The sequence below is a fragment of the Amaranthus tricolor genome, chromosome 3 (genome assembly GCF_026212465.1).
Source record: "Amaranthus tricolor cultivar Red isolate AtriRed21 chromosome 3, ASM2621246v1, whole genome shotgun sequence".
NCBI lineage: Eukaryota > Viridiplantae > Streptophyta > Magnoliopsida > Caryophyllales > Amaranthaceae > Amaranthus > Amaranthus tricolor.
In genome coordinates, this window is record NC_080049.1 from 14,062,017 (window position 1) to 14,134,105 (window position 72,089).

At 31.2% G+C, this 72,089-nt stretch overlaps 3 protein-coding genes across 5 annotated transcripts; all 3 read left to right on the forward strand.

Moving 5' to 3' along the window:
* Positions 1-483: 483 nt before the first annotated feature.
* LOC130808367 (uncharacterized) lies at positions 484-1,008 on the forward strand. The gene has a single exon (XM_057673843.1). It carries the CDS (start codon positions 484-486, stop codon positions 1,006-1,008), a length of 525 nt encoding a protein of 174 aa, XP_057529826.1.
* Positions 1,009-1,035: 27 nt separating this feature from the next.
* LOC130808368 (uncharacterized) lies at positions 1,036-2,347 on the forward strand. The gene is made up of 3 exons (XM_057673844.1): positions 1,036-1,255; positions 1,348-1,490; positions 1,712-2,347. The coding sequence occupies exons 1-3, from the start codon at positions 1,036-1,038 to the stop codon at positions 2,345-2,347; spliced, it is 999 nt and encodes a 332-aa protein (XP_057529827.1).
* A 7,600-nt stretch (positions 2,348-9,947) lies between these two features.
* Positions 9,948-30,498, forward strand: LOC130809403 (ATP-dependent RNA helicase eIF4A). 3 transcript variants are annotated; one of them, XM_057675171.1, is made up of 8 exons: positions 9,948-10,222; positions 10,300-10,348; positions 10,452-10,589; positions 14,675-14,899; positions 20,935-20,974; positions 21,056-21,153; positions 21,639-21,696; positions 30,059-30,498. In XM_057675171.1, exons 1-7 carry the CDS (start codon positions 10,161-10,163, stop codon positions 21,654-21,656), a joined length of 630 nt encoding a protein of 209 aa, XP_057531154.1. In that variant the 5' UTR covers positions 9,948-10,160; the 3' UTR covers positions 21,657-21,696; positions 30,059-30,498. The 3 variants fall into 3 exon arrangements, with proteins under 3 accessions (XP_057531154.1, XP_057531156.1, XP_057531155.1); XM_057675173.1 differs by lacking the exon at positions 30,059-30,498 and adding an exon at positions 29,635-29,978; XM_057675172.1 differs by lacking the exon at positions 30,059-30,498 and adding an exon at positions 28,395-28,705.
* Positions 30,499-72,089: the final 41,591 nt, after the last annotated feature.

Below are 72,089 nucleotides of genomic sequence, written 5' to 3' on the forward strand. Positions count from 1 at the left end.
TATAATGCATATTACCACAATAATATCATACAAAATCACACATCTTATTTAAACACATTAATTATCACTTAGCACATAATATTAACGGGATTGCCCTAATTGGATGAACATTGAGAATTACCTTGTGAAGCAGGCCCCAGAATATAAACGTACACTCTTAATAATCCTAGTTTACAAATGTAACACCTTGAGATTTTAATGACTCAATTAGTTAATAATATAGTAACACCTAAAGATCAACATGGTTCTATGAACAAAAAAAATAGAGTTGCGGTTACTAAAATAAGTAGGTTTGAATTAAAATTATTAGTTTATTTATCTTGTGAGCATCAAGTTTCTTAGTTGGGCTTTACAAGGAGGTAATCTAGAATAATAATAATAATAATAATAATAATAATAATAATAATAATAATAAATAAATAAATAAATAAATAAATGACAGAATTAGTTATTTATGATCTTTAGGGTATTGATCTTTAAGTTATGCGTTCTGGCCCTCAGCTTTCTATGTCTCAAGCCCAAGTTCTTATTAAAACCATTAGCAAGGCTAATATTGATGATGCTCTAAGGGATATTGATGAGTCCAAGAGTTCTGGTCTTGATCGCTTTAGCTCACACTTTTTTGTAGCAAATTGGGATATTATTAAGGAGGATGTTTATACGGCTATTTTGCATTTCTTTAATGATGGTGCTATGTATTCTCCTATAAACATTACTTCTATTACTCTTGTACTGAAGATTACTAATGCCTCAAAGCCAAAGCATTTTCGGCCAACCCCTTGTTGCTTTGTGCTTTACAAAATTATTGCTAAGATTCTTATGGTTAGACTCCAGACAGTGGTTGCTCATCTTGTTGATCCTGCTCAGTCCGGTTTTATTCCTGGTAGACAAAGCTGTGAAAACATTTTACTTGCTACTGATCTTATTCGAGGTTATAATTGGGCTAATGCCAGTCCTCGTTGTATGCTTAAAGTAGATATGGCAAAGGCATATGATTCTGTTGAGTAGCCTTTTCTTAAGTGTGTTATGTAGGAGATGAGTTTTCCGTCTCAGTTTATCAATTGGGTGATGAATTGTGTTTCTACTATTTCGTATTCTCTTTTGATCAATGGTTTTCCTAGTATTCCTTTCAGAGCTCAAAAAGGGCTTCATCAAGGGGACCCCATGTCTCCGTTTCTTTTTGCTCTCTCTATGGAGTATTTCAGTAGATGTCTGAAGAGGAAGAAAGGCGACATTATTAAGTTCCATCCTAAGTGTAGGTGCTCGAAAGTCATGGAACTTTTATTTGCTGATCATCTTCTTGTTTTTCTTAAAGCTGATCTTCCTTCTATGCATGCCTTGTTCTAGATGATTTGTCTATGGTTTATGGTCTTTTTGTTAATAAAGGCAAGAGTGCTCTCTATGTTGCTGGTGTTGATGATGCTATGAGTTTTAAGCTTGTCCAAGCTCGTCAAGTACCTAAGGGTGTTCTTTCGTTTAGATATCTTGGGGTCCCTTTATCTGCAAAGAGGCTTGGTATCCAAGCTTAGTGTTGGTGGAGAAAATTACGAGTAGAATCAATCACTAGGCTGCTAGGAACCTTTCTTTGGCCGGTAGACTCCAGCTTGTTCGAAGTGTAATTCAATGTATGTATTCCTATTGGGCTCAAATCTTTATCCTTCCTGCAAAAATTATTCAGATGGTTGAAGTTGTGTGTAACAATTTTCTTTAGAATAGTGGTCGAGATTCTCAAGCTAAGCCTCATGTAGCTTGGAGCCATGTTTGCCTGCTAAAGTCTTGTGGTGGTCTTAATTTAAGTCGGTTGGATCTTTGGAATAAGGTTGCCATGTTGAAGAATCTATGTTCCTTTGCTCATAAGAAGGATAGGCTTTGGTTTCGATGGATTAATGACTACTACCTCAAACACTCAGATGTTTTTAGTTATATTGTTCCTAGCATAACCTCTTGGATGCTTGCAAAAATCTTTAATAGCAGGCGTTTGGTAGTGAATTTACAAGACCAGAATGATTGTGCTCCTCATGGTCATTTTAGTATGAAAATTGCTTACAAGAAATTATTAGGGCAACATCCTAAGGTTCCTTGGAGGGCTATTTGGTATAATAATAAGGCGACTCCTACCAGTGTGGTGTGCATGTGGCAAGCTATCCTTAATAGGCTCCATACTATTGATAGATTGTGGAAGTGGGGGATGTCTTGGGATCCTATGTGTAGGCTATGTAATGCTGCCCCTGAGACTAGAGATCATTTGTTTGGAGATTGTGTGTTTATTCGGAAGGTTAAAGCCTTCGTTTGTAGTGACTTTCATATGTCGACTTCCTTTGCTCAAGATGTTCATATTATGAATTAGTTGAGTAAGAAGAAATATAATACCAAGGCTCTTGTTATTACTATGTCCTGGGCAGAGATCATCTATTATGTGTGATTCCAAAGAAATGTCAAAATCTTTGGGGGAATAAGTATGGATGAGCAACAACTTGGGAGGATGGTGATCTTCAATGTTGCAGCTCGGCTTTCTGAGAAACAGAAATAGATTCTTCTTGTGTAATTGTTGTTGGTTGTCTCTTTGTGTTGTTTCTGTTTGGATTGCTTGTTTGTTTAACTTTCCTTGTGTGGGTTTTGTTACTCCCCCTCTCAGCGTTTGGGGGAGTGTGCTTTTGGTAATAAAATCTTTAATTACCAAAATAATAATAAATAAATAAATAAAATAAATAGAATAAAAGATGAGTTAGGGTTTTTAAGCTAGGTCTCTCATTTTTTTTCCCTCACTGCATAAAATCACGCTTCCCTCTTCCTTTCTCCCTCAACTGTGCCCCTTTACCATAACTAGCAGTACTTACCCTCTCCTCCACCAGCAGCTGCAACATCTCCCCTCCTCGACGAGCAACCACCGCAAGCCATCCAAACCCTCCTTCCCACGTGTAGTCGCCAGCAGCAAGCTGCGTTTTCACCTCCTGTCGCCAACATACAGAGTCTGGGACAACCGATTTTAGCCCTCCCTCCAGCCGATTTTGGCCATGTACCATCACCACCACAACCTTCATTCACCTCTTCACCCTTTTGCTAGTTTTATCTTTGTGAGTCATATCCTTTTCTCCTATTTGATTTCTTTTTATTTCCAATTGAAATTTTATAAAGTTTATGAGTTTAGTGTTGATTTTTGTATTATTTTTATTGAATCTAATTATGGATAAGAATTTGATTAATGAGTTGAACGTAGTTATGAGTTTGATACTTACTTTTTGACGGGCTTTAATTTCTACCTCAACATTAGGTGCCAACTTTTTAATGACTCTTTTTAACGACCCATCTACCAATTCCTTATCTTTTCTAATATAATGTTTCCAAACATGTACTTAGGATTAAGAAAACACTCTTTAAGATAAAACACGATTGATAGGTCAATTAAAATAATAATTAAAATCATAAATGATATGTTAATAATTAAATTTGTGAATAAAGTCATGTAAGCTGCTACATGTAAATCTGAATGAATTAAAAGCCATCTTTTATCAATCCTTTTCCAATAATAATGGTAACATGCTGATGTGCTCGTTTTAGAGCATATTTATAGCCCCATTGTAGTATCGAGTCTCGTGTTTTAGAATGATTTTATATACTTTACGCATGATTTTACCTTGTTCTTGTCTCTATGGTATTTTGAGGTAATTTAAGGTATTTTTAGAGATTTCAATGTATTTACGTTGCGTACGAGGTTTAGACACGTTGATCGAAGATTAGACACGCGTATCGGAGCTATGGCATGCTTTCCAAGCCTTAATCAAAGTCCCCGCAAAGTCCGAAAGCCATCTAAGACTTCAAAGATTCGATTGGGCCAAGAAAAGCAAGGATTCAACCGAATCCCACATCCATTCGGTTAAATGGAACAAGACTCGGGCGAATAAGGCCCCAATTGGGGCAAATGGACAAGGGAAGCTCAAGTTTCATGCTGAAACGTGCTGGAAACCCCGAATGGACCTCCATTCGATTGAATGAGGTAACATTCGGTCGAATCATGGTACCATTCGGCTGAATGGAGGCCCAAACTGGGTGTTTTCATTTCTTCGCAAACCAAACTCCAAGGGCTTCTAGGGGTTTTTCCCCCTTTTGTCTTAGCTTACAAATACCCCCCCCCCCCCCCCCCCCCCCCCCCCCCCCTTGTCTTCTTAATTAAACCCTATGCCTGGTGTGCATGCCTTTGTGCCTCACTCTAGAACATCACTCCTTTAGTGTTTTTCTCTATGTTTTTCCCTAGATTAGTTTATTGTTCTTCATTTATACTTTCATTTACTTCAAGTCTATTCATTTACGTAAGTTTACATTTCTTTATGCTTTCAGTGTCATTTATGCTTTCCCTTAATGCTTTCTTAGTGTAGATTTAATGCTTTCTTGTTCTTTAATTCCTTTAATGCTTTCTTTATTGTTTTCTTGCCTTTCATTTCATTCAAGCTTTCTAGAATAGATCTAATGCCTTTATGTTTATTGCTTTTGGTTTTAATGTGTTTGAGTAGTTTCCTTAGGGGTTTTCCCTTGACCTAGCTTATCTTTATTCTCAATAGATCTTCCTAGGGTGGACCTAGTCTATTCTTCGCTTGTCTTTAATTGTTTTAGTTTCACTTTTCATTCTTGCCATTAGATTAGTTCACCCACCAACCAACCTTCCACATAACTTTCCCACATCAAGCTTAGAGTCTTGCATCCCTTGTCCTTGTGGTTCGACCCCCGAATTACCATTATACTCGTTGTCGTAGTATTAGGTTCGACCCAAAACTTACCATTACACTCGTTCAAAGCTTGTCATTGCACTATTGTTCGCTATAATTTCATCATTATATCTTGTTAGATTTTGTAAGCATTTGAAATAAATTCAGTACTTTTTAAATTTCTTCGTTAATGTAAATCATAAATTAATATTGCGGTAGGCATTCAAAAACTATATATTAGGTGTTTTTAACAGTTATAGTTGGTAATTTCGGTATCAAAGTAGGCATTATAGATAGTTATAGTATGCATGAGTCGTAGTTATAACAGTAGGCTTTAACAATATTTCCAGTACTTCTTTGAAAAACATGTAGTAGGTTCTTTTAGTGCTTATAATATGTATTTTTTAAATATAAAAGTAAATGGATTAAATTTCTGCATCAATGCAAATCATAATTTAATAATGTAGTAGGCTTTAAAAAATGAATTTGTAGGTGTTTTTAAGTGATATAGTTGGCAATTTAAATATATAAGTAAACATTATAAATAGTTATAGTATAAGTGTGTAGTAGTTATAATAATATACATTTAGGGTTCGCTTAGATTGAGAGCAGGGGCGATTCTTAGGGGGTGGGGGGCCCATAACCGCATAGGCCCCCAAACGTAAAAGGCCTCGTATAGAAAAAATCATATTAAGTTAACATGTTAATGAGATAGATTAGTTGGTGGGAGTTTTACTCAATATATCAATGGTTATAGGATCAAATTTTATTAAATATATTTTTTTCTCTCATTTCTTATATCTATTTTCAAAGCAATCTTAACCCCAAATGTCTTCTCTTACATTATTCAAGTTTCACCCATTCATTAAGCATCAATAATCACTAAAAATGATCAACATTTTATTTCTTAATTTTTCAATCCTTTAATTTTTACACTTTTTTTTTAAATTTTTCATCAACCCGTTACTTTTTTTCTCTTCGTCCTAAACATTAGAGATGAAAAGTTTTAATTTTTAACAAATTAATTTAAGTTATTTTATAAAATTAATATTAATGTAGTTAGAAATTGTGTTGAGTTTTTATTTAATCATAAAACCTAGAAATATAATTGTGTAGACTTTTTATTTTAGTTTATAAAAATCTCTCTTTTCAATTATGAAGGGCCTCAAACTTAAATTTATGAAAAATAAACCGGGCTCGGTTCAATATCTAAGGGGGTTTATAAGTTAAAGTATTAAAAAAAAGGTAATTAGAGATGCAAATAAAATAATTGAAATAATTGTGAAAGAGGTAGAATGAGGGTAAACTAAACAAGAAGAATAAAATACGAGGATGATTTCCCTCATTTGGAGGAAAAGAATTCCCCCATCCTCCCCTAGGTTAAATTTATACCTTAAAATGAGGAAACTGATTGCTACTTTATCCATTTTTCATTATTTTCTCATCTATTCTTCCACCTCTCTAACAATCAAATTCCTTTGTTATGTTTGGGAATGAGGATTTCATTTGGAAATTTAGAATTGACTTAAATTTAGTGTTTGGCAAACTAATAAAAACCAAATTTGGATTTGTATCAATTCCATCATTGTATTAAAGTTAGTTAAAATTGAGAATTTGACAATGAGTTCCCACACCTTGTCATTCTCAAATTCTTCATTTATGATTTCATAATTGAAATCTACAATTGAAAATGAAATATTTATTTCCAAACATAACCTTAATGATCTATCTAACTAACTTTGTATTCTTAGTTTGCCTTTTATTTACCCCTTAAATAGACCTGGGAAAACGGTCGGTCGGTCGGGTTTTGAGTCGGATCAATTTCGGTCGGGTCATTTTCGGGTCGGGTCAGTTTCGGATCAGGTCAGTTTCAGGTCGGATCACTCTGGGTTTCGGGTAGGTTCGGATTGACCCAACGGGTTACCATAAAACATTAGAATATCCAATCGACTAATTCAACATAAAAAAAAATCATTAAAATGTCTAAAAAAATTATTAGAGAAATTACATGTACGATTTTCAAAAAATAGTTGGTATGTCAGGTTCATTTAAGTGCAAGAAAAATAGGGGAATTAATACTTATTTTGAAAGACTTGTAAGATACGCGCTTTATAAAAGTTATTTTGTTTATTATAATTGTAACATTAGATAAAAATGACGTTAAAATTATCTTCACAATTTTCATGTTGGAAAGATATACAACTAACTAAGTACTTATTTCGTCTTATAAGATATGTGTTTTATAATTTAGGGTAGCGACATTCGTTTTTTGAAAAGCTCATTCAAACGTGCGAAACGTTCGTATAAATTATATTGATTTGCTTACTGAAATGTAGAAGAATTAAAAACTCATTTGACTGATTTAACAAGATACATGTATTCAATTAAGATGATTATAATGTCATGTTTTTAAAGAAAAATAATTACGATGGCTAAAAAGACGTTAAATACGTGTTTTTTGAAATCTATTGATGAGTTTTAGGGTTCAAGTGATATACTCAATATGTTGAGATACTTTGAAAACTAAAATTTTATTTGAAATGAATTCTAACATTGAAATTACTCTAAAAATTGATATTAAATCTGTCAAAACGGGTCGGTTTCCGGTCGGGTCATTTTCGGTCGGGTCATTATCGGGTCGGTCATGTTTCGGATTAAGTCGCTTTCGGGTCGGTCGGGTTTGGGTTTTGTCGGGTCGGGTCCCGGGTTCATTTTCGGGTCGGATCAAATTTTCCCAGGTTTACCCTTAAATATTACACTCAATCCAAGCATATCTTACTATATTTACAAGTGGGACTTCAAAAATAATGTAATAGGTGTTTTTAATGCTTACAGTAGTTGTTCTTAGATGTAAAAGTAAATGGATTCAAAAGCTTCATCTTCATCAATGCAAATAATAAATTAATGTTGTAGTAGGCATTCAAAAACGATGTTGTAGGTCTTTTCAACTATTATAGTTGTCAATTTCTGTATCAAAGTAGGCATTATAAATATTTTATAGTAAGTATGTGTAGTAGTTATTATAGTAGGCTTTAACTATATTTCTAGTACGTATTCAAAAAGCATGAAGAAGGATTTTTAGTGCTTACGGTAGGTATTATTAAATATCAAAGTAAATGGATTAAATTACTTCATCATTGCATATCATAATTTAATACTACAATAAACATTTAAAAACGATATTATAGGTGTTTTTAAGTGATATCGTTGGCAATTGAAGTATTAAAATAGGTATTATAAATAATTATAATATAAATGTGTAGTAATTATGATTGCAGGCGTTTATTATATTTATAGTAGGACTTCAAAGAACATGTAACATGTACTTTTAGTGCTTATAGTAATTGTCTTTAGATATAAACTAAATGGAATCAATAACTTCATCAATGCGAATCATGATTTTAAGTTGTAGTAGGCATTTAAAAAACAATATTGTAGTTGTTTTTAACAGTTATAGTTGGCAATTTCAATATCAAAGTAGACATTATAAATAGTTATAGTATGCATGTGTAGTAGTTATAATAGTAGGCTTTAACTATATTTTCAGTAAGTATTCGAAAAGCATGAAGTAGGTTTTTTCGTACTTATAGTAGGTATTTTAGATATATAAGTAAATGGATTAAATACCTCTATCAATGCTATTCATAATTTAATATTACAATAGGCATTCAAAGATGATATGGTATGTGTTCTTTGGCAATTTAAGTATTAAATTAGACATTATACTTACAGTAGGAAATCGAAAACATGTAATATGTGTTTTTGCTTGTACTAGTATTTACAAATGACCTCAAAATTTAATATAGGCATTCAAAAATGATATTTTAGGTGTTTTTAAGTACTGTTGTTGGCAATTTAAGTATTAAAGTAGACATTATAATTTACGATAGGAATTCAAAAAGCTTGTCATAGTTGGTTTTAATGCTTGTAGAAGGTATTTACTAACCTCAAAATTTATTACAAACATTCAGAAATGATATTGTAGGTGTTTTTAAGTGATATAGTTGTTAATTTATGTATTAATTTAATAGTTATGGTATGAATGTGTAGTAACTATAATTGTAGATGTTTTCTATATTTACAGTAGGAATTCTAAAAGCATTTAGTAGGTTTTTTTTAGTGCGTGTAGTAGTTATTCACATATATAAAAGTAGATATATTATATACAACATTCTCTTGAGAGATACCTTCATCAATGGAAATCATATTGATTTCTTTGTCAACATTCGTATTCGCATCATCAAACTCTTATCATCAAAATTTCAATTAGCGACCCTATTCTAATCACCAACAAATATTTAGAAAAATTTGTATTCAAATTCAGAAAGATTGAAATTGAATTCGAATATTCTTAAATGTATGTCGTGCTTTATATTTTGGATTATTATGAGATTAGTGGCGAATCCAGAGTTTAGAGTCTCCTGGGGCATCAACGAATGGACGAAATTTCGACAGAGTTTCGTTTGTAAAATTCTTAAAGATTGAATTTATATAATTTTTATTTCGGCAAAAATAAAGCAATATTTTCTTGTTTTCTCTTCATTATTTTCATTTTTGAATTCTAACAAGAAGATTAATATATACACATTAACATATATTCAATTATTCAATGAAGGTCAGCAAAAAATCAAGAAATATTCAATAATTCAAGATGAACAAACATATTAACATTAACAAATTTTAAATCACTCAAAGAACATAAACAAAAAACAATCTAAAAACAACATTCTAACAAAATTCAAGAATCAAGATTAAGAGTAAAGATTAGAACAACAAGATAAGAATCTAAGATTATGGTTAAAAATTAGAACATAAAGATTAAGATTAAGATTAAGAGTGAAAATACCTAAAAAATAAATATATAAAATTTTGATTTTTAGGGTTTATGTCAAAAAAACTGTGAGCAGGCGAGTAGTGGCCAGCGTCTGAACTACTGGGACATCGGCGATAGGCTGTGATTGAGCGTCTAAGGCAGCGATCGAAAGTACCAAATAGGCGGTGAGGTGATAAGGACTGTAGAGGGCAAAGTTTTTTAGGTTGCTTTAGAGTAGTGAAAAAGGAGAGTCATTTAGAGTTTTAAAGTTTCAAACTTTCTAGAAAATGCGCTTTTGACTCCTAAATTCAAAAAAAATTTTAAATTTTTTTTCTTTTAAAATTTCTTGGGACATGTGCCCAAAGACCATACATAAATCCGCCACTGTTTGAGATGTAAAATCATTAAACACAATCATCATTTCTTCCAAGCCAATCCTATTTTGATTTCTTTTCTTTTTTTTTTTCGTTGTTATTGATTTTCTTGAATGAAAAAAATGAATAGAAACTATAGTTATTTTGAATGGCGTGAAGGAAAAGTATATGTACATGAGTGGTGTCACCTGATATTTTACACCTTCCATACTCCGTGGATGCGTCTGCGTTTGAGAGGACAGTCCTTGCGGCTTCCCAGACTGGAAAGGCAGAATGGCGATCGATGCCGCCGACTCCCCTTCTTCCCCTTCGCAATCTCTGGCACATTCAATCGGGTATATTTTTTATCGTCAATTGCCCCAATTTTTCCGATTCAACTCTAATAAATGTCCGCGATTAATTTTTTGTGCAGTCAATCTAGTCATTTCTACATCGCCGTCGATCGTATCGATTACAAAATGGTAATTGTTTCACTCACTTGATTTTACGCTTTCAAACCTAAATTTCGTGAGTTTTAATCAATTATGTTTTGGAATTTGATCTTGTTATGCATATATATTACAGTTGACCTTCGTGGAATTGTTGGAAGAAGTAGGACGAAGATCAGGACTTCCTATGGTAGTTTGTTGCAATTCTCGCGATGAGCTTGATGCTGTCTGCTATACTGTTTCCTCGCTTCCGTACATCTCGCTTTCTTCCTTGGTATTACTTCGATTCTTTTATCTCCGAGATAGTTTTTGGGTTTTTATTATATATCCCCTCCCAGTAACGATTGTTTTTCGTAGGATTGGTTCCTAAATCCGGATATGGACTATATTTTATCAATCACAAATAAATAATTTTTTCTCACATCAAATGTCTTTTTTTTGAATGGAACTATATTGTATCAGAGATAAATACACATGGGAAATGTAATCTTGAATAGGAGAAGGAAAAATCTGCCCAATGAGAGGAGTAGCAATGCCTATGTCGAGTTCTTTTTGTAGAACTCAAACAATTCTAATCCCATGTTTGACCTAAATTTGGTGTCTATATCCGAGTTGTGTCATGTCAACAACAATACGCTAGGTAAAGTGCCGATTGTGAATTTCATAGGTCTAACTATAGTGTATGAGTAAGGTTTGTGATTTGAGATAAATTTGGGTTTGTACATAACAAGACCCGTATAAGAGAAGAGTTGACTGTACAAACCCGATGAGATTTCATCCTAAAACCAATTGGTTAGGAAAAGTAGCCCATCTAGCTTTTATGCTAGTCAATCTCTACCTAATTCTTTGATGTGGGATCAAAGAATTTCATGGAAGACCGTTTTTTTTTGTTTCCAATTGATTGGAAACCGTTGGTTCTGATATAACGATAAATTTGGGCTTGTACACACCTACAAAGGAGGAGAGTTGGCAGGACATATATCCAGAATGAGGTTCCATCTTGAAACCAATTGGTATTAGAAGGAGTAGCCAATCAATCATTTATGTTAGTCAACCTCTCTCTAATTCTTTGATGTGAGATCACAATTGTGTATTATGGCTTTCTAGTTTCCATTACTTGGGCTTCTTAAATATCATTTTTGTTTTCAAACTTAAGTTTCTTTAAAGCTATAAACTAGTTTTTGTTTTGAGATTGAAGGTGATGTATAATGTAAAAAGATTAGAATATCATCAAAGTACACCACAACAAATTTCCCTAGGAATGGCCTATCATTCATCAATCTCATTAAAGTTCGAGGAGCATTGGTGAGCTCAAAAGGCATCACTAACCATTCATAGAAGCCTTGTTTTGTTTGAAAGAAGGGGTATCACCCTCTCTCGTTTTGATGTGGTCATTTTGGGGTGGCATTTACTCTAGTTCTAAAATTCACTAGATGTCTATCTTTCTTCTTGAACCATGTGTTAGCAAATCCAAAATGTATGAGTGCAAAATCAAAAATGGACTTTAAAACTGTATTCCTAATTCCATAGCCAAAACCTGAATGAACATTTTTGTAGGCAGTGCGGCATACCCATACGTTCCCATTCAAATCACACCGAGATAAAGCTTCTAATTCTTTGTTATATTTTGTACCTTATCATCGAGATCCTTCCAATATTTCCTTTTAATTGATTCCGGTATCCTCACTTGTGGTGCGTAAGCACTTATGATATTCAAAATCTCTTTATCATATACAATTTTCATTCTTGTAGTCCTATTGTACTTGAATACATTTACGACATCCTTAGATATTCATTCATTCATACCAGCACCAACTTCGTTCCGATTTTTATTTTGTGCTGAGCACCACAATTTATATTCACGCCTTTCACTTACTATTGTTTTTTCCTTTCTCTATCAATTTACTATTCAAATTACTAATATTCCAAGGTCTCATTCTTAACCTAAGAACCTTTTTCCTTTACCTCCTATGCTTAAACCATAATTGCCCTTGCTTATTTAACACCACACGTCAGTTGTGTGGCACATCTAGAAGATTTCATAGAAAAATTTATTCTAACATCTCCCTAAATTGTGGAAAAAGTTCTTCTAACATCTCCATAAGTACCCATTAACTTTAATGATTACATATCACTTATATTATAGTTGCTTATAATTTTATTCGTTAAATAAAACGATAAACTATTACGTTAATTAATTTTCCTATAAAATTATTTCACATATGGCAATTAATTAGCTATGAGGATATTAGTGAATATGAATAGTAGTTCAACAAAAATGCAATTATAAGCTCAAAACTTGCCCAATGTATTTTTTTCTTAGAAAACTTGCACCATGTTGGTTGGAATTCACATTATTACTCGGTTATAGTCATTTTTTGCTACACCGCAGTTGTTTCCGCTAACGCATCCGTGACGGTGGTTTTTTTTTTTTCATGACCTAACATAAGCTCATCTTTAGAAGTTTAAGAGTATATAGGTGAAGGGGTAACGACCTTGTATAAACATTCAACTTATGCTCGACATTGTTCCTATATCCCGTCTACTCGGAGAAAGTCATTTTTCATATATTTTCAAGCTAAGACATGAAACCTATGCTTTGATCTTCCTATCGTAGCCCACCTTATTTTTGAAGGAATTTTGATGTATATAAGAGTTTAATTCGTCTTTTCTTCAATGCTGGAATCTACAGCCAATGATTAATAAAAAATAAGCGGGTAAATAAAGTCAAGGCCCCATTTAGACGTTTCCTTAAGGGCAAAGCTTTAATTGCCTCTTGTTCATTGTTCAAGTCTTAGAGATTTTAGAGATTATTCCTTTGTTTATGTATGTTTAACATTTCTTATTTCTTTCATGTATGATATATATTATTACATTTTTTTAATACAAAATTTAACAAGTGCTTATTTACATTCCTATAAAAGTTGATTTATGTGTAGGCCTTCTTGGTTCATGGTTTTTGTAAACCCCATGTCCCTTTTTGCAACAACATTTATTAGAGATTACTCTTTTGTTTATGTATGTTTTAGGGTAAATTGTTAATAATAAATAAACTTATGCTTAATCCGCTGAAAATAGACCCACCTATTATGTATTTTCAATTAAATTCACCTATTAGGTATATTTGCTAAAAATAAACCAAGCTATTGTTTATAACAATCTTCAAAACTACTTTGTAAGTTAAGAATTAGGAATAAACAATAGTTGAGTTTATTTTCAGCAATTATACCGAATAGGTGGGTTTATTTTAAAATAAACATAAGTTGAGTTATTTTCAGCGGATAGAGCAAAGGTTAGTTTGTTTTTTACAATGTCCCCTATGTTTTAACATTTTTTATTCCTTTTTTATGATGTACTATTCTCGATCTCTTTTGAATAGGTACACTTTCAGTTTCATGTAATCAAATGGACTATTTTAACATTAAAAATCGACAAATATACATAATAAAAAATTATAAAAAGTCAACATAATGAAAATATGCATTGAGACGAATCAAGCAAAACCTCACTTGACTATGTTTTTCTTTACACATTTGAGAAAACCTGTAAAACAAGGTTTATTATAAATAGTTTTACTATTCAAGTGTAGCTATTAATTAAAAACGAAGGATATTATATCACTACATTTTGTTTTTGATACAAAATTTGCTTATCTACATTCTAAGTGAAGTTGATGTGTAGGCCTTCTTATTTTGTTGTTTTAGTGCACCATGTGTGCCTTTTTGCAACTGTAGTTTTGAATTGAGCTTTAAATAGTCAAATTTCTACTTATGTTGCTTATGCAGACTATAGATAATTGGGTGTTTGGGCTTGAGATCAGCTAAGTCAAAGCGAAAATCCTATGCTTTTAGTGTTGTATTAGCTATAAGATATTTCAAATTTTCTTGAGATGCAACAGAGGGGACATACGATACAACCAATGTTACTGGAAAAGAAATACGATATGGTACGAGGAAAGGAAACGGAATGCAAAATGTTTATTTCGAGTTTGGGGAGCGAAGGGTTTCTATGATATACAATATTCCAATTTGTTTTAGAATGAAATATTTTTTTCATTCATAAATAGGGGTTTGGGAACCATATATCCAAAACGTCAATCTAGGGTTTTGGGGACAAGCTTTCCAAAAGAAGTTTCCGACTTTTGGCAATTAGGTAAATGATTATGTGAGTAGATGTGTAGATGAGCTGAACATGAGCTGCACCTTGTTCATATTTATGCTAAATTTATTTAGTGGTTGAACATGAGCATGGGCCTTATCCTTTTTTGATATTCGGACACATGTTAGCTTTTTTTGTTGCGCTTTGATTTGACAAAATGAGTAGTCTAACAACAATTTTCTATGATTTGACATTCTGCAGTATAGTGATCTTGGTGAATCTGATCGTGCACAAATACTTGATACTTTTCGCTATGCAACCATCAAATGGAATCAAGGTACTGTGCAGTCAACTGGTGGTGAAGATGTGGAAGAAGAGCTTAAGTCTCATATGGTAGTTGTAACTGATGCTTGTCTTCCAATTGCTTCAAGTGAATCTCCTGTTCCTGCCCGTGTACTAATAAATTATGAGCTGCCTTTGAAAAAGGTATCTTTTCATCTTCCCTTTTTATTTCCATGTGCATCATATTTAGGTGTGGTGCATAGTGCAAAAGTGCAGTATTGGTCTGTAACAGTCGCCAAAAGGTTTTCTCAATCAATGCAGATGATTTCAGGTTGCCTTGGCCTATATTTTTGTTGCACTTAGCTAAAAATCTTTAAAAATACGTCGCGATACAGGCAGTATTTTGCGCTGTGGAGTATGGTGTGGTGGAATCTATGCATGGTATTGGAGCTTTTTATAGGCTGTAACTCATATATTCATTGTTGATTGATGTTGTTTCTTGTTGGACAGTACGAATACCAGTAGCCTTTTTTGGAGATTGACATGATTTTGCTCTTGTACTTATTTATAATGTGTTGCTTGTTATGGTGCTAAGTTTATGTTCCCTGTTTACCGTAAATATCAAAGTGAGTCTTGGGACCTTGCTGCATTTAGGGGGAAGCCACTCCTATAAAATTCTGTTTGGATCAGTGTATTAATATCGATGATGTGATACTTAACAAGGGTGGGAAAATGTGGATGTGCATGTGATTGATAGATCTCAATCCCACAAGCAGAGAGGTTTTCTCTTAACTGCAATTAGAAGATGATCACAAGATACAACAAGTGAATATGTTTATTGTTTGGTTTATCAAACCCTTACAACAAAAGCTCATCAATTTTTATTAACAACTCAAAACTGATTTGTATTTGTTATTTGGTGCTTTATGTAGGTCCTTATCATTTTGCACTAATTATAAAGACAAAAAGTGGTACAATTGGTTCTATTCTTGAAATAAACAACGTGCACACACTCCCTTTCCAAACAAAATCAATAAACCAAGAACTACACTTAGATTTATTAGATTTGTTGCTAAAATATCAGTATGTGACCCAAGAAAACAAAAGAATCGGGTACATTTTTCATCTGATCTCCTCTTATAAATAAACTAAAAAAAACCGTTATATTATTTGACTTCATTGGTACTTAAAAATAAAAAATTATTAAATTTTTTTTTAGATTCCATTAATTCCAATAAGAATAACTCTTGATTTTTTTGAATAGCATTAGTTACTTATTAGGTACTAGGTTTCATGCGAATTGCGAAATGACTCCTTTGTTGCAAGGCTTTGCCTTGGAAATAAGAACGGGTAGGATGGAAGAAAGCGAGTGGGTAACACTATGTTGTATGCAAGCTTATTCTCAAAGGTTGCACACAAAATAAACAAAGACGAAAGGAAGGATAGAAGCAGGCGTGTGATTTTAATGGGAGAATTGGTTGTTATTTATGCTGGAATAAAGGGAATTTAGGTATGTTAAGTATGAATGTTGAATAACTATTTGTGGAATTATCAATGGAAGAAAACGTGTGAGATGAACAAGTTTTATACAGACAGACCACAAACTTGATTCAAATTTTACATGACATGATGATTGAATGGAAGGATAGTAGGTTCACTCTAAACATTAGGGATACAGACCTACCCCCTACAATCTAGAGGCTCCTCAGAACACATGCAAGATGGCCACTCTCAATAAGCAAAGGAACTTCCTCAACAGAATTATAATCCAAGAATTCTATTGAGGAAAAGATGAATAACAGTTCAATTCTTCTCAAAGAGTATTCAACACCCTTAAACTAAATACAACTTGAACTATATATAGAGCAACTAAAAATAAAATGACTTCTAATAAATAACTTTTAGAAATAACTACAAAAAATAACTTCTAAGAAATTATACCATGAAATGTTTGTTTGGAAGGTTTGTAAGTGTAGTAGGAGTTGCAACTTTATGTTGCTGTAGCAAAATATATTTCGATTGGTGCTACTTGGTGTAACCTCCATGTTCATGTGTAGAGTAGTTGGTGGTTTGTGCATGGTGAGGGTAGTATTTGGGTAGTTTGTATATGTAACTTCCATAACCATGTTCTTCATAAATTCCAGTATTATTTCACCTTGTATAATCCCCGCAGTTGGTGGTGATTTTTGTTGGCGACATTTTGCTTGTTTTTTGAGGCTGCAAAGAACTTCTTACTTCTAATGCATGATCTTAAAATAACCTCACCAATGATATCCATGCTGCATGTTTGCTTTTGGATTGAATAACCGCTTATGTGTAGTTCTACTTTCCCACGTTGAGCTTGAGATAACTTGGATAACAATTCTTGACTTGGACTAAGCTATGTAGCTCTTTGTATCTTGTTGTTTGCCTATACTTCATCACTTGGCTGCTCCTTTAAATAGCATTGTACTAGTATTTAATTTAAACAAAGCCAACCTAGCATGTTTGTAAAATAATCTAATAAAGTTTAACAAAGTTGAAACACACTATAAAAAGTCTTCAACACAACTATTTCATGTTTCTTAACTCAATCATGCTAATTTAATTAACAAGTGCTTGTGCCTCTTCGATCATTTTATGAGCTGATGTTGGACTTGATTGAAAATGAGGTTGGATCACCATGGCTAACATTCTCTTCTACATTGAGAGAGTTTGTCCTTAAACTTTATGGTTGGATTTGCTTCTTGTTAGCACCTTCTTGTGTAGACTAAGTTCTCCTGGATTCGATTAGTGTGACATGTAGTACTTGGTGCGTAGAAGAAGTTTACATAACATTAGCATCAAAAATGGTGAGTGCGGAGGAATTGGGTTTAAATTTGATCTTTGGTTTAATTTTTATAGTGAGGGTGATTTTTTGGTTGTCAAAGAGTGAACGAACATGTGTTCTTATACCCATTGTGTATGACTCTACTATCAAAAAGCCAAGGTCTCCCTAGTAGAACATGACGCATTCATAAGTATGACATCACATCTAAGCTCCTCCTTAGAGTGCTTCCATCTGCTAAAATTTATAAGGACTGCGATCCCTTCTCTTGATTTAGCTACTAAACTACATGAGGATGAGGATGCGGTGACGTATATAGGTTTAAATTAGCCACTAGGGTTTGCGAAGAAACATTAGCACAACTTCAAACTCCCTAGCATACTCTTCTACGCTCTTATTGCCTTGTTCGAAGTGGTGGAATTTAGAGAAATTATCCTGCATATAATAAGAAGGCAAGAATTTTTATTTCTATAGTTTCTTCATTTCTGTCCATGTGCGCACTTTTCGCTTCTCTAAACGCTCCCTCTTGGCGCATACTTCTGCCCACCATCATGTTGATGCATATTTATAAAACCCTTTCTCTTTGAGAGTTCGTTGATAATTAAAGACTCGCTCGACTACCCTTAGCCACTCGATGAAATCAATAGCATCTAACCTTGCTTCTAATTCCGCTAGACATATTGTAAAATCAGAATAAGAGTGATATTGGATGTTTGTGTTGAAGTGATGGCGCATATCTTCCTCTTGTGAGGTTAGTTGGTGTTGGACGTATGCCTTCGGTTTTTTGTTGGGATAGTTTACCATTTTGGTTTTTGTTGTAGAATGAGAAGTAGTACCTGTTGGCTTTCTTAAGGTTTTGTTAAGCATGGCCTTTTCTTCATTTTCAGCCCTTAAAAACTCAATCTCTTTGCGCATGTCTTCGCTATCATGAATGTTTTGACTAGTGGATGCCATTGGCTGTGTTTGGTTGTAATCTGGCTCTTAGTCCAAAATGTTGTATGCATTCTTACTCTTAAAGTTGCACACAAAAGAAACAAAGAGGAAAGGAAGGTCAAAAGTAGGTGTGTGATTTTAACGAGGGAATGGATTGTTTTTAATGATGGGAATAAGGGGAATTTAGGTATGTTTCTCAAAGGTTGCACACAAAAGAAACAAAGAAGAAATGAATGTCGGAAGTAGGTGTGTGATTTTAATGAGGGAATGGATTGTTCTTAATAATGGGAATAAGGGGAATTTAGGTATGTTAAGAATGAATGTCGAATAGTTGTTTGTGGAATCATCAATGGAGGATAACGTGTGAGATGAAGGAGATTTAGGATGAATAGAAACAAAGGTAGATGAACAAGTTTGATACATACACACCACAAACTTGATTCAAATGGTAGACGAGTTAATGATGGAATTCAAGGATAGTTGGCTCACTCTAAACGCTAGGGATACAAACACATCGCCCTACAATTTTGAGGCTCCTCAGAGCACATAAAAGAATGCCATTCTCACAAAGCGAAGGAACTTCCTGAACAAAATTTTAATCCAAGAATTGTATTGAGGCAAAGATGAATAAAAGTTTGATTTTTCTCAGAAAATATTCGACACCCTTATAGTAAAAACTAAGTGAGCTCTTTATAGAGCAACTAAGAATAAAATGACATCTAAGAAATAACTTCAAAAAATAACCTCTAAGAAATTATGCCATGACATGTCGGTTTGGAATTAAGGCTTCCAAGTGTTCTAGGCATTGGAACTCCAGTTTGCTGTAGGAATGCAATTTTGGTTGCTGCTACATGTTGTAACCTCCATGTTCATGTGTAGATTAGTTGGCGGTTTTTGCAAGGTGAGGGTTGTAGTGGGTAGTTTGTGGATATTACATCCATACCCATGATCTTCATAACTTCCTAGCATTATCTCTCGTATAACCCCCCGACGGTTAGGTGGAGATTTTTGCTTATTTTTGGAGGTTGCAAATAACCTCCCACTACTCATGCATGATCTTAACCTTCCCCATGATCTCCATGTTGCACGTGTGTTTCGAGATTGAATAATCGGTTATGGACTGCTTCCTTCCCACGTTGAGCTTGAGAAAACTTGGATGACAACTCTTGACTTGGACTAAACTATGTAGCTCCTTGCATCTTGTTGCACGGTGTGTTTCGAGATTGAATAATCGGTTATGGATTGCTACCTTTCCACGTTAAGCTTGAGATAACTTGGATGACAACTCTTGACTTGGACTAAACTATGTAGCTCCTTGCATCTTGTTGCACGCCTTTAAAATTCCAATGTACTAGTATTTAATTCAATACTAAGCTAACCTAAAATATTCGTAAATCAACTTACAAATTTTAACAATGTTAAAACACACCAGTACACACACAAACGAAATAATGTTTTTTGATCAATCATCCAAATTCAATTAAGTGCTTGTGGTACTTAGATCACTTGATGAGGTGATATTGGACTTGAGAAATAGAAGCATACTCAGAATAAAGGAAACTGTATGATTTTCGAAGGCAAAATTGCCCTTGACCAATTAGAAACAAGAAGAAATAAAAACATACTCAGAATAAAGGTAACCTGAGGGCAATACTTTTCTCCAATTCAAATTTAATCTTAGACGTTGAACTAAACTCATACTCCTAAACTCAAGATAACAAATCCTATTCCTACTAAAGTCTTGACACAAAACCTACTCTACTAGGAATTAGAGACAAATCCTACTCCTAATTCTAAGTAATAATATTAACATTACTTCTTAAATGTGAATGAGGATGAATGAGAGTACTTCAGTAATTTAACATTACTTTTAAACCAATTTAATGGAAAAACATCTATTTCTAAATGTTATTGTTCATTTAAGTATAACAGTATGGTGTTATGTTCTGGAGTTTTTTTAAGACTTGCTATCACTGACGTTTCTTACTAGCTAAGTACTACCATGTTGAATATCCCTTTTGAAGTATTTTGAAGAAAAGTAGATTAAGGTGTGAAATACATGTATGAAGACTTACTTTTTGCTATATATTTACTCTATATGAATTTATTCTATGTGTTGCTTAGGCATTGCTATGGTTCTTCGTAAGTACTACCATGTTGCCTTTTGAAGTATTTTGAAGAAAAGTGGATTAAGGTGTGATGTACATGTATGAAGACTTTATTTTTTGCTATATATTTAATCTATATGAATTTATTCTGTGTTGCTTAGGCATTACTATGGTTCTTCGTGCCCTAAATTTATTAGTAGTATGATCATGTCCCTCCATCAATTTGCATCTTTATTTTTAGAATCGTTGTATTCTTGATCTTGTATTAACATCTCGCTTGTATACTAGGGTATTAGGTTCAGTGACTTAGTACAGTGAGGTATTAAGTTAAAGGGATTAGATCTTTCTCTTCATATTCTGGGTGAGTGACTTTGCTTAATTCTTAATTGCAGGATGTTTATATGCGGCGAATGGCTGCTTGTTTAGCTCCAGGTGCTGTATTGTACTTGTTTGCCACATTACCTGAGGAGACACCTTGATTCTACTTTTATTTATACTGTTTAGTGTCTGCAGATGGGATCGTGATTAATATGGTTGTTGGGGGTGAAGTAGTGACTCTTAAGAGCATTGAAGAAGCCTGTAATCTCATCATTGCTGAGTTGCCCATACAAGTTAGTTTCATGTTCTTCATACGAGATTTATCCTTATGGCAACTGACGTATTATTTTTTGGAACATTCGATACAACCACATCTCTTAAGGCACTTTTTTGACTTTGCCACCTTATGCAACAACTTAATGATAAAAAATTTCCCGCCTTGTAATTGCAAACTTTTGAATTACCATTTTTATCCATTTCCATCGATCTTTCTTTAGGTTTGATGGAAAATTGGGCGGAAAGTTAAATTGAAATTGTTACACTTAACAGAAGTGGGAATGAAACCGTTAAATGTGGTAAAATCTAAAGTCTAATTAGTAAGATGGGAGGAATTCAAAACAAAATTACATATGGTGGTAAATAAATTTTTTTATTAAAAATGTACTGATATTTAAAAAAATATTGTTATTATACTTTTGCTTACGCTGTAACGGATGTAGCAACTTTTGCATTATTTTATGACGTTGATGCTATAGTATTTTAAAATTTTCCTTTTCAGGTGTCTGAAATTTTGTGACGAAGGTCATTCTTGGTGGATGTTCAATTGGATTTTTCAGGTGATTCTGCTCTTTTCTCTGGTGCATATTCAGTTCATTCTTAATTTAGGCGGCATGAACTATTTTATTTCGTTGGCTAGAGAATCAACTGCTGATGATAAGTGACAACAATCTCATCTATTTATGTTCCAGTCAGGCTCGACTGGCTGCCTAATTCTATGTCAAAGCTAATAATGAAAAGTACAATCATTAAATCGGAAAACAGCTTATGTTATCCTTTAAAAATTCTTAGGTTCTGCAGTATTAAATATATCGGATTCTTTTTTTTAATAACTATTATTGCGCAAGCTCTTTCCTGTTGACTAACCCCTCTTTATTTTCGTTCTATTGTTGTCAAGAAAGTAGTCCTTATGTGTTTTCGTGAGCATATTTATTGACTGCCATGTGGTTTCTGTGATCTGTTTTATTTTCTGATTTTTTGTTCTTATAAATGGACCAGACTGATTGGAGACAGAATCTATTATTCCTGCAGAATGCCCTGTTTTATTTTCGTGATCATAAATATGAATGGATTAAACATAATATTAGTGTTAACTTTAAGGTGGAATAATGTTAATGCTCCTAAACTTTGTTTCCTGGAACGCAATACAGTTCGGAACGTGGAACGCTAACTAGGATGACTCTGGGACGATGGTCTAATTATTATGATTTTTAATTAAGGAAATTTTACCCAAAATAATTCAACCTTTTAATAATTTTCCTAGAATAATCCCAACTTTTGATTAATCATGAATAATCTAAACTATAAAGTAACTTACCCAAAAATATTTTTCTGCAAATTGTAACTTGCTTTTGTAGGTAAATTAACAAAAAAAGAAAAAAGGAAAAAATAAAATAAAAGAAAAAAAAAGAAAAATCAGAATCCTTTTCCCCAACAGCCAACCCCTCCTCCTTCCACCTCACAATCACTATAATTCCCACCACTGAGCACACCGTCTTCCACCCTACTTCCCACCACCATACCTCTCCTGTCCCTATTTTTGATGTGATTTCACAAATTCAACAACCAAACTTCAACTCCTCTCATTTGTATTTTCTACCAAAAAAAGTCAATAACAATCTATTCAATATAAACAACACTTACAATACTCAAAACACAATTAATAGGAAAAATGAAAGTAATAATGGAGTTCTTATCTTCTTGTACTTATTCATATATCAAAATGAAACAATACAAAATTATATGATTTTGTTGATTAAAATCGAGCAAAGGTTAGATTATTCTGGGTAATTTTTCCTATAATTAAATATAGGAATAGTTTAAAAGATAAAACAAAAAGCTAAGAAAAGTAAAAGAGAAAAAAAGAAAACAAATAGATAGGAAAAAAAGAAAGAAAAGTTTAAAGAAAAATGCTACGTGTTTTCATTTTTTGAAACAAATTGCATGTGAAGATGGTAAAACTAAAAAAAAGGTTAATGAAAAGAAATAGACCAAGCCCACTTTATAATCCACTCATATACAGTGACAAGAATAAGGACATAAGGTAGAGTTTAACCCTAAAGCACATGAGCCTCCACCCATGTTGAACAATAAATTTTTTCTTACCTTTTTCTCACTTTATTTTCTACTATTTTTCTGTTCTTCTCTAAGTTCTCTTTTCTTCTTACTTTGATGGCTCAAATATCAAATCTTCATAGAGAGACAATTGTTTTTTGGGTCGAGGCTTTTGAAGATTTGGTACGCGATCCATGGCGACACGGTACGCCACTGTTTTGCATTTTGGGTCGACCGTCCCATATCGGAAAACGGTCGGACGTTTCAAGATCCGAGTACCATAGCTCCTAAAGTTCATTTTCCTAAATAATCATATCTAGCAGCTTTACTTTTGCATATATACTAATTAGCTGAATCATTATAATACCCAGTATATCCCACTTATAAAAGTTATGATCATGAGGAGGTAGGAAAATCACATAAAGGAGATAAGGAGGTTGCGCTAGACCTTCATCTCGATTAGTATAAAATTAGCAACGCAGAGTATGCCATAGGCAGGACAAATAGCAAGGCAAGACAAGGTTATATTAGTATAAATATAATAACATAAACTAACAAAATATAAGTAACTGATAAATGCACAAGTAAAAATCATGGTGAAAATAACTACTGATGGTTTAATACACAAATTCGGTGTCTCTAACTAGTTTTATCATTAGTTAAGTCCTAAGGAGAGGTGCAACTCGCTCATTTAATTTCTAAAATGCTCTTCATGCGCTTTCTTAGGCCTACCAAGACTTGTTTAAGGAGAGGTGCAACTCGCTCATTTAATTTCTAAAATGCTCTTCATGCGCTTTCTTAGGCCTACCAAGACTTGTTTTTCCTTTAGTGTTGTTTTCATAGTGAGTTAGTGGTCATCCTTTGCGCACGAACGAACCCTCACAATCTACTTTCACGTATCTTTGTAGAAAATGGTGCAACCCTTAGTGTCTCTCAAAACTTGGTTGATCTTAACCATCAGGGTATGTCCAGATATCCACCTTAACATTGACATCTTTTCTACTTTCATTTTATGTTCATACATCTTTTTAATCCAGCACCTTCTATTGTGCCTTGGTCAGGCTAAATTTTTGTAAATCTAACCTTTTAATCAAGTTGGAATCTCTTATTACATCCAACATGAATTTTATGAATTACGTCATCATCAATCTCCTTGTTACTATGAATTACTAATTATCCATCTAGCATCACCCTCCAATCTTATAGCCTGACGACGACTTCTTCGCTAGTTTTTGTTACCAACACATTATCGTCAACAGATAGCATTCACTAAGGAACACTTTCAAAAATAAATGTGGATAATTCATCAAGTATTATAGAAATAAGAAAAAGCTTAGGATTGATCCCTATCTTCTGATGCAAGTCCACTTCTATTATTAAAGACTCACCCCCACACTTGACTGTAATCTAGTTGTGAATCCCTTGAATTTAAAAAGTGCGTCCAAGGTGTGCCTAGGTTTGAGGCACACCAAGGCGACTAGAAACACGCCTCAAAGACTCATCGACTCTTGCTGCATCTTCATACCCTTTGGATCCTGCAAGAGAATATGGGTAACTTAGAACTATGTTATCTTATGAATTTAGGTGCTTAAGTAGCATTTATCTAACTTGTATGTTGTAATAATATGTATTTCATGTTAATTTAAGTATTAAGTATGTTTTAAAATTGGTTTTAGAACCTTTTAGCGAAATTGTGCGCCTCGCATACGAAAGGCCCACGCCTTCGCCTTGTGCCTTGCTCCTCGGAAGAAGTTCTTTTGTGCCTCATGCCTTTTGAAACTAAGGTGACTCCAACATACAGGTTTTATATTGCCTTAATATGCTTTAATGGTATTGGATTGTCAGTGGTATACTAATATAATTTATAAGTCTTCTCTAAATCAATAAACACCACATGCAAATCTTCCTTTCTTAATGTATACTACTTTAACCTTCTTAAGAGTTCAATAGCTTTATTCCTGGATTGTGTCTTACTGGATTCACTTTATTACTCTACCAAAAGTTCTTTGTTTGGTAGAAAAATTTGATCCCCCGAAATTCCCACCTTATTAAGCATAACCTTTGTTTTTATATATTGGAATAAGTGCTTCCTCTCCATTCCTTTGGAATAACATTTTCTTAGAAATAATATTTAAAACGTTTGTCAAACACAGGATAACGCTTTTGTCTAATCAACTCCATACGTCAATAGGAATATTATCTGGCTCACTATTTTGGTTCTTCCCATTTTCCCTGGAGCATTTTTAATCTCTCTCATTGTTATCTCTTTGCAAAGATCATATTCATGACAATCTTGTAAATTGGTAGTTCTTTCCTTACTTCTAGGCACCTAGCTCTATTGAACAATTGAGAAATGTGTACCCGCCATCTCGTCTTAATGTTCTCTTGCCTTAACAAAACTTGTGCGTCTTCGTACTTGATGTGCTTAACTTCCTTAATTTTTGCCCCCTCGTAGACCTAGCATATGGAAGCTTATAAATAAATCTTTCTTCCTCTTTTGTGTCCAACTTCTTATCAAAGTCTTCATAACAGTTGAGATGTCAACACTAACAATCGATGTTAAGATGTCAACTTCACTCCCGGTAGTGCCTTACAATCCTAATATATGACACGATCCCTTCTATGTTCCAAGACATAAAAATTTGAGAACATGGCCGCACTTCTATATGTGATCAAGTGCTCATCATTCCTCCTAATAAGGGTTTGTGATGACCAAATTATGTGCTCATGCAAAATCTAGCAATCGCCCTCCACTATCGTTCCTCACCCCATATGTGAAGAAATTATGGAAGCATAACTCGGTTTGTAGGTTTAAGTGACTTTCTATATTATGCCTGTGAACTTGTATGACAACCAACATACTTCTGAACATTTTTACATAGCTATTGAAGTTGTGTAGCTATGATAGAACAATTTGATGACACTTTGAAATCATGTACAACCTAGGTTTGTTGTGTTGAGATGCTTGATATTTTTGAGTGAAGTCAAAAATTATGAATGCATTTCTAGTTTTTAGCCCACAAATAGACTTTTGTTGCAACTAATCATTTTTTATAAATGTCATAGCAATAATCCAGATCATTGGATTATACGTTGAATGAGTGTTTGATGATAAGCATCGCGATCCATTTTGCATATTTAATTGGATGGTTGTAAGTGTTTCATTTAGTACTTGTTACTTCGTTTTTGTGCTTACATTCACTATGCCACCCACACAAGTACAAACATTATAGAAGTACCAAGTGCTGTCATCATCTGTTTTTGTCCATTATGGCTATGGAAATGGGACAGACGGACCGTTTTTAAATCTAAAATAACTCTTCAAGTAATATCAAGATTAATCTAACAGTGAATCTGGGATATCTCCCTCTTGTTCTTTCTGTTCTGTTTCTATTCGGGTGCTGCTGTTGAGCGTATTGCTTTGCCTTGATATTCTGGTTGCATTTGTTGGGTTCATTGCTAGTCTTTTAGAAGCAAGTTTGCCAATTAGACTTGATGAAAGTTAAAATTTTCAATATATGTGACTGAACCTTGTGATTGAAACTATTACTGTTGGGTTTAAATCATGAATGTACCAGGTTCTAAGTTCTGAAGTTAAATCTTATAGAAAGTTTTTAAACAGCTTGCTGTTGGCAAAACACACTGTAATATAAGGAAAAATTCAATGAATCAAAATTTCGAATCATATGAACCTGAGTGAAAAGGTGGATAGTGTTTATGTATTTTTATGGCTTTTATTTGAGGATAAACTGAAAAACTTGTCAATTAACAGCTTGCTTTGGTGTGAAAGATTCTAACTTGATCGATTAAAATGGTTTGAGTTGATGCCAAACCTATCATCTGGGTTGCCAAGGGTCATATGACAGACAACATGGAACACGGGGTAGGTTAGATAACCAACAGCCCATAATAAGCATGGATAATCTTCTGTTGTGCATAGTTGTATTCGACCTCGAGGCCCAAAGTCACATACAAGATTGAAAAACAAAATCCGTAATGATAGAACGCAAGGGTTGAAATGTTATGTTTGTGAACTGCTTTATATGTTGTTTTTGATATTTAGAAGAACATGTATGATGAATGTTGGGATGAACTAGAATAGGAGTGGATGTAGGGGGAGTAAATATGTTTGCTTGCTACAGATTCACCACAAGTAGATGTCGAATGGAAGATTTAGAAGATAGTTTGCAAGCATTGTGTTAACATTGATACAAGCACACCACAAGGTTAATAAAAATGCCTCTAAGATCACAAGTGAGACGCAACTTTGCTTAGCATAGACACTTTCTAGATTGATTTTCCAATCCAAGAAAATTAACAAAACAAAGATTTTGAACACACGTTCGATTTTTCATATTATGATACAACCTTTCTATTACAAAGCAAATGAAAACAGTTTTACGTGTACAATTGTATGTGTATAATTTAAGATTGTTTATTTTATGAATCTCATAAAGCCTAAAGATGAACTTAAAGACTAGAAAGATCTAAACCCAAATTTTAAATATGTTAACCTTCGGTTTTATCATTGATGAGTTGGTTGATTCTACAACAATAGTTGGTATATATCTGTCTTATTTGTCTATTATCTGACACATAGGTTTGGAATTTGGATCAATTTTTTTGTTATCTAGTGTTCTTGATAGCAAGTATAATGTAGATAAGACCTAGTTATTCTTTGTAGCGGATTGCTAGCTTATAGGCTTACAGCTATTTACTAACACATTTGTGTGCTATTCATGTTTAGTAGTGAAGCACAATTAATGTTTCTACCAAGTCACCTTTAATAATGTTACCAAGTCTATCGCATTTCCTAATTCCACCGTGTAACTCATATCAGAAACCCTTGACTTTTACTTAGCCTGATGTTGTATTTAAAAAATGGTTTAACTCTTAAGCTTTGGCTAATAGGCCTTGTTGACATTTTGGGTTACATCAGTACACACTGCTTGTACTTTCTTGCGCTATTGACTTTTTCCTTCCTAGGAATTAGAACACTTAATTTTACGTGTACAATTGTATGTGTATAATTTAAGCCGACTAAGTATATGAAATACAAAAATGAACGAGTTTTACTCAATATTTAAGTATTTGACAAAGTATAAAATATACACTCAGATAAAATAATGCTGACCAAGTATACTGTATAATGGAAACAGGTTTATTATTATTAATTTTTCATTACATTTTTGGATGAGGGCAGGTTATTGGGGATCAATTCCCACGATACAAAGGCGGCGAGTTTCAATTGATTAGTATAATAGTTATCTACTAATCTGCTGATGATTGTCCATGCAAGCAACGTTCTCTTTCAGAACGAATCTTGCTGTCTTTCTCTTTCTTGACGTGGTTTATGATGTAAATTGCTTTTTTAAGTTGTATACTATATTTTTTTGCTCTCCAAGTGTACGTATTCATCATTTAGGCCATTTCAAAGAATGAATTCCTATGTTATGAAATAGAAGTATAGCATTTTATGAAAAATGATTTTCTTATGAGTTATCCCTTCAAAATTTTTCAAATATCTGTGAATCTGGTAGAGTTAATTGAAAAAATTTTCAATATGATGCAAATTTTATGTTAAATAACCAACTAAACCAAAAGTTTAAGTTAATGGTTAAGGTTCTAGAATTTGTTATATACTAAATACTCAAATGCATCCCTTCACACGAGCCCTTTGGGCTTAAGTATGGATTCATGCGGATGCAGTACAGGCTCTCCCCATACCTGACGCTAAATATTCCACTTTAAATGAGGGGTGGTTTAGTGAATCTGTGACCTTTTGTCATGCTGGGCTCTGATAGAATATTAAAAATCAATTCAACTAAAAGTTTAAACTAATGGTTGAGACCCTAAAATATGTCATATACTCTAACATTTGAGCTAATTGGTGATAATTTAAATAATTTCTTACCAGAGATTTGTGTTGGTATTACAATGAATTGGATTGGTATGTAATGCTTGTGAATATATATTTTACTAGACGAACGGAAAAATCTTAGACATGTTATTGTGGTTCTTGGATAAATGTAAAAATAATTTGAAAGTTGCTTATGACTCGAGAGTTGCTATACTATTTGACAAAGCTTACTTACGTCGCTCAGCTACTCTCTTCTATTTTTTCACTTTTCAAGACCGAACTTTGATCTCTCCGCATTAAGTTAGAAATATATCAATAAACGATTAAAAAAAGCAATATTAAGAAATTGTAAGTCGAAATCCGTTCTAGGATAATCAAGTGATTGATAGATAAAAATCTCTTTATTTTTCTATTTTTTTATTTTTTTAGTTATAAATAAAATCTACTTTCTTTATATTATAGAGTTGTTCTATTCATTTATATGATTCGATCTACTCATATATTGGTTTTTTAGTCTCTCATAGTGAGAGTTTGGAGTTTTGTTATCAATTCAATGGTAAAAAGGTATATGACGTTATCACAGGTGTCAGTTGTGCTAATACAATCAATAGTATCAAACATATCTTTACTTGAAAGCCACACGAGACCAAAAGACTCGCTTGAAGGAGACTGTATCAAACAACGATGTAATAGAGGGAAGACTTCAATGTTAGATCTCCTTCATAATGATCATGACTTTTTCTATATAGATTTTTGTTTAACTGGAATTGTTATGTATTTGATCGATTGTTATTCTATTGCAGATGTCGTATGACATTTTTATCAATGAATTTTTAGGTTCCTTAAAAAACATAGATATGTTGAAATCTTGTTGTCTGTGAATGTACTATCATGCGTGATGTTGATTTTGTGACCAATAATTGACAAATTATCCTAGTTTGCCGTTACCCCTTAAGATGAGACAAGTTTTCGCTTAAGATTACTGAAGTTGTAATTTTGCTGTGCAGGTGTAGTTTGTGATCCTTTGCCGAAACCTGAGGATCAGATAAAATTCTCATCAGAAAGGGCACCTGATTTTTTATTTAGTGTGTCCGTTGGTAATACTATTAGATTGTTCATCTAAACAAGGTCAGCTATTAATGAGGATTGAGACATCCTGTATTCAACAATACATGCTGCACACTCTGCAAGGTTAGAAAGGGACAGGGAGAGAATTTAGGATGTTGTATGATCATCAATATTTTAATCACTTGTATTAGTATTATCTAAATACACCTACAAAAAACTAATTGAAACATGGAATTTCGGCAGCTGGTCGTCGCTATTAGTACTTGTAATAAAAAAGTTTCAGATTATATATATTGCATCAGCTACCAAGAATCTTTCTCAATGAATGATAAAATAGACATGCTACTGATGTCATGAGTGATGGTATTGTTTTCTGTTATCTTGTTTTGTTTTGTTGGATGTGCGTTCTTGTTATTTCTTGCATCACTTTCAGCTTCAGCATGCATGCATGGTTTGCTGCTCCTGTATATGCGTCTTTGATTATTTTTCATAAACGAATGCACCTGTAGTTGATACTCGTTAGTGTTTAGTGAATCTTTGCCTTTAATATTGTGTTTTGGGAAGGTAACACGTCTATGGGAAACTTATTTCTCATGGTACTTTTCACATAGGATGAATTTTTTTAAAGTTAGTAAGACCAAACCTTTTTTAAAAAAAATATATTTCACAAAAACTTGTTTGTGGTTGCCTCACGCGTGCGACTAAAAACATTTTATACGTGTCGAATTCAAGCCTTAAATCACCCATTTTAAGATTTAAAAAGTCAATTCTAATACTTAAAGCCCCTACTTCAAGTCTCAATCTTTCTTCTTCGGAGGTTTTATTTAATTTTTAGCTATCGACTTCAATGCTTAAAACGTCAATTTCACCACTTAAAATGCCACTTCTAACTCTTAAAACTCCTATTTAAACCCTTAGTTTCATATTTTATATACCTACTCCAATTGTAAAATTTGCATTTTAAGACTTAGAATGTCTATTCTAATAGTTTAAAGTTTGTCAAATCTAAGTCTTAAAATACCTATATCAAGATTCAAAATGTCCAATTCAAGCTTTAAAATGACAACTTTAAAAATATGTGTTGGACCTGTGAGTGGTCGCACATATGTGACCGTCCCATAGAAAATTTACTGATTATATTTAAATATCAAATCGCCATCTCAAATGACTGATTTGGTTATCAACAAAATTAAAAATTCAAACAACTTGCAATTTTAACAATCACACAACTAAAATTGACATAACAGCATCCCTAATTTTCCAACAATTAATCAAAACAATAACATCCATAAACAAATAATTGAAATTGAAAATTGAGAAAAAAAAAACAAAAAGGGTTAACTACCTAGAAGCTTTTGTTGATAATGGAGGAAGCAGGAATCAGGAAGTTAGATTCTTTTTTGTTAGATAGGTGGAATAATTAGTTAGAAAGTAATAAAAAATGGATAAAAAATTAATTCTCTCATTTTAAGGTATAAATTTATTCTAAAATAGGGTGGTGAAATTTTTTCCTCCAAATGAGGGAAATAATTCTTCCTTTTTATCCATCTTTTTTAGTTTACCTTCATTTTATGTCTTTCACAATTGTTTCAATTACTTCAATTGTATCACTAATTAACTTTGATCTATTAATTTGATTTTTTTACCCCTTTAAATATTTACTTTCAATCCAAACGAGCGCTAAATGTATATTTCATCATATGTGCAAGAAAATTTTAAATAAAGTTTCTGATAGATATAGATAAAATATATTTAAAAGAAAATTTGTTAGATTATTTTAATGTATACTATTATTTTTATTATATAATTTTTAGTTTTTTTATGATGTTTTTTATGATTTAAAATTAGAGGCATTGAGATTCCAAAATTATTTTAAAAATTATGAAAAATAATTTAAACAAATAAAAAGGAACAGGGGAAAAGTATATGATTTTGCTCTCACCCAACCTCAAAAGTAAACAATTTGTTTTTAGAATAATATTTAACATGATTTATTCCTCTTCCACAACTATATTGGATTTTTTTTTCTTTTTTCCAACTTTTGAAATTTCATATTTCATTCCCTTTTTCCTTTTAAGAAATATTCATTACTTAGAAATTTATAGTCCTATACTATCTCCGTTCCTTGATGAAGTTCTCATAAAAAAAGTTTACAGAAATAAAAAACGAATAGAATTTTTTAGATAGTGGATATATTATTTTATTGAATAATATATATATATATATATATATATATATATATATATATATATATATATATATATATATATATATATATATATATATATTTGATTGAGAAAGCTAAAAACCAAAACCGTTAAAACAAAATTTATTAAAAGAAAGTTAGTGGAAAAAATATGAGAACCACAACTAATAAAAAATTATTTTTATAAAATTAGTAGGAAATATGTGGTAACCATAAGAAATATAAAATTCTTAAAATGGAGTAAACATCATTAAAATATTAAAATGACGATGAACAAAGTTATGTTTGTCCAAAATTTAATTTGTGATATAAATAGAAAGATTCTTTATAGAAACAACAAATAGAATACCCAAAATGGCAAATGAGAACATTTTTAAGAAACGAAAATAATATAGTTTAGGGTACCAAATTCTATTTACATAATTATGTTATAAGTTACATGAAGTAGATTTGTTCGCTCTATTTCTATGAAATTGCATCATTTTTTTAAAGTTGTGACGTTAATCTGTAATTAGATAAGTCAATACACATGTGAATGGAAGATAAGACTTTATAAAACGAAAGTAAAGAATATACAACAATTCTCCTGTGAGACGATCTCGTGTGTGAGACAGTCTCGTGTTATATTGGGCTTAGTAGCCCATTCAGCAAAATAAAAGAAAAAATTGTTTCTTTAATTCTTCCTCTTTGTCTGCTCTTCTCCTCTTTTCTCTACAATAGTCTTCTTCAATTGGATTACATTTCAGTTGACATATGCAAAATAAAAGTAAAAAGTTGCCATAACATCTCCTACTATGTCATTTGAATTCGATACAATTCAATTATTCTAAATGTAATAGTTATATGTATTCTTGTGTTTGAAGAATGTTTGTGTTTGCGTTTGTTCAATTGTAGTAATTAGTGATTTCTTTGTATAATAGTTATTCTTTAATAAATATAATTGAGATTTGTTTAGTAAATAATTGGTAGAATACTTCGTCTCATGTTAAAAGTTAGGTTTTAAATTTTGTTTATGAAAGAGATTTTTCATAAATGGCTTTAATGTATACTTATCATATCAATACTTTCGACAATTTAAATTTTAGAGTAGGCATTTTAATTCTTAGAATAGACAATTTAAGACATAAAATAGGCTTTAAAACTTTATAGTAGGATGTTAAATTTAATACTTTTGAAAATTGAAAGTTAAGGCTTAGCATTGGCATTTTAAGCCCTAAAATGGATATTTTAAGTCTTGGAATAGACATTTTAAGACTTGAAATAGATATTTAAATCTTTAAAGTAGGATGTTAACTTTAAGCCTTTTCGAAAATCTTTATAGACATTTTAAGCCTTAAAATTGGCATTTTAATCCTTGAAATAGACATTTTAATAATTAGAATGGGCATATATATTCATTGGAATGAAAATCTCAAACTGTAGAATCGGCATTGAAAACTTTAAAGTTGGCTAGAATATTGGGCTGGTTGCATGGGTACAACCGCCATACAGGTTAGTTTCCCAAGAATATACTTTTGGATGAAATTTTAAAACCACTGTGACGGCTTACAACACTATTGACATTTAACAAATTCTTATATGTAGACTGTAACACCCCTGAATTTTGGACCCCTTATACGGAACCAAAACCGCAAACGACGGGAGGAATTCGGGTATTACATTAAAATAAAATGAATAAAATAATAATCTTTATAAATGTGAGTCGAAATTTTGGAAGCATTTCCGCTAAAAATCGAGGGCGTGATGGAATATAAAATACAATAATTAACTAAACCCATCCAAGGCATCATAGCCTTTAAAATCTCATACCACGACGGAATAATTCATCGTCGGCCCTTCAAATCACCATGACAAGCATGGATCGTGGTTCCAGTGTCTATGCTTCAGTTCTAAAAAGAATAAAATACTTTTGAAAAACATACAAAACTACAACTACGCAGCGAAATTATGAAAATACAACGGAGGACATAATACTTCATACTTAAAACATATACAACCTAAGGTTTACAAAAGACATAAAAGATGTGATACCCAGGATTGAGATTTGAAAAGGATTGATAGACTACTCATATCAACAAGGTGCATCTTCTTTTCATGGAGCTCATTTGCTAAGAACCCCACAGTTAAGCGTGCTTGGTGAGGAGCAATCTTGGGATGGATGACCTCCTACACTAGTGGAAAAAAAACGTATTTGCTGCTAATCATTTGCTGCGGTTTTTATATATTCGCAGCAATAAATAGGAAAAAGAATTGAAAAAAACAATTAATTGTTGCGGTTTTGCTAGGGACCGCAGCAAATAACCCTTACACAATAGCTTAATTGCTGCGGTTATCAAGGGGGCCCGCAGCAAATAACGTTACAGCAAAATGAAAATACACATGAGGAGCATTAATTGCTGCGGTTGATGCCCTAGACCACAGCAAATAGCCTTTAGAATTAAAATGTACACATAGCATATACAGTAGCATAAAAACGAACCCGCCATTTCTTTTTTCACAAAACTCTTCTACTGTGTCGTGAGGTCTGTATGCAGCCTTGTGTGGGCTCCTTTGGTATCTTCATTTCATACAACTACATTTGTATCAGATTTGCACGAAACTTGGCACACAAAACTCTTTGGTATATATTGTTGTGTTGAAGTGGATAGAATTGAAAATCATAGTCATATGCTAGAAATTACGTGTTATGTTGCGATTTTATGGGTTTTTAAGCGTTTCTGTCAATTTCGCACGTAAAGTAGCTCAAACTTGGTTTGTTATGCACGAAACTTGGCACACAACACTATTTGGTATATATTATTGTGTTGAAGTGGTTAGAAATGAAAATCATAGTCATATGCTAGAAATTACGTGTTAAGTTGCGATTTTATGCGTTTTAACCGTTTTTGGCAATTTCGCACGTAAAGTAGCTCAAACTTGGTTTGTTTTGCACGAAACTTGGCACACAACACTATTTGGTATATATTATTGTGTTGAAGTGGTTAGAATTGAAAATCATAGTCATATGCTAGAAATTACGTGTTAAGTTGCGATTTTATGTGTTTTTAACCGTTTTTGACACTAACATTTATTTATTCTTAGTGCTTTCAACAACCTTCTTTCGTTGAATGCGGCTACTACGCGCTGAAATACATGGACGATATTATAAAATTCGTGAAGGAGTTCGGAGTCGAAAATATAGATGTTGTAAGTATTTGTTACGTGCTTAAATAATTACTGGTAAAATCTAATGTTTATATATTAATCTTTTATTTTTATATTATATTATAGGTTTTAAACGACATTACGAGGGAAACACGCCCTTTGAGAAGTGGAGAGATGCGCAAATTAAAAGACAAGATTGCCGCGTAACTTGCTAATTTTTGTTCTTGATAAATTGTAATTAGTATAGATTATTTTTTAGGTCTTTAACGTATATTATATATAACTTGCCGGGGTGTTACAAAAGAGCTATGAAGTCGAAAGACCAATACATAACTCGTGTTATGCTTCGCACTCATCACTCTCCCCCAATGCAATGCAGAAGAAGCTCTAATACACCTGTCTAGGATGTTTCTGTTGCTCAACATGAGGCCATTAGCCAAATGTATCATACTAGAAACATCATAAAAAGTGATAATAAATCAAGCATAAGCACAAACACATACACGTTAGTAACTAACACCAAATATAATAAGGCCAACAGACTAGCTAACATTATGTTGTACAACTGTATAAAGATGATTTCGTAAAACACAAAGCATAACTAATAACTATTTATCATCCATCTATATTTCTTGATCTCAATTCTTTTTTTCCAACACGAACCATGTGTGCATGGGTGGAATGTATATCTTTACACTCCTCTTCTCAAAATCATAACATCTCTATAAGACACGTATGATATCAACTTAACTAAGGGCGTTAACAGACTACCTGACGCCTCATGAGCATGGTTTTATGGCGCTTGTCTACCTTAAAGTAAGTGTGATCATAGTATATCTTTGGGATTCTTAACTCTCATGAGGCAACTAAACTTAGGCATAATCTTTCTATAAATGAAAACCCTTGGGGTTCGCAAGACCCACGGGGCACATCACACTAAACTATTCTATCAATGAAGACCTTGGGGTTTGTAAGACCCACGACAATCTCAACTATAAACCTTTTATTAATGAATAAAATTTCTTTCAAAGAGAACCTTGGGGATTGCAAGACCCAATTGTAATTCAAATATACTCTTGCTATCAATGAGAACCATGAGGTTTGCAAGACCCACCGGTAACTAAAATATACTCTTGCCGTCAATGAGAACCCTGGGGTTTGCAAGACCCACTGGTAATTCAAATATACTCTTGCCATCAATGAGAACCATGGGGTTTTCAAGACCCACCGGTAACTCAAATATAAACTTAAATTCATATATAAAGGAATCAATCTGACTCCAAGTAAACATAATGTAATTCTATCAATAAGGGAATTGTACTCAACTTCAAATACTACCTTAATTCTATGCGTCTATACTAGGGATGGCAACGGGTCGGATCTGGACCGGATCCAGGTGGACCCGGATCCAGATCTAGATCCAAACCCGAATCCGCGGGTCTAGTTTTGCAAGACCCAGATCTGGATCCGCGAATACTGCGGATCCAGTATCGGATTCGGGTCCAAAACAGATCTGACTTGTTTTTGCTTTTTTTTGTATTTTTGAATGTGTTGGAATTGCAATAAAGCGATATTTATAGACTAATGTAAATAATATATATAATTTCACAATCAATCACCCAAAAAAATATTATACAACTTAAAATTTTAATCTCAATTGTGACTCATAGAATATAATTTTTAATATTGATTAATTTTTAAAATAATCTAACTATTAAATCAACCTTATCATAATAATGGGAAAATTTTTTTACATGATGCATGCAAGAAAATCAAATCAAATAATCTACATGATCCATCCATACATATACTCCAATTTAGAATCAAAAAACACATAATTAGGAGTATATTTAACAAATTAAATAAATCACTTAAAATACTTGTAATCTAATTATTAGATCAGGCAAATCTAATTTCAATGAAATTTGATAATCTTCACTTACAACCCTTAACTTCTCTATCTTCATGATTAACTGAAGGGACACAGTAATTCATCTTCATGACTACTGGGAGGCAGTGAGGGAGGGGAATAGGGGATATAAATTTTAATATATATTTCATATAAAAAAATAAATATAAAAATAAAACGGGTCCTCCAGATCCGCGGGTCGGGGTCTGAGTATTTTTCTCAGATCCGGATCCGGACCCGTAAAATTTAACGGATCCGGATCCGACGGGTCTAATTTTTTAGGATCCAGATCCGTGAAAACGGATACGGATCCACGGATCCGGGTCGGGTCCAATACCCATTGCCATCCCTAGTCTATACCATTCTAAGTTCAAGAGACACGCCATCAGTAACTATTCATATATAAAACTTACTCTAGTACTTCATATTTATAATACAATGCATAAAGTTGCAAATATTGATAATACTTTGAAACATAAGCATATAAAAGTTAGTTACCGCGTGTACGTACCTGAAACTGCCACAACACGACCAAAAGCCATAATAATCAGCCAAGGTAAGTCTACACCCCTCTTATAAACTGAGTACCTATACGAGTTTAAAGGTAGAACTAATAAGATTTCTTAACCTCATTTAAGAGCTGCTTACTCTAAAAGAAAGCACTATACTGCCATTCAAACAAGTTTCGACTTGTTCTAACAAGTACTTAAACCACACACAATGATTTCATTCCTAAACTAGCTTATGAACTGAAGTATCAGATTACAAATCTAACCACAACTCAAAATTTACACTCAACTCTATATCAAGGTATGATCTAATGAGAAAGCTTCTAATTATATACTTTTTGCACTAGCATAACTTTTAGGAATTAGTAGACTTAAGCTTTACAATGTAGTGTATTACACCAAATAATAATGAAAATACTCATTGTAATACTAATTTACGTTCCTATTGAGTTTAGAGTGATAACAAATGAAAACAATGAAAAAGAACGAGTTATTAAGATAAATCATAATAAATATGGCTAAGTTTACGCAACTTACGACAACAATAAACAAAATCAACAATGTCAATCACTATTAACAACAACAATGGCATCATATTACTACACTAACAATAACCGCACAGTAGTTAACAAATGCTACTAACATTTTACAACCGCCACTACCAACACCATTACTAACCACTAACCACTAACACTATTACACTTATCAACTACATTTAATAAACTTTAAAGTGATACTTATAGTTAACAACAATATGCAACAACCATGACATCAAGAATGCTTGAACTCATAACAATGAAATTCATAGTGTCCAACAAAAATCCTACACTCAATACAAAAAAGTTGTCATGTAGTAAAACACCACAAAAATATCACACAACCATCATTTTAATTCTTTCATCCTTCAAACCCCAATTCATTAATAAGGCTCTTACCCGTAGTAAGATTAAATAAACTAATTCAAAATCACTACTCATAAACTTGATAAAATTGTCATTGAAAACAAGAAACTCAACATGGAAGAGAATTAGTTTACCTACAAATGGGGTGATAAGAGAATTAGGTGGTTGTGTGGATGGTGTTGTGGTGATGGCTGTGGGCGGCTGCGCGTGACTACCCCTGAAAAGTCTTTACAAGTCTTTCTCACTCTTTTTATTTTATAAATATGTTATTTTTTTTTTTCAAACCTTACCCATCTAAATAATACATTTATTTTAAAGCTCAAAATCACCAAAACAACCTCCTATGCTAACAAATTTGAAATCACAACTATAACTTAATTGGACATTATTATTTAAGTAATTATGAATGTGCAATTTATATAAATATATAAGCATTTATATACTTATAATTATAAATAAAATATTAAAATTAATTCAAAATAATTTTATTAAAATATTAAAATTGCCCATTATCATTATAAATAAGTAATGATGCAATAAAATGATGAGGTGTTACAGACTACCCCTGAAAAGAAGTTTCGTCCCCGAAATTAGAGTAAATATATTATTTTATGGAATATAAAATTTAATACAGAAAAAATGAGAACCTGTGCAATTTAAAAAATTATGATATTTTTCTAATAACTTTGTATCTTGAAATACTAAATATATACTATGTAATTTAAAATTGAGACCCCAAAATTTTCGGAATTCTATACAGTCAGTTTGACATGCTCAGAATCTTTCCAAATAAGACGTAAAATTCCTTTAAAAGATCGTTTGGGAGCTAGAAAATAGAATATTGAGATTTAGAAGACTTGAAACATAAAATTTATGTATCTCATTCACACTTGCGCATTACATTTAGAAAAACGCCCTTCCAATATATTTAAAAATATATGCACTCGAGTGCAGAATATTTGTCCCAAAAGACAAACTAAATATTCAGAGAACATAAAATGCAGAATAAGCGGGCAAAATTACTGATGCATGCATGCTAAGTTGTGTTGAATCATGCTCTAAAGTTATTTAATGGTAATTATGTAAGTTAGTTTTATTTAGTATGCTATTATCAGTAGCATCAGTGAATTTTACAACTATTCATATTAGGCACTAAATTACTTCCTTACTTTTAGAAAATTTAATTATTTGTATCTCTATTTAAATCTTTTTGTAGCTTTTCAAAAAAAAAAAAAAAAGATGCATCAGTAATTTTATGTTTATCATTTTACCATATTTACAAGTGCCCTATTTATTTTTTGAGATTACTTATAAACACAAATTTTTTATTAAGATCATCTCACTGCGAGACAGTTTAATATAGGTTGACCCAATTCTAATTTATTAAAAAAATATATAAAAAAAATATTTTAGATTTAGTTTTGAATTATTTTATTTTAATATAAATGATTTGGGCTGCTTGCATAGGCTTGTCTCACCATGAGACGGTCTCATATAACTATACAAGACTTACTGACTCACAAATTACTATTTCTTTGTATTTTATTCTTAATATATTAGTTAAAACATAGTCAAGTGAGAACTTGTTTGATTCGTCTCAATGTAAATATTATTTATATTAAGTTTTTATAATTTTTTTTATTATGAACAATTAGAGATATTAGAAACGGATTTAGTGTATCAACAAGTATGCGGAATTTATTAATATAAAATGGAGTACTACGTTAGTTTGAATAATACTTTAAATTGTAGAACAAAAAGATTGGTTCAAGGTTAACATCAATTTGAAAGAGGAAAAGTTCAAGTTGCTCATAATTTAAATTAAATTGACAAGAATTTGAATGTACGTCTCTTCCAAAAACACGAGTTGGAGGCAAGTATATAGAGTTAAGAGACAAGTAACAAAAAGACACTGGTTAGAAATGTTCAGCTGTCTAATATGGCTCCAACATACTCCCAATTAGATATACATTGTTTTTCTTGTTAAATATTGCCATGCATATTGCTTTAATAGTCAAAGGACATTGAAGAATTAGACATTTGGATTTTAGACCAAGCCAATTTACTTTTAATAATATTTTAATTGTAAAGGTTTAATCTAATAAAACTTCAATGCTAATAATGTCAAAGTCTTGAGTTTTAATAGTGTTGGTCCTAGTGTTTTATCTACCTTAGCCCAAATGAAAAAAATACACCTCTAATAAAATTTCTAAATTATAAAACAACTCACAAAATAAGAGTGATTACAAGTATATATCTACTTCAAAAATTTTAAGAAAATTTTTATTTCCAACATATAACATCAATGCAATGCATTATTTAATATAAGACATTATTGAATCCAATATATAACATTATTAGAAACAAAAAAAATAATATAGGATATTATTAAATTCATCATATAGCATTATAAAATTTACGACTACTAAATTGTGTTTGATTTTTTTTCTTTCCAAAATTTTCAAACATAATCTTTTTTTTAAAAAATTTGTTTTTGGTTTCGTAAAAGTTGTTTATTATTAAATTATGTTCTGATAACACTTCATTCACAATAGCACAAATAACGTCGTAATACCCCTCAGTGATGCAATGGTTTGTCTTCAAGTTTGTTAATAGACCAATAATAGACATCTTGGTCTGATTCTTAAAACGTTCAAATAATGGACTATTTACAGAATTCAACATTTCAAATAACTGTCGACAATAAGGGTTTGGATCTTTGTCGACGTGTAGCGGTGATTCATCATCTACCGGTACAATATCAGATTGTAGGGGAAGAAACTAATGGTAAATGTCTGGGAATATACTAGTAGTAGCTGCATCATATGTCATTTGTGAGTAAGGATTTGAATTGTTTGTCGATTGAGCTCCTACTACTTCTATAGCATCAGAAATAGTTCTTACCTCTGTGTTTTGATGATAGTCTCACTCATATTAATTTTTAACAAAATCCTTTCTCATTAGATTTCTTTTATTTCATTTGGTTCCTTATAAAAAAGACTTCTGCACTTTTTAGAAGGACATTTAATATCAGAAGTCAGGCTATTTCTACGAGCAAAATCCAAAAACTCTTGTAACCCTCTCATAAATCTTAAACTAAACTTTTCATTTTTTTTGTTTGTTGTACATCCAACTTCTTTCTTGACTAACCTTCATTTTTAATATCTATATCTTATAATAATATAATCATTCAATTGATTATTAAAGTGAATTAATGACAATACAAATATATAAAACAATTCATGAAAATGAAAAAACAAATAAATTATGTAATAAATTATAAAAAGAATTAAATTACAAACCTCTATCAAACCCATTTTTGCTTTCGTTTGCGAAATATAACAATGAATATTGAATACCAATGAAAGGATATGTCTCGTTTATTTAAAAAAAATATGGCGATGACACGGTAGCCACAAAGCCATCGTCGTATTCAAATTCAAAATTCAAAAAAGTGCGGAAGAACATGGCGATGAAGTGGCTATAAGCCCCAACCGTCGCCCTTTTCTTTTTTAAAAAGAGCTATTGAAAAGGGTTGGCAACGAGGTCACCGCTCATCCGTCGCCCTTTCCTAAAACCACTTGGCGACGAGATGGCTATGACCCCCAATTGTCACCATTTTCCAGAAAACAAAGGGCGATGGAACAGCCGTCGCCCTTCCTTTGCTATTGGTGATGAGTAGGTGGTCTGTTGCAATTTTGCCATCGGTATTTTAACATTTATTCATGGTGGCGACAGCTCCTAAAGTCTACCCTCAGATCTCTTGAAGCATTTTTTCCCTAATGTTTTGATCAATCACATACATTACTATCTTCCATATTACATCATGTCATCATATGTTATAGTTAGGCATGTCCACGGTCCGGGTTGGGTCGGTTTTCGTTCCGGTTCCATCCGGTTCCGATTCCATTTGAAACCTGTCGCGAACGGTTCCGGTGCCGGACGGTTCCAAACGGTTTCTTGGCGGTTCATGAGGCGGTTCCGGCGGTTCCAACTCGCGGGACGGGCGGGTCGGACCATCGGTTCCATTTTTATTTTTCCTTTAAATATTTATATAATATAAAAATACTATAATATTGCGGATGTACTTTTGATGATTACTTGATTATTAGCGAAATTCATTGCTTGTAAAGTTGTAATCGCTATTAAAATATTTACTAAAAAGAATGAAAATAATAAATTAATAAGAAAAATCAACGATAATGTCGATAAAGACGATTAATAAAAAAAGAGGGAGAAAATGGACTTGAACCTAGTACCCAAAGGAATACTAAGCTGCCTACGTATCCCGAAGGAATGAAATCCCATGTAGTTCTTTGTCATACCTTTTATTTGTAGTTATTGAATGTTGATTTATCGTTGTCCGATGGATCCTATTCGTCTTCGTCATCATCATCTGGTTGGTTAGATGCTTCCGCTGACTCTCCTCCTGACGATGATACAGATGTATCCATCATCGTCCATGGATCATCATCATCGCCTTGATCATCATCATTCCTTAGTCCTTGTGTTCGAATCTCCGCTTGATCCCAATCTTTCTTGCAAACACATATTTGAATACTATGTGGAGCAAGACGAGATCTCTTTTCGTCTAAAACTCTTCTACCTGCACTAAAAGCAAACTCCGACGCAATCGTAGAAGCAGGAATTGCAAGGATATCCTTTGCAATTCTCGATAATATGGGAAATTTTATAGATTTTTCTTTCTACCAGTCTAAAATATTATAGGTACCTTGGTCAATTTCAAAGTGATGTTTAAATAATTATCTAATTCTAAATATGTAGTGGAGGGTGAAGAAGAAGATGATCCTACAAAACTATCATCTTGGCTCATTATATTAGCTATTACGGAATTATAATAACAGGGACGTGCCGAGACGCTAGCACGCCTAGACGTATCGCGTTTTGGGTTATATACACTAGCATAGTAATCATAAAGTTCTGCTAAAAGTTTTTTACAAGTTCCAACATAATTATGTACATCACTAGGCGGGCGATCTAATGATTGGTAGTAAAATCCAATTACTTTAGTAAGGACTTCTGTCTTAAAACATGGATCTAAAATGGTTGCAATTCCATAAATAAAAGGAAAATCGGTAAAGTATGTCTTCCACTTATCCATCATATCTGCAAGAATCGGCTTTAAATATGGGTTAGTATCATTATGCGAATGTTTAAGAAGATGATAAAAATTAGTAATACACTCACTTATTACTAAAAAATAGTAATATGGGTTACTTTCACAAATTTGTCTTACTGGTTCATCTTCATCTAAATTTAAATATAAAGACATACTCAAATACCACAATATATAAATAAATAATAATTTTAAACTTAATCAATTTGGAGAATAAAATTATAAAACTAACCGATAGTTTGGAAATTGACTCGTTTACCACGAGCTTGTCTTTATTGTTGTTGTTGTAGTTGTTCTTCATGTGATCTTGTTGATGACTGTCGAGATCTATGTATCCCAATAGGGGTCGTTGGTTCCTCTTCTTGTTCTTTTTCTTCATCAATTTGTATTTCTCTTTCCACTTCTTCTGCATAATCGTGTAATTCTTGGTCGTACCCTTCTGGATAATTTGGTTCATAATTATAATTACTAATGGAAGGTATTGTTGATATCGACGGAGTTGAAGTGGCCTTTCTTTTGGAGCTAGAACCTTCCAATGATTTTGCCATTTTAGTAACTTTTTAGAGGCTTTTTTCAAAAAACAAGACATGATAATATTGAAATAATAATAGAATTAAGAAATAAATAAATAATTAATAGACTAATTATGTAATTAACTAAATTAAGAAATAATTAAAAGACTAATTATGTAATTAAGAGAATAATTGCGTAATTAAGTAGATAGAGTAAGTAGTGAGAGTAGGAGACGTAATTAAGTAGATAGAGTAAGTAGTGAGAGTAGGAGAAGAGATGAGTTGTAAATAAAAATGATTGAAAGTGATATATATTTATAGTAAAAATCACAACGGCTAGTTAACGACTCTTTTTCGAACGGTTCCAAAGAACCTGTGGGCCGGTTCACCTGGACCGGTTCCGGTTCCATGGAACCCTGTGGGCCGGTCCACCCGGACCGGTTCCGGTTCCGGTTCCACGGAACCTGTGGTCTAGTTCACCCGGACCGGTTCCGGTTCCAGTTCCGGTTCACCCGGACCGGTTCCGGTTCCAGTTCCGGTTCACCCGGACCGGTTCCGGTTCCGACCCGCGGTTCTTAGGTCCGGTTCAAGCAGTTTTTTTCCGGCGATTTCACGGTTCCAGCAACTTTTTTTCCGGCGGTTTTACGGTTCCGCGGTTCAGGCCGGTTCGGAACCTGTCGCGAACGGTTCTGGTTTCGAGACGGTTTCAAGAGGTTCGGCACCGGTTCGGTTCCGGGAAACCCGCTCCGTGGCCATCACTAGTTATAGTGTTTGAAGGTCAGATCTCTCACATAGATTATTACCAATGTTCACCTCAAGCCAACTTTTTATGACATTTGTGAGCAACCTAAACCATACAAATTCCCTTTTAAATAGCGTTTTAGGTTTTAGACTATTTTTATGAGAGATTTTCTCTTATTAAGACATGCTCAAAACAAGGAGAATATATACTAATAATTTGTAGGAAAAATTATCTAGAATAATCTAACATTTTTATGATTTTTCTACAATAATCTCACATATTAATTAACTATGAATAACCTAACTTTAGGTGTATTTGTCTTGAGTAAACTCAAATAACTTCGTCATCTACTATAATAAGTAATTACCAAAACAATAATCTGAAAATAAATTTATAATTAGAAAAAAATTTAAAAATTTACATAAGAAATTCTGAACAATAAAAAAAATTTAACATTTTTTTTACATTTTTTCGACATTTTATTTTAATTTATCTATTTTTAAAAATAAATAAAAACTTGCTATAGCAAGTCATCCAATTACTGAATTTACTCTAGGAAAATAAACTGAAGTTAAGATTAATATTTCTAATTTATATTAAGAAAAAATTAGGTTATTTAACTCATAACATGTGCCCATTGGTAATATACAAAAAACTTTGTATATATCTTTTCTACGACTTATTCAAGAAATGCGGAAACTTGGTGTAACCCATACTTGGGACTACATCATTATATAAATAACTTTTATGGTAGATTATCCCAACGCCCAACACAAAATTTGAATAGGTGAGATAAATTGTCTATCTAACATCTAAGAATGTTGTTTTATTGTAAGAAAAAAACCTTGAACTTATTTTCTAAAATGCAGGACTCTATAAAAGTTTTTGATGGACAATTAAAATAAATTGATCTAATTAATTTAACATGTAAATAAGCAAATTAATTTGATTATTTCAATGAAAAACCATATTACTAAATTTATTTGATTTGTCAAAGTGGTTACATGAATATTTCTACTCCAAAATTTATTAAAATTTATTTAATGCATGATATTAGCTAGTCTTTCACGTCGGTTTTAATGATGTGAAATGTCTCCTTGTAGTGCTCATAATTTGAGCATATATTTAATTAAATAAGTCCATTTTAAGGTATTTAAGTTAGTTTTATTTTGAAATATCAAATTTATAATATATACATAAACCCTCAACCCTAATTAATGGAAGAATGAAGCAGTCTTTTGACTTCGTCACCAAGAATTCTCTTGGCATGCACGTAGCCAAAGTAGGTACTTATCAACAACACAACAAATGAAATTCAAATTGTGTCGTGCACTAATATGCTTATAAATCCTACGTTATTATCGTTTAAAAATTAATTTTAACATTTTTTTATAAGGTCTACTAGAATCGAAATTCAAATTATTGCTAACAACAATAACATCAAAATTCGAATTCAATAATATATAGGATTAATTACATGGAAAAAAAAAAATCAATGTCAGAAAATATTGATATTTAAGATTATCCAATTCTAAATTAATATAATACTAATAATAATATCTAAAACTAATTTACAACTAAAAAATAAATGCGGTCATATGATCTAGAAAATCATAATTCGTCGTATTCTTCTTCACTTTTGCTATTAAGGTCATCTTCGACATCTCTGATCTCTTCTCACCTAATGGTTTTCTAACAAGTGGATGTTTTGATCACTACAAAAATTTGATAAAATTACAAAGGACAAGAGGCGACGATCAAAAGTTCGTCGTCTTTTATAGAAAATAGAGATGGCTTGGCGAGAGTACATCGACGACAAAACATTTCATAGTTCTAGATGTGAAAATGGCGACGACCTAGGGGCGGCGACGGCCTAGAGATCGCCCCTAGGTCGTTGCCAGTTTATTAAAAAATTTATTTACTATTTTTAAAAACATAGCAACGACTTAGCTACGACTCTAGGTTTTCCCCAACAAGGGTGACCACTTGGGGTCATAACTAGGTCGTTGCCATTTTTTTCTTAATTTTTAAATTTAAAAAAAAATTAATTTAAAAAAATATTGCTTCGAGGAAGGAGCGTAGCCAAGTCGTCGCCAGGTTCAAATATTTTCTATAAAAAGAACTCATTTATTTCACAACTTTATTTCTAATTTCTCTTCTCTCATTTCTAATTTCTCATCTCTCCTTTTAAATTTCTTTACACTTATCTGTTTTCAGAATGCTCAAGACTTTTTCTCATTTTGGATTTTTCAAGAACAAATTCATTGTTAATATAATGCAAAAAGAAATGAATTTATTTAAAAATTTGTATAATCTACATCAATTAATTGAAATATTTAAAATCAAATAAATATAAAATAAATAAGATAAAATATTTAATTTTTTGAGATAAATGGATAAAATTGTTTAATAGAAGTAATAAATTTGTAAACATATTCACAATAAATAAAGATAATGTTTATTATAGAAATATATATATATATATATATATATATATATATATATATATATATATATATATATATATATATATATATATATATATATATATATATATATATATATATATATATATATTGATTTATTAACAAATAGATAATGTTAATATTTATTGATACAATAAAAGAGTTTCTCGACTCGAGAAAGACTTTCAAATGAAACGAAAGCAAAGCAAAATTACGTTAATACATGACAAAAAAAGACGACAAAACAATGTAAGATAAAAATTAAGACTTATACTATGACAAAAAAAAAATAATTAAAAACAATCAAGGCCAGAATAATAAACAAATTAAGTTATTCCCTTTTCATTTTTTTCCTTCATTAAGTTACCTATTTTCTCATTTGATCATTCCTGATTATTCTAACTAGAATGAATCTGTTTTCATTAATTGAATCTTCTACATTATTATTATTAAATGTATTTATCACCAAAAGTAAATCATTTTTGTTATTTAAATAATCTATGTACTTCTTACGTTCTTTTTTACTCTTCTTGTTTACTTTTTACATAGTTTTTAAAACAAATTTTGAGTCTTAATATCTCTTAATACCCTTGATAAAAAATTATAAACAATACATAATAAAAAGTATACATTAAGACAAATCTACAAGATTTTACATGGATATTTTTTATCTTATAAATATATCTAAAAACTATATATCAAATTTATCTTTTCTAAAGATGAAATATTCAAAATAGAAAAAACATTAGAGAATGAATGGAGTATTTCTTTCTAATTACCGTCAACAACTAAGTGTATGACATCACAACATTAATTTTTATTTTTATTTTTTTTATTTGAATGTAAGCTAGAAAATCTATACACCTGGGACAATCAATTAAAATAAGTACAAATCTATATTAATGGAACAACAAGATCCGCAACGATAATATTGGAGCTTGAATTGTTAGGTCAGATTAAACACCGATTTAAATCTAATTTATGTTAATTTAAAAAAAACTATTGCTGAATTTAAAGCGTGCGTGCTAAGTGTAATGCGAAATCATATAATATATTTGAGTTTATAACAACATTTATTTGGAGTTATAACATAATACATTTGGTGTTATACCAACATATATTTGGGATTATAACTTCAAATATATTATGTTATAACCCTCGAATCTATGATGGTATAACACCATATGTAATAAGTTGTAACCTCAAATAAATGTTGTTATAAACTCAAATAATATATTATGTGAGTTTTTACATTCCATTTGACACGCGCGCTTTAATTTCAGCAACGGTTTTTTTTTAAATTAAAATAAATTAGATTTGGGCTGGACTTTTAATAGCCGTCTTTACAAAAGACGGTCTCTCAAGAGAGTACCTGCAAACTAAAATACTTTTTAGTTCCATGTTCAAAATTAGTCGCCAAGTCTCAAACAAAAGCACGACCACAACAAAAAATTTTAAGAATTCTATTTGCGACCAGCCTTTTAGTCATTGATTGGTCGCTACTATTTTTTATTTATTTCTTTTTAATAAGCTTTAATGATTCTATATATTTAGATTTTTTATTTTTTATTTTTTATTTTTTATTTTTAGCTTGAAGATTATTCGTTCAGTGGTAGTAAAGTGGTCATGCAATCTATAGAATGAAGGGAATACTCCCTCCTATAATCTTATGTGACTAACAATCTACCAATATGACTAATTAACACAATACTAATACGACCAATATTATGTAAAAACGATTAATAATATATTAATGCGATCATTAATTTACTAATACATCTAATGTTACACGAATACAACAATAATTAAGTATAAATGATTAATACTATACAAATGGGGTAATTACGAGATTAGTTATATACTAATGCGACTGTTAGTAGGGGTGTTAAAACCGGATACCGGATCGACCCGGATTCGAAAATCCAGATACTTCAGATAGTGAAAATCACTATTATGTTTCGATCCGAAAAGACCGGATATCCGGTTTAATCCGGATCGAATACCAGATATCGGGTTTTCGATTTTTATTTTTTTTGTCTATTTTTAAAACAGTTTTACGTTTTTTTCGACATAACTATTTAAGCTCACTTCGCTTTCTTTCTTTAATCAAGCTTATTTTTAAACAATTTTAGAAAAAAGCTTATTTTTTAAACTTATAATACAAATCATTTTGGAAATATGATTGGATTTTTAAAAGTCTAAATTAATTAACAATAAATTAGTTATAATTGAGAATTGTACATATTAGTAAATTTACACTAAAACAAAAAAATGTATGAAAAAATATTTATATATTTTAAAAATAAAAAATAAAAAATAATAAAAAAGTAGAAAACCGAATATCCGGATACCTGGTTTTGCCAATACCGTAACCCGGATCCGGATCCGGTATCTGGTTTTAAAACCGAATACCCGGTTTTCAAAAGCCGAATAGTTTATCCAGTTTTTAAAATCGGATACCAGATCAGATATTTTTAAACACCCCTAACTATTTATTAGTACACCAATAAAACTAAAAATATGCAAATACCACAAATAATATGCTAATAACACTAATAAGACAATAATAGGACTAATATTATAAAATTACATCTAAATTTATGCTAGCATGATTTATAATGGAATAATACGACTAATATAAAGCTATTTATGGGCGGGCTACCTATCAGGCTTAATCCACCCACCTCGAAAAACGAGCAAGCTAACACAATGTTTTTCACAAAAAAAATAAATTTGGGTGGGTAATCCCTACCCGCCAAGATAAATGGGCGGGTAATTCTATTGATTATGAAACTAGTAGTCACTAGTCTACCATATAGTACTACTACATACCCAACTTTAGTAAGTAGTATCCATACTCACTTTAATAATTTTTTAAAACTTATTATGATTGGAGGAGGTATATGTCTGGACTTCGTACACCGTAGTAAGATAAATCGATGATGCAATCCTTTTGTTGGATCATCCAACTTATTTTTTTATCATCTAATTTGAGTATTTTAAGACTTTTTATGTATTTGGAGTATTTTGGAGAATGTATCGTATTTTAATTGTTATTAAAACTTAACTTTATAATTTGTATTATATTTTTAATTTTTATATAATAAATACCCGCTTACCCGGGGGTCCCGCCTGCTTTAAAAATGGGCAGGTAGCGAAAAAAACTATGCTAGCAAATGCGGGCGGGCTTTTGAATGTTTGAGCCCCCGGGTTGATTTTTAAGGTAGTACTTGGTTTGCTACCCGTCAAAGCTTGCCCATAAACAGCTCTAGATTAATAAAATACTTATATGAATAAAATATGCTAATACACTAATAATACACTAACACGACTAATACAACACTTACTAATGCAATTAATACTACATAAATATCGCTAAACTATTATGAAAATATGAATTAAAATACACTAATAATATTAGTAATATGCTAATACAACTGAGAATATGATTATACGACGATGGTTATTAGAGTCTCGATCTTGATCAACAATTTTACAATCTTACGATCTAAAAATAGAAAACTGATTGATCTGAATTGTGCGATCCTACTTAGCTCAAGAATTTAGGTCGTAAGATCATAACACGATTATACTATCATACGATACAACGATCCGATCATATAAGGGTCTACAACGGTAGTTTTAATTGTAAAAAATCTTATAATTCAGATATCACTTGTGTATTAATATATATAATAAAATAATTATATCAATACCACTATAAATTCAATTTTTTTCCTAACTTATAGTTTAAAAATGATTATTAAAAGTATTCTATTTCAAAACTTAATAGGTGAATTGAAATGAGTTTTTATTTACACGTAAAATCTTATAAACATTACAACTATAATTGATGATTTGTTATCCAAACCACACTAATACATATTTGTAGGACAACACCATCCTATGATCTGATTCTACCCATTTCAATCCTACCCCTTCAATGATCCTAAGTAAAATCCCAATCCTAACAACCTTGTATACGACTGTTGTTACACTGATACAAATAAAACTATGTAAATAGCACTAATACTATGATGATAGGACTAATAAAATGTTAATACCACTAATATTTACTAATATAATTAATATGCCTGATAATATTATGCAAATACAATTAATAATGTTAATACGACATATGGTACACTAATACAACTAGTACTATACTAATAACACTAATAATGTATAAATGCAACTAATATTATGTCAATATGTCTAATAATATGCTAACACAAGCTATAACATACGAACAATACCACTAATAATATACTAATATGACTAATAATATTCCAATATAACTAATAATACAATAAAATGACTAAAAATATGTTAATTTAACTAATAACATACTAAAATTATGCTAATACGACCACTACAACAAAGTTAACTTTTCGTGGCATATAGTTAGTGACTAAAAATATGTCACTAATTTATATTTTTAGTGTTATAATTGTTAGTTTTAATTTGAATACCACTATTAAGTGATTTAGTGACACTTTATTTAGCCTTTACTTTAGTAATATATGTAATTGTCACTATCGTATGAGAAATGCCACTAAATCCAATGACGTGAAAAGTTTTGGTATGATTTTCTATTTTGCTGCCAAAGGATCCAATAAATGTCACTAAAACAATTGTATATAACATTAGATATTTAAAATAGTGACATTTATATTAAATGCCACTAAATATATCCTACTAAAAGTGTATATAACTGATAATATCTCTAAAAATCTATTAATATGACTAACTAGTATAAAAACTCCTATAATGCACGAAGTTGTAAATATAAAAGTATATATAAATATAAATTTTAAATAGAGTTGTAATTACATGTTATCAGTATAGCATTATAATATTTCTTATAAAATAGATAAAGAGTTTTAGAATATATAGTGCTTTCAATGAAAAAAATAAATTATTGTTATGTAAGTATTAAAGTTTTCATCCTTTTTAAGGCAAATCTGGGTAATATTTCAACTAAGTTATCACAATTATTCTTTGTCATTCTCAAAATAATTTTTTATTATCATGTATCTTTTATTTCTTGATGAAATATTTTAGAAATTAATTAAAGTTTTGATTAAGTAACTTTTTAAATTAGAAAATACTTCAACATAAAAAAGTACAAATGTATTCTAAGAAACTTTAATTGGAAATCTTGTAGCTTTTAAATTTAAACATATAATATTCCTAGAAAATTTAAAAGAACCTATCTCATTGTGATGTAGTCCTACTACTTATATATTAAAGAATAAATTGATGTTAATTAACTTTGGTAAACATTATTCAATATGGCAAATTACTATGAGAACGTAATGTGGAATTTTACAGTCTTTTTATTAGATTGTATGATGCTACATTAGTATAACTAATACTATATAAATATGACTAATGTTATGCTAATACAACAAATCATATGATAATACAACTAATAATACAATAATAGAAGTAATAATGTCCTAATACGACTAATGATATACAAATACAACTAATACTATTCTAATATGACTATAAAAATGCTAATATGACTATTTATATAGGACTAAAACTCTACTTATACAACCTAAATTATACTAATATATACTATGCAAATATGACTAATAACACACTAATACGATTAAGAAAATACTAATACTAAATATAAAATAAAATGAAATAAAATTGAATATCCGTCATTGTTACAATATATTCGAATTGGAATCGAATCATGATTTCCACTCTTTAGAAAATCGATTATACAGATCGAATGTGATTCAGTATCCGATGTTGAACATTCCTAAATATGTATATGTACTTTACAATAAGATTTATTATAAGTATTGTGGTATAGTGGTTAGAGTGTTGTTATTACCTCTATTGCATGGGGTCTTGGGCACGAAACCTAACTCTTGGCTCGCAATTGTTAGAAGCCTAGGGAAGTTTCATGGATTGAGAACAAGTGTAACCGAAAATGAGAGTTGAATACGGGTTCTTGGGGAAGCTCAACTTTAAGAAAAAACATGTTTTTGTTATAATTTTGTTACTAAAATACTGGGTCCCAGACTACGATCCTTATGTGATCAACCCATTGTTGGTCGTAGATCATTTCAACCATTTTGCATCTCAAGTTGTTTTGCGATCACTTTTATTGCAACCAACAATTTGATAGCGACCAACGTGCAACCAAAATCTTTTGTCGCTTTTCATACTTTTTTCTAGTGTAATTTAAATGAATGCTATTTTCTAAATATTGATTTTGAATTGCTAATTAGTTCATATAGTTGAGTGATTCTTTTTTTTTTTTTTCAAACTTATGAAATATACGAAGTTCGTGCAATACACGAAGTTTAGTGTAGAGACATATATATAAATATATTAATCAAGAAAAAGTTTCTAATTTGTTTATGAAATGTATGTAAATATATTATGGTCCATTGCAAGGTATGGAACTTGTCCCACATCGGTTGTAATGTGCAATATGCTGTGGGGTTAATAGGCAAATGAGCTCTCTCACTTAATAGGCTAGTCTTTTGGGCGAGCTCTCCTATTTATCCTATAACAATGGTATCAGAGCCAAACTCAGAGTGGGTGGCCTGCAAAGTGACTTGCGGAGTGGTTGGACTAGTAGAGCCAGCCGTGACCCAACTTAACCGTGACCCAATGCAACCGTGACCTAACGAGGATGCTGGCCTTATGGGGGTTTGATTTTTATTTTCGATTGCAAGGTATGGGACTTGTCCCACATTAGTTGTAAAGTGCGATGGGGTGGGGTCTATAGGCAAATGGGTTCTCTCACCTAATAGGCTAGTCTTTTGGACGAGCTCTCCTGTTTATCCTATAACAAATACTACATATTATAATAAAATAATTACTTTGGATAACAATATAACTTACTTACATAAATATTTATTCTAATTTAGCTGGTGAATTTGACTAAATGGTATTTTTAATTGTCTAAAATTCAATTAAAATAAAATAAATTATCTATTTATGAATGAATTGAACTTATTTTGAGTGATTTAAACTAATTTATTGGCTTTAAATTTTGAACTAATTCAAACAACAATTAATAATTTAAATAAATACATTTTGCTAAAAAATTTTTTTTTACTTACATGTAACATGTTTTTTTTAAACAATTAATGTCTTAAAGATTTTTTTTTTGAGATGCTTTAAAGATTTTTTATTTTAGTATAAAAAATTAATGTAATGAAATCTTTTAATGCCTATCTTATTTATATTTAAATTTATTGAGGAAAACAAATTTTCACGCAATTAATTATGGCCTTACTAAAAATACTTACCTAATTTAACTTTAAATTTATTTAGGAAATAAATTGCCACACAATCAAGTAGTCCTATTAAATTAATACATTTGAAAAAACTCTAACAAGTCGCCATGTGTTATTTTCTAGTTATTTTATTAGTGTTTATGATTAATATTAATTAATACATTTGAAAAAATTTCTAAGAAGTCGCCATGTGTTATTTTCTAGTTCTTTTATTAGTATTTATGATTATGATTACTTTTGAACTAAATCAAATAACATTTAATAATTTAAATAAATATGTTTTTAAAAATAATTATTTACTTACGTATAAAATGTTTTGTTTTTAAAACAATTACTTTGTTGAAGATATTTGTTTTGATATAAAGAATTAATGTAATGTATTCTTTTATCATCTTATTATCTTATTTAATTTTAAATTTATTGAGGAACTAAATTTCAGTGCAATCGACTATGGATTTATTAAATACTTACCTAATTTAGCTTTACATTTTATTTAAGAAATCTCTAAGAAATCATCATATGTTAAATTTCAGTTTTTTTATTAGTATTTATTTACTAGTATACAAACGTGTGCAACGCACGAAGTTTGTTAGTATGAAAATACTTATAAATAAAAATTTCAAAGAAAAATGCAATTGCATATTTATAGTAAACATGATTTCAATATCCCACAATTATATTTTAACCTGTAAAAATACTTTCATTTGGCAAAGCTCTATAAAATCGCCATTTGCAATTTTTCTAGTTTAGTTATAATATTGTATGATTGCATGATTTGATCTAATTAAATCTTTTTGAAAACTTACCTTTAATACTTAACAGCATCATTAATGTAGTAAAAATCTTTTGACTATCAAACAATCACATTTAAACCTGTAAAAATACTATATTTGGCAAAACTCTATAAATTACCATTTGGAATTTTTTCAGTTTTTTTATAGTATTGTATGATTGCATGATTGTATAATTTAATCTAATAATTTTTTTTTAAAACTTACATTTACTATTTAAATCATAATTAATGTAATAAAATCTTTTGAACATCACACAATCAAATTTTAACCTATTAAAATGTTACATTTGACAAAACTCTATAAATCGCTATGCCAAATTTTTCAGTTCTTTTATAGTATTGAATGATATGATTAAATATCACACAATCAAATTTCAACCTATTAAAATGCTACATTTGGCAAAACTCTATAAAATCGTCATGCGAAATTTTCCAGTTCTTTTATAGTATTGCATAATTTTCAGTTTCTTTAAAGTATTGTATGATATATGATTAAGTAATAAGTATTGTTTATTTTCTCTATTTTCTTGGGTAATTAGTTTAATTGAGAAATTTAATATTTTGTTTAAAATAAAAAATATTAAACTTTATCAATGGTCATTTCAAACAATGGGACGTGCTGGTTTGTATTTTAACTCTTAACACTAGATAATTTCCGTGCCAAGCACAATTCATGAATTATTCAAATAAAAAATTATTAATTTTATATATGTAATTCAGATATTATATGATTCCTAAATCATATTGAAATTATAAATTAATTTGTTTTAAAAGCGGTAAAAGTATTACCTATTAGATTGAGATAGATATTACTAATATATATAAAACATAATCATAAAATCATGCATTAAACAATATAGATTATAAGTAATTACTTACAAATAATAAAAAATTTCAACACATAAAAAATAAAATAAATAATAACTTAAATGTTTAATATCTTTGTAAAACCTTATAATTAGTTTTCAGCCTATAGAAAATACTCTCTCCATTTCTTAAAGAAATTTCTATTTGTCATTTTGGGGTGTTTTATTTGTTATTTCCATAAAGAATCTTTTTTGTTTATGACACAAATTTTGAACAAAAATAACCTCCTTCATTTTGATCTAATATTTTAATAAAACTTATAGTCCCTACATATCTTCCACTAACTTCATTTTAACATTTTTATAGTTTGTATGGTCTTCACTTTTCCTCCATTAAATTTATTATTTAATAAAATAATATTTCTAGATTCATTTTTTCTTAATTTCCCTGAACATTCCTTGTTGGACCTTCATGAAAAACGGAGGGAGTATTTTTATACTATAATAATAATCAACATATAACCTATTTTATTTATTTATGTGTTATAACTTTGTCAAACATATTTGATAGAATTATCATTTGAAATTTATTTCACGAACATCTTTTTCTTATTATTTACTTAAATAATTAATGAATAATCTATTTAATTTGTGTAATTTTTTAAATATAGCCATGTAAGTAGTGTATATGATTATCTATAAAAAATTATTTCACAACTTTTTTCTTTTCTTCATTTATTACAAAAATATTTAATGAAAATAAATTTTTTACATAAATAATTAATATGTTATTTGATAATTATCCATTGTAATTAAAAGATACTACATATCTAAATTGATTGTATATGGTAGTAAATAAGATATCGTTTTAAAATCTTTTGTAACTAATCTACTAAACAAATCTAATCAGAAAGATATTAAATGATATGATAAAAAAATATTTGCCTAATAAGAACACAAAAAGAGCGGAAAACATTTTTATTGTGAAGACGACATGCGTCTTAATTGTTTCTTCATTAGTATATTGTATAGATAGATTACCGTGAACATTCCTTGTGAGAACTTCATTAAGGAACGGATGGAGTATTTTTTTTTTTAGTATGATAATCAACATATAACCTAATTTATTTATTTATGTGTTATAACTTTGTCAAACATAGGTGATAGAATTATCATTTGAAATTTATTTCACCAACATCTTTTTCTTATTATTTACTTAAAAAATTAATGTATAATTATTTAATTTGTGTAAATTTTTTGATATAGCCATGTAAATAATGTATATGATTATCTATAAATACTTAATTGAAAATTATTTTCTTTTCTTAATTTATTACAAAAGTATTTTAGTAAAAAACAAATTTTTTTACATAAATAATTAATATGTTATTCTATAATTTTCCATTGTAGTTAAAAGATACTACATATTTAAATTGATTGTATATGGTAGTAAATAAGATATAATTTTAAAACCTTTTGTTTTGTAACGAATCTACTAAACAAATCTAATTAGAGAGATATTACATGATATGCTAAAAAAAATACGTGCCTAATAAAAACATAAAAAGAGCGGGAAAATTTTTATTGTGAAGACGATACGTGTTTTAATTGTTTCTTCATTGGTATATTGTATAGATAAATTTTGGATTTCATTTTTCGCTCAATGCACCTAAACTATTCGTGTCAAACCTAAAAAAAAAATCCTATTTCTCATTAAATTAAAGGATTGTAGATTTGTAAAATTGTAACTCAATTATTCCAAGTTCCTCATTTTCCTCAAAAGAAATGTTACTCAAATGATCTTGGATAAGATGATATTTGATTCCTTCAATAACATGTCTCGTCTTATTATTTATTTGCTTAATTGTGGGGCGTAATTTAAAATAAATAAATCTATATCTGTATGGCAATTTTTGCTTTAGATTATTGTCCATTTACGAGATTTATAAATGTCCCATAATTTCAAAATTGTAATTATTTTTCAAAAATTTCGGTGGAAATAAGTAAAGTGAGGGAAAGGAGTAGCTAAGTAGTCATATTCTCAAACACTGGATTCGCCTAAAATTAGTAAGTGAAAGTTTTGCGCCACTGCTTTTGTTGGAGAAGCATGTACAATTTTAGGTCTATTTTCACAAGTTTGATTGACTTGAATTTACAATGGATAAATCCATATAAATTGTGACGAGAAAGAAATTAATCGGGTAAATTTTAATTAGGCTTCTATATTTAGAAATTTAAATATAGTTTAACTCCTTATGGTCGAGTATGAAAATATAATATCTTAAAAATAGTAATTATGAAGATGTTGTATTTATTAATAGAAATATAATATCTTGTTCAATGTTACTAAGTTTGATAAATATTATTGAAACAATAATCATAGGATTTAGTGATTATACATAGAACCTAAGAAAAATGATTGATTATAATCATGAAGACTTATTTATTTTACAAAAGTTATAGTCTTTCCCTTTCTTTTTGTTTGTCCACTATACTTTTTTACGTATTTTTAGGAAATTTTAAGCCTTAATATCTCTAAGTACACATTATAAAAAATTATAAAAATTATATATTAAAAACTTTACATCAAGACAAATCTAACAAGATCTCAGATTAATATATTTTATTTTCAATATATATACTTCAAAAATCTAATTCAAATTTCTCTCTCTTAAAATGGACAAAGTTAAAGTGAACAAATAGAGAGGAACGGAAGAACTAATATTTTTCAAATTAATTGCGTTGATCATATTAAAATAATAAATCTTATTATTTATGGTATGTTCATTAAACTACATATGTTATATTATATTTACGTGATATTATGGTTTGTTTAATTAATTTTAAATTAATTAAAAAGATAAGTCATTAGGTTTAATAGGTTTATTTTTTATATAGAATTATTATTTGACTTGGCCTTGACTGTTGATTCGAACCATTGAATCAAGATATTTAAATACTGATTTTATTACATGCTTATTTGCTTAGTTTTACTTGTCAAATGTTTATTCCTATATTTGTGGATTTTATTTTGAATAATATGTTAAATTGTTTTAAGTATTTGAATAAATTTTTTAATTAATATTCCTAAAATTGTAGATCTTAGCAATATAAGTTTCCTAAATGTTTTAAAATTATTAATCCATATTCCTATATAAATTGATTTAATATTACTTAGTCTACTAAAATTCATGTTACATGTTTTTCTTACTATTGTTGCTAGATAAATAAAAATTTGAGTTTTGTTATTTAAATTTCATATTATAAGCTAAGTTGTTCTAAAAGATATATTTTGCCCAAATTCAACATAAATTAGTTAAGTTTCAAATGTTAATACTTGAATTAGTCAAATGTTATTTTATTGGAGTAATTTTATTAATATTTTCCTATTTTCTAGAACTAAAATTTTAGGTATGAAATCATGGAAATTCGAATTTGAATTTAAGATATTCAAATTATTTAAAGCATAGGGACTAGGGTTAAAGAAAGTCCATACCTTTGAAGGCTCGATGCAAATACCAAAACCTAGATTTTCAATCTATATGCAAGCCCTATATAAAGGCTCATCATCAACATTTAAAATAAGAACAAGAAGTGATGGCCACGGGGTGGTTACCCGGAACCGAACCGGTCCCGAACAGCTTGGAACCGAATCCGGAGCCGGAACTGTTTGCGACAGGTTCCAAACCGGCCCGAACCGTGGAACCGTGAGACCGCCGAAAAAAAACTGCATGAACCAGACCTAAGAATTGCGGGTTGGAACCGGAATCGGTCCGGGTGAACCGGTCCAACGGTTCTATGGAACCGGAACCGGGACCGGTCCGGGTGAACCGGTCCACCGGTTCCATGGAACCGTGAAACTAACCGTTGGAACTAGCCGTTTATAGCCGTTGGGTAATTTTCTATAAATACCCATCACTTTCAATCATTTTCATTCACAACTCATCTCTTCTCCTACCCTCTCTACTTACTCTCTCTACTTAATTACTTAATTACGCAATTATTCTCTTAATTACATAATTAGTCTTTTAATTATTTCTTAATTTAGTTAATTACATAATTAGTCTATTAATTATTTATTTATTTCTTGATTCTATTATTATTTCAATATTATCAATCATGTCTTCTTTTTTGAAAAAAGCCTCTAAAAAAGTTACTAAAGTGGCAAAATCATTGGGAGGTTCTAGATCCAAAAGAAAGGTCACTTCTACTCCGTCGGTATCAACAACACCTTCGATTAGTAATTATAATTATGAACCCAATTATCCAGAAGGGTACGACCTAGAATTACATAATTATGCAGAAGAAGTGGAAAGAGAAATACAAATTGATGAAAAAAGAAGAACAAGAAGAGGAACCAACGAGCTCTATTAGGATACATAATTCTCGACAGTCATCAACAAGATCACATGAAGAACAACTACAACAACAACAACAAAGACAAGCTCGTGGTAAACGAGTCAATTTCCAAACTATTGGTTAGTTTTATAATTTTATTTTTCAAATTGATTAAATTTTAAATTATTATTTATTTATATATTGTGGTATATATCTGAGTATGTCTTTATATTTAAATTTAGATGAAGATGAACCAGTAAGACAACCTTTTCCGGCAATGCCACCTCCTAGTGGTAGAGCTGTTTCACATGTGTGGTCGAATTTTACAAAAGAACCAACCAACAATCCAGATGTTTTCTTATGCACTTGTCAAATTTGTGAAAGTCAAGGAGTAAAACCCTTAATTTCATACAATTTCGCGAGAGGTAAATACTTTTTCAGTTTTTTATACATACATTATATATTCATATTTTATAAAAATTTATTTATTGTGTTTTGTGAATACGTGTTAGGTGGTGGTACGGGATCTTTTAACAAACATTTGGCAAAGAAGCATGGAATCACAAGAGAAACTCATGCAGCAAGCGGCAGTGGGACTACAAGTGGAAGCCGACAGTGGGACATTCCCAGCACAGGTATGCCTTTTAAATATAATCGTAAAGAAATGATTGATGAATTTTCTAAATATATAATTTGTGATGAATTGCCTTTTAACCATGGTGAAAGTAGAGCACACGAGCGTTTCACTAGAAAAACTTTGCAACCACAATATAGAGCAATCCCTAAGAGCACTCTTAAAAGACGCACAATTATATTATATGAATCAATGCGCTATGAATTAATTGAAATGTTTAAATCTTTTAATGGTAGGGTTAGCATAATAACTGATATATGGTCTGCTCCCCCACATTTAGAATCTTATATGTGTGTAACAGCACATTGGATAGATCAAAATTGGATAATTCAAAAAAGAATAATTTCTTTTGAGACAATGCTAGAAAGACATACGGGTGAAAACATAAAATATAGATTAGTAGAGATATGTAGAGAATGGAACTTATTAGATAAGATATTTTGTTGTTCTACTTATAATGCAACCGCTAACATTAAATGTATGGAACTTTTGTATAACGAGCCTGTTTTTAGTTTTATCTTTGGGGGTAGCTTATTACACATACGTTGTTGTGCTCATATAGTTAACTTATCTTGCCAAGTAGGTATAAAACAATTAAGCGATTTATTAGATCCAATTAGAGATATAGTGAAGTGGCTTAGAATTGGAAAGATAAAGAGACGATATAAACAATTATGTGACCAATATCAACTAAAAAAAGTGTATTGGTCATTAGATACTCCTACACGTTGGGGCTCAACCAACGATTTATTAAGAAAGACGATTGCTTATCGTCCAATTATAACACAACTGTATAGTGAGTGTACAGATAGCTATATAACTGATGACACATGGGAATTAGCTATAGGTGTACATAAAATATTAGAAGCGTATGACCACGCAACTAAGCTTTTTTCATATGTTTATGAACCAAACGTCCACTTAGTAATAAGTGAGTGTATTACTAATTTTTATCATCTTCTTAAACATACGCATGATGATACTAACCCATATTTAAAGCCGATTCTTGCAGATATGATGGATAAATGGAAGGCATTTTTACCGATTTTCCTTATATTTATTGAATTGCAACCATTTTAGACCCATGTTTTAAAACAGAAGTCCTTACTAAAGTAATTGGATTTTACTACCAATCATTAGATCGCCCGCCTAGTGATGTACATAATTATGTTGGAAGTTGTAAAAAACTTTTAGCAGAACTTTGTGATTATTATGCTAGTGTATATAACCCAAAACGCAATACGTCTAGGCGTGCAAGCGTTTCGACACGTCCCTCTTATTATAATTGTAATAGTAATATAATGAGCCAAGATGATAGTTTTGTAGGATCATCTTCTTCTTCATCCTCCACTTCATATTTAAAATTAGATAGTTATGTTAAACACCACTTTGAAATTGACCAAGGTAGCTATGATGTTTTAGAGTGGTGGAAAGAAAAATTTGTAAAATTTCTCATATTATCGAGAATTGCAAAGGATATCCTTGCAATTCCTGCTTCTACAATTGCGTCGCAGTCTACTTTTAGTGCAGGTAGAAGAGTTTTAGATGAAAAGAGATCTCGTCTTGCTCCACATAGTATTCAAATATGTGTTTGCAAGAAAGATTGGGATCAAGTGGAGATTTGAACACAAGGACTAAATAATGATGATGATCAAGATGATGATGATGATGATCCACGGATGATGATGAATACATCTTTATCATCGTCAGGAGGAGAGTCAGCGGAAGCATCTAACCAACCAGATGATGATGACCAAGACGAATAGGATCAATCGGACAACGATAAATCAACATTCAACAACTAAAAATAAAAGGTATGACAAAGAACTACGTGGGCTTTGATTCCTTCGGGGTACGTAGGCAGCTTAGTATTCCTTTGGGTACTAGGTTCAAGTCCATTTTCTCCCTCTTTTTTTATTAATCATCTTTATCGATATTATCATTGATTCGTTTCTTATTAATTTATTTTTTTCATTCTTTTTAGTAAATATTTTAATAACGATGACAACTTGACAAGCAATGAATTCGGCTAATAATTAAGTAATCATCAAAGGTACGTCCGCAATATTATAGTATTTTTATATTATATAAATATTTAAAGAAAAAATAAAAATGAAACTGATGGTCCGACCCGCCGGTCCCGTGAATTGGAACCGCCAAGGAACCGTTTGGAACCGCCCGGAACCAGAATCGGTCGCGACAGGTTCCAAATAGAACCGAAACCGGGTGGAACCGGAACCGGATGGAACCGGAACGGAACCGGCCCAACCCGGACCGTGGCCATGCCTAAGAACAAGATATACTACCTACATTTATTATCAAATGTCCAAAGCTCCATGCTTTAAATTAAAAGTTCATGATTTGTATTTAACTCTCATCTATTGTTTTGTTCTTATAAGATTAAAGAGTTAAATTTTTATTTACTTAAAAGCCTCATTGTTTTGAATACTTTGAAAAGCATTCATCTTTCTCATTTGTGAGTGTTGGAAATTTCTCTTTTATTATAACAGAATTTATAGATCGTTCTTTAAGGGAAGAATGTGGTGTATGAGAAGACAGTGGGATGTTCTTAGTGGTTCAGGATCCAATTGATAAAAGAGGTTGAATCCCAAGGATTGGCAAGAACCCATTGGCGGGAGAGTAAGGCTCTTTGTAGCTGAGCCTTGATAACAACTTATTATGTTTTGTCTACTATTTAATTCTGCACTTTATTATTATTTATTTATAAGTTGTGAAAATTGGTCTTATAACAGTTTATGGAAAACTGTTTGAAGTGTACTACAAGCTCTTGAAATATATTTTGAGGAAAAATAAAAATCGACCATACTCTCTATTCACCCCCTAGAGAGTTATAGATCTTCTACAACCTTCAATTGGTATTAGAGCTAAGTTATAGATTAATTATCTTGTGCATAAGATGGATCCAATAGGAGAAGGCTTGTTCAGTCAAGGTCATTCATGCTCAAGGCCACCCTTGTTTTGTAGCACCAATTTTGCACATTGAAAGATATGGATGGAGATGTTCGTGTTCAATCAAGATATGAAATTATGGGACATCATCAACAAATGGCCAAAAATTCAAATGATGAAGGATTCCAATGGCAACGACATTCTAAAGTCTGAATCTGAGTATAACTAAAATGATTTGGAAGCTGTGTCTAAAAATTATAGTGTTATGAATAAACTTTGATACGCTTTGAATGGAACAGAAGTCAATAAAGTTTCATGTTGCGCGAGTGCTAAAGAAATATGGGATAAGTTTGTCGTGACATATGAAGGTACAAGTCAGTTGAAGGAAATAAAGATCAACCTTCTTATGCATGATATATATATATAATATATATATATATATATATATATATATATATATATATATATATATATATATATATATATATATATATATATATATATATATATATATATATATATATATATATATATATATTATATATATATATATATATATATATATATATATATATATATATATATATATATATATATATATATATATATATATATACACATACATATATGTGCGTGTGTGTGTGTGAGATGTCTACTTGTTTTACTTTAATTACTAACAGTTTGTTCTCTTGGTAAAACTTTTTTCTGATGCAGATAAGGTGAGAAAAGTGCTAAGTTGTCTTTTTAGAAATGGGGTTCAAAAGTCATAGCAATTGAAGAAGCTCAAGATCTAAGAGTCCTATCTCTCGATGATCCTCTAAGAAAGCTTACCACCTATGAACTTACACTTCATGATTCTAACAGACTCAAAATTCTTAATTTTAATCTTCCGATTAATTATTTTGAATTTTCAATTCAAATCTCTAATCCTTTGATTATCCATTTCAAACCATCTTTATTTCCTAAACCTTTTTCGAGTTTGTAATTTCTTTCAAATATTAAACTTTAAAATAGTATTTTGTTTAAAATCTTTTTATAAGCACTCAAATATTATTTTATTATTTTATTATTTTATAGTACGAAAAGTAAAATTTTATTATTACGTTTTAACTTTCTTCCTTAAACTAACATTACCACTTATTATTTTAACCTTATAATTTTGATTTAATTATTTTATACATAAAAATGAGTCGTATTTTTATTATTATCATTAAGTATAGTTTAAGTAAAATTTTCTAAGTAAATTACATATTTTCATGATCAAATTTACAATTATTTTAAAGTATATTCACTTGTACATACTAGAGCAAAAATTTGATGAACCAAAATCCTTTCTATAGTAACCCAGAATGTTCATCACTTACTCAAGCTATCACCATTTTCTTACACAAGCTAACTTTCTTCTATACTCCAAACTCTCACACATTCACTTACACTCTCCAACTCTTACACATTCACTTACACACTCTAAATGACTTACACAAGTTAACCTTCTTCAATACTCCTAACACTCTTTTTCATGCAATCTAATGAACTACAAAGTTGCCCAAACCCACTATAAATATCCTCTTAGCCATGAAATCACGTACACCACCATCATCAAATCTTTCTAACATTTTTTTCTTATAAATTCACTTCATTAACATTTTACTACATTAATACCTTTATTATTAATTGAAGAAATTTAAGAACATGGAGCTTCGAAACACTATTTAGCTTAAATCATCATCATTAAATTATGGAGCATTATTGGGTTATTACTTTGGGTACTTAATATATCATTATTTTTGGAGTTTAGATTTAATTATTTAGGGAGCTTAGAAGATCATCATTATTTTGGGAGTTTGAATTAATTATCTTTGGAGCATTATTATCTATCTTGGAGGGTTTTATTTCTTATTATTTTCCTAATTAGTACTTAGTACTATTCCTTGGTGTTAGTATTGTATAACATCTTACCCTACTCTTTTTGTGAAATTTTACATTATATTTACTTTATAATATGCAAAATATGAAATATGCTGATAAGTTTTAGTAGGAAGTTAGTTTAATGAAATTATGATCAAGATTATATTAAGTATGTGTATGCTAAAAGTACTTTTAGTATGTTAATTTAATAATCTTTGAACAAGTTTAGGAAGTTGGGTTAGCCACCGATCTTGTAGAGTTCAAGCATAAATTGTATTGGATGGGTGACGACTCCCACCACAGTTACGGTTTAAGACTACGGTCCTCACCTAACCAGACCCTTACATATATCCACAATTAGAACCCTCTTCCCAAACCTCTCTCTATCTATCCACAATCACCACGATTCCTCCACCCCATCACCACAACTAACACCAACAGCCCCTCAATATCTAACAAAAATCAATAAAAGAAATTTCAATTTCATCAAAATTGAAAACATAATTCATCACAAGCACCTCAATCATCTTTCCTTCTCTCTTTTCTTCACCACACAATCTGAAATTGGGAATTGAGAATTTTCTGAGTAACCCTAAATCCCAAATTGATAAAAGGATTTTTCTCTTTTTTAATTTTTTTGTTGGAAGGCAATAGCAAGTGTGAAAGAGAAAGCTCTCATGATTCTCTTTTTCAAAATCTACTGGTTGTACTCGTAGAATAGTTTACTTGAGAATGAATTTCATGTTTTCTAAAATAATTTGCTGTTATTTTCTTTGAGGAAGACCAAAAAATGATAAGCAGCCAACATTCTTTGTTTTGTAAACCAAAGCTCCAATCACCAAAATCAAAAACATTCTGAGCCCATTGCCTTTATCTTTATGACGCTAGTTATAAATTAGTAGTCACAAATTGCACATCCTAAGCTTCTTACTTTTCAGCAGAAGCGCAAAACACCAAACATAAATTGTCACCTTATAGAATTTATTACCAACATGTTTGCAAGTAGAACTAACACTAGCTCCCCATCATTTTTCCAACTGAGCCCATTTCTTCATTGCAGCAGCTTCTCTTTATCCATCCATAGAACAAATTAGGAGGTTTGACCCAACAGATTGTGTTGGCTCTTTTAGGTTTTGATGATGACTACACTTAATATAAACGGTTGTATTTTAGATATTGTGTGCAGGTCGATATCCGGTCTTGTTAAAGATCGTTGATAGTGCTTACGACTTGGTCTATGAACGTTGTACATGTCAAATATATCCAAGGAAGTTAGATAAGGAAGATCGCTTAGGATGTTAAATGTAGACAGGAGGTTTACTGTTCCTAAATTAATAATCTGACGATACTTGTTGATGAGTGGAGACAGTGCCCGGTTGTTTTAAGTGTCCATGCGTGAGATTGAAAAATTAACAAGAAATATTTTTGCTCCAAAATTGCCTATTAACTTCAAAATATTTTCTTGTGCAACTCATTAATTTTATCCTTAGGTATTTGGCCTTTGTAAAGGGTTTTAAAGAGAATTGTTATAACAAGACTTGGGAAGTCTAGGGGAGAAGAGAGAAGCTTCGCGTGAAGAAAGAGAAAGAGAAAGAGAAAGAGAAGTTAGCCTAATTTTGTTTGTTTGTTTTATGTAATTGTAACTAATTGCCTAAAACATAGTAGATAATTTGAAATCCCGAGAGGTCATTGTTTTTCCTTCTTTTTAGGCCTAGAAGGTTTCCACGTACAAATTGTGTTGTCTCTTTCTACTTTTGCGCATTAAGTTTAACTTTTAATTCCGCAATCTAATTCCGCAAAAGTAGGGCAAAAACACTTAAACTTATCAAACAACAATTTACCCCCCTCTTATTGTCTTTAACCGTTTCTACAGTTGGTATCAAATCCATGTTCCTCATTTGATCAGGAAACCCTGAGAGCAATATCCTGGTATTTTAGAGATGTTGAATATGAATCAACGAAAGGAAGAGGGCTACTCTACTCAAAGGCCGCCTATGTTTGATGGAAAGTTCTACACATATTGGAAAAATAGAATGAAAATCTTCATTAAAGCCGAAAACTATTAGGTATGGAGAGTTATCAAAATTGGAGATTTTGAGGTAATTACTACAAACACTAGTAACGAAATCATTCCCAAACCTATAACCGAATATGAAAAGGAAGATTTTTAGAAAATGGAGAAGAACGCTCTTGCCATTAAATTACTTTACTGTGGTCTTGGACCAAACAAACATAATTATGGGTTGCAAATCTGCCAAGCAGATTCGGGATCTGCTGGAAGTTACCCACGAGGGTAGTAGTGAAGTAAAGCGCTCCAAGATAGACTTGTTAATGCCTAATATGAACGGTTCGTTATGAAACCTAGAGAAAGAATCCAAGAGACCAGGCTCACCAATATCAAAAATGAACTTATCTCTCTTAGCAGACATATTCCCGCTGATGAACAGGTTAGGAAAATTCTACGGAGTCTCCCTCAAGATGAACGCCGGAGAGCCAAAGTCATAGCCATACATGAATCAAAAGATTTCGAAAAATTCAATCTGGAAGAGCTGGTTGGTTCCCTTATGGCTCACAAATTACATTTAAGAACAACCGATAGTTCCAGAAACAAAAGTTTGGCTCTGACAGTGAATGATCAAGAAGAGTCAGAATGTGATGAAGAGGAGGTTGCTATGTTGGTATGAAGATTTAAGAAATTCTTGAGGAACAGCAGATACGCTAATCAAAGAAACAACAAAGACAAGAGATCTGCAAATTCCAAGTCCGACTACGAATGCCACAAATGCAGACGTACTGATGACTTCATCATAGATTGCCTAACATGGAAAAATGAAAAGGGCAAGGGAAAATAGAAGACTACCGATGAAAGGAAATCTCAACGAAACTGACTTTCGCAAAGCCATGATTGCTGCATGGGGAGAATCCGAGAGTGAAGTAGAGACAGAGATCCCCGTAGAGAAACAACCAATTTATGTCTCATGGCTTCACACGACAGCAAGACTGAAAAGTCTAAAGAAGAGGAGGTAATGTCTTCCTGTTCATTTCCTAATCATCTATTAAGTTTGGATAAATATAAATTAATTGAGTTGCTTATGAAGACACAAGAAAAATTGAAGGAAAAAAGAGTTAAATGTCTCCAAATTGAAAAAGACCTTAAGATTTGTAAAGACCATGTTTCCTATCTAAATTCTTTAAGATCCGATGTTCAAAATAGATTCTTTAATTTGTTAGATCAAAACATCATCTTAAAGAAAACATTGAAAAGGGTAAAACAAGAGAATATTATTCTTAATGTTGAATTAACCCAATATAAATTATTAGGCTTAAACAAGGACTTAAATGACATATCCATTCATGACTTTAGTACTGATTTTCAAAAATTAAAAATTGACCTAGAATCCAGTAAAGCCCAAAATAAAAAATTAAAACTTGAATTAAATTCAAGAGGAAACGGGAAAATCAAAGATGTACCTAAATGTATTCTAGATGCTAGAACTAAAAGTACTAAAGGCCTAGGTTACAATAAGAATAATAAAAAGAGAAAGGTCTATGTCGATCTACCTAATAGTAAAGTCTGTACCTTTTTGGGAAAAACTAGACACCTAAAATATCAATTTGCCAAAAGGGAACAACATGATAATTCCAATAAAATTTATGTTGATCGCATCTGGATAAAGAAATATGATTCATCTCTAATCAACAAGGAACCCAAGGAAGACTGGGTTCCTGATTCTAACAATTAATTTATTTTACAGGTTCCAGTGAGGGGGAACAACTCATGATATCTCGCAGTGGGTGTTCCAAGCACATGACATGTGACAGATTAAAATTTCTCTCACTAGAAGCCTATGATGGAGGAACTGTGACTTCGGGTGACAATATGAAAGGCGAAATCATAGCCAAAGGAAAAGTAGGAAGGTCAAGTTCCCATACAATTGATAATGTATTTTTGGTCTAGAATTTAAAACATAATTTACTAAGTATTTTTCAATTTTGTGACAAAGGTAACTCTGTAATCTTCACTTCTTAAAAATGTGTTAATTCTAGGAGTGACACAGAAGACACTGTTCTGGAAGGAATCCGTAAGGGGAACACTTATATTGCGAACATCAACACTGTTCCCAAATCTAATTTGAATTGTCTAAAAGACCTAGTAATAGGTTTGTCGTCCCTTAAATACCAAAAGGATGAAATTTGTGATCCATGTGCCGAAGGAAAACATGTGAGGTTGTCCTTTAAATCTAAGAATGTGGTGACCACCTCAAAACCGCTTGAATTAATCCATATGGATCTTTGCGGACCTATGAGAATCCAAAGCCGTAGTGGTAAGATATATGTATCTGTTATTGTTGATGATTACAGTAAATTTACTTTGACTATATTTTCAGTAAGCAAAGATGAGGCTTTCAATGAATTTGTTTCCTTTCCAATAAAATACAAAAATCTAGTAATGATCAACTTATTCATATTAGGTTAGATCATGGTAAAGAATTTGAAAATTCAACCTTTATGGATTATTGCAATGAGAATGGCATAAGTCATAACTTTTCCGCACCTAGAACACAACAACAAAATGGTGTGGTAGAAAGAAAAAAATAGAACATTAGAAGAAATGGCTAGAACCATGTTAATTGCTAATGGACTTCTTAGGAATTTTTGGGCCGACGCTGTTAATGTTGCATGTTATATTTTAAATCGTGTATTAATTAGACCCATCACCTCTAAGACACCTTATGAATTGTTAAAGGTGTAAAATCGAATATTTCCTATTTTCATGTGTTTGGATGTAGATGCTTTGTTCATGTTAATTGGAAAAAGAAACATAGGAAAGTTTGATGAAAGAAGTGATGAAGTAGTATTTCTTGGTTATTCATCTCATAGTAAAGCTTATAGAGTTTAAAACAAAAGAACTATGTGTGTTCCAGAATCTGTTCCCATTATTTTAGTTGAAACTAACTTTATGACAAGTGCACAGGAAACAAGTAATTTTAAAATAGGTCTTGCAAATTTGAAAGATGATGAAGATGTACCTAAAGAGCAGGATCAAACTGCAAATGAAGAACAACAGATTCAAAATGAAACCGAAGTACCTGACCTGGAAGAAGAACAGCCGGTAAATGAGAACCAACAAGGTGTTCCCAATCCAGCTGTTCCCACAAATGAACAAAATGATCAGGTTGAAGCTGAGCAGAATATCAATCAAGTCAGTGACCCTGTTTCCACAATTGTTCCTATAAGAGAATTTGTGCCCGAACCGTGGAAACATCAAAAATCTCATCCACTCGACTTGATCATTAGTGATTTAAATAAGGGCATACAAACCAAATCCCAAATGAGAAATTTTTGTGCACACTTTGCGTTTCTCTCAACATTAGAACCTAATAATCACGAAGAAGCATTAAAAGATTCCAAATGGGTTTTTGCCATGTAAGATGAGTTAAATGAATTTGAAAGGAATAAAGTATGGCATCTAGAACCAAAGCCAAAATACAAAAAGGTAATTGGGCTAAAATGGGTATTTAGAAACAAATTGGATGAATATGGAATCATAGTAAGAAACAAAGCAAGGCTCGTGGTTAAAGGGTACAATCAACAAGAAAGAATCTATTACACAGAGACATTTGCTCCGGTAGCTAGGTTAGAGGCTATCAGAATTCTAATTTCTTTTGCTGCTTTTATAAATTTCAAGTTATATCAAATGGATGTTAAATGTGCTTTCTTGAATGGTTTTCTTGATGAAGAAGTCTTTGTGGAACAACCCCTTTGCTTTGAAAATCCTTC

Excerpts from the sequence above, each read along its gene's own strand:
- LOC130808367 (XM_057673843.1), top strand. The coding sequence starts at position 484 with ATGCGTTCTGGCCCTCAGCTTTCTATGTCTCAAGCCCAAGTTCTTATT.
- LOC130808368 (XM_057673844.1), top strand. The coding sequence starts at position 1,036 with ATGAGTTTTCCGTCTCAGTTTATCAATTGGGTGATGAATTGTGTTTCT. Across the intron at positions 1,256-1,347 it reads TATTAAGTTCCATCCTAAGT|ATGATTTGTCTATGGTTTAT; the intron begins GTAGGTGCTCGA and ends GCCTTGTTCTAG. Across the intron at positions 1,491-1,711 it reads TTTCGTTTAGATATCTTGGG|AATAGTGGTCGAGATTCTCA; the intron begins GTCCCTTTATCT and ends AATTTTCTTTAG.
- LOC130809403 (XM_057675171.1), top strand. The coding sequence starts at position 10,161 with ATGGCGATCGATGCCGCCGACTCCCCTTCTTCCCCTTCGCAATCTCTG. Across the intron at positions 10,590-14,674 it reads ACATCTCGCTTTCTTCCTTG|TATAGTGATCTTGGTGAATC; the intron begins GTATTACTTCGA and ends GACATTCTGCAG. Across the intron at positions 20,975-21,055 it reads GGCTGCTTGTTTAGCTCCAG|ATGGGATCGTGATTAATATG; the intron begins GTGCTGTATTGT and ends TAGTGTCTGCAG.